The sequence below is a fragment of the Drosophila santomea genome, unplaced genomic scaffold (assembly GCF_016746245.2).
Source record: "Drosophila santomea strain STO CAGO 1482 unplaced genomic scaffold, Prin_Dsan_1.1 Segkk83_quiver_pilon_scaf, whole genome shotgun sequence".
Taxonomy (NCBI): domain Eukaryota; kingdom Metazoa; phylum Arthropoda; class Insecta; order Diptera; family Drosophilidae; genus Drosophila; species Drosophila santomea.
The window spans coordinates 566,971-639,059 of record NW_025319019.1 but is presented as its reverse complement, the minus strand read 5'-3'; the positions used below and the strand labels follow the sequence as shown (position 1 = coordinate 639,059).

Below are 72,089 nucleotides of genomic sequence, written 5' to 3'. Positions count from 1 at the left end.
TTCTGACCCGACTTTGGAGCTTGCTTTTCAGCTCTTTCAGAACAGATTTATTTTTGGTTTCTAGGCTCATTTTAAATTAAATATTTAAATTAATTAAATTTTATTTCCGAATTAGCTAAATGAATGGCCGAAACAAATTATCTCAAGTCAAGTGACGCTCTACCCTGTATTCTGCGGGTATACCATTTTCGGCGTCATTTCGCACCCACTATTAATTGATACTGCGTGACTTGAATTTCAATTTAAATAATTTGTTTTCGTTGTTCTCATCAGAAAAATATTTAATATACATTTCGAACAATAAATTAATAATTTATGAAATTAAAAACAAGAGAGAACGCTATAGTCGAGTTCCCCGACTATCTGATACCCGTTACTCAGCTAGTGTAAGTGCGAAGGACAGTTTTTGGCGGTTTGTGGGCGTTAGAGTGGGCGTGGCCAAAAGTTTTTTGGCAAATAGATAGAAATTTACAAGACTAATACAAAAATGAAAAAATATCAAAACATTTTTCAAAAGTGTGGGCGTGGCAGCTTTGGGCGGTTTGTGGGCGTTAGAGTGGGCGTGGCAAAAAGTTGTTTTGCAAATCGATAGAAATTTACAAGACCAATACAAAAATAAAAAAATATTAAAACATTTTTCAAAAATGTGGGCGTGGCAGTTTTGGGCGGCTTGTGGGCGTTAGAGTGGGCGTGGCAACCTGAATCGACAAACTTGCGATGCGTCTATGTCCCTGGAGTCTGTATACTTAATCTCAACTTTCTAGCTTTTGTAGTTCCTGAGATCTCGACGTTCATTCGGACAGACGGACAGACAGACGGACGGACAGACGGACATGGCCAGATCGACTCGGCTACTGATCCTGATCAAGAATATATATACTTTATATGGTCGGAAACGCTTCCTTCTGCCTGTTACATACTTTTCAACGAATCTAGTATACCCTTTTACTCTACGAGTAACGGGTATAATAATAAAAACGTCCCATGGTGGAATCCAAAATAACAAGCTCTCAATCGCGAGAAAAAACAAGCGGCAAACAAATTAAAACAAGAGAGATCGTTATAGTCGAGTTCCCCGACTATTAGATACCCGTTACTTAGCAGCAAAATTTAAAAAACAATAAATATGCCTTTTTATATGTACGTAACTTTTTGCCGCTCGAATTAGCTTCAGATTAAAATTTAGAAATCGGTACCCAGGGAACACCACGTGAAGGCCGTTGAGTTACAACGGGGTCGTTTAAACCAAAATAAATTTTGGGGACCTACGAGCAAAGACTAGCATTCTCAAATAGTTCGTTTCGAATAAAAATGAGAATGCCTCTTCTTGGTCGGGCTCTGCTAGCTACTGACTGGCAATCTAATCTCACTGCTGTGGTAAAGCCAGGAATTTCATATACCTTATTTGAGTATGTTGTGTGAGGAGTTGAAACTCCGCACAAATGCGGATGGTGATCGCATGAGGAGAGTTTGGAGACTCTGGGCTGGAGAAAGAGAGTTTGGTGACTCTGGAAGGAGAGAGTTTGGAGACTCGGAATATAGAGAGAGAGAGGGTGGAGACTCCGGACTTATTGAAAAGAGAGTTTGGATAGTCAGCAGGTTCAAAGGCAAGTAACGGGACAAGTCGAACTTTGTACCGGGACAACGGTAAAATCGTGGACTTTGGATCCGGAGACTGAAGACCAAAAGGATGAACCGTTAGAGGAGGCCTTTATAAACAGGCCTATAAACGCTGGAAGCGTGACAGACAGTCGAGGAGAACAAGTGTACTGGTCAACAACGTTAGAACGAAGTCAGCAGAGGAGCTACAGCCGTGCTAGTCAACAAGGAGCAAGATCGCTACGTCAAGACGTTCGGGACATGAAATTAAATGGTTAAATTTTTCGATAACTGGAATGCTGGCGTCTTTATGAACCAAAGTTTCGAAAAGGCTGATGAAATTTTTGAACTCCGAATAATCTCCACTGAATTTTGGCAATGCCAAATTCGGAAGTCTCGCACGAGTTGGAGCTACAGCAGCTGATCCCGGAGCTTCGCTGACGCTGGCTACCTTCAAGGTAGACAACAGGGACATTATTTTTGCCTTGGTCACTCTACAAACCTCTTCCAACTCGTCGCCAAATTCGTCGCTACAATCTATGTCTTCTATCTGTTCTTGTAATTGATTTGCCTTACTAATTGAAGCATTTAAGTTTTCTAGTCGACATTTCAATTCTTCCTCTAATAGCGGAATCGATCCCGTTTCTAGTCGCTCTATTAATCGGCGAATTGTTCTGACCCGACTTTGGAGCTTGCTTTTCAGCTCTTTCAGAACAGATTTATTTTTGGTTTCTAGGCTCATTTTAAATTAAATATTTAAATTAATTAAATTTTATTTCCGAATTAGCTAAATGAATGGCCGAAACAAATTATCTCAAGTCAAGTGACGCTCTACCCTGTATTCTGCGGGTATACCATTTTCGGCGTCATTTCGCACCCACTATTAATTGATACTGCGTGACTTGAATTTCAATTTAAATAATTTGTTTTCGTTGTTCTCATCAGAAAAATATTTAATATACATTTCGAACAATAAATTAATAATTTATGAAATTAAAAACAAGAGAGAACGCTATAGTCGAGTTCCCCGACTATCTGATACCCGTTACTCAGCTAGTGTAAGTGCGAAGGACAGTTTTTGGCGGTTTGTGGGCGTTAGAGTGGGCGTGGCCAAAAGTTTTTTGGCAAATAGATAGAAATTTACAAGACTAATACAAAAATGAAAAAATATCAAAACATTTTTCAAAAGTGTGGGCGTGGCAGCTTTGGGCGGTTTGTGGGCGTTAGAGTGGGCGTGGCAAAAAGTTGTTTTGCAAATCGATAGAAATTTACAAGACCAATACAAAAATAAAAAAATATTAAAACATTTTTCAAAAATGTGGGCGTGGCAGTTTTGGGCGGCTTGTGGGCGTTAGAGTGGGCGTGGCAACCTGAATCGACAAACTTGCGATGCGTCTATGTCCCTGGAGTCTGTATACTTAATCTCAACTTTCTAGCTTTTGTAGTTCCTGAGATCTCGACGTTCATTCGGACAGACGGACAGACAGACGGACGGACAGACGGACATGGCCAGATCGACTCGGCTACTGATCCTGATCAAGAATATATATACTTTATATGGTCGGAAACGCTTCCTTCTGCCTGTTACATACTTTTCAACGAATCTAGTATACCCTTTTACTCTACGAGTAACGGGTATAATAATAAAAACGTCCCATGGTGGAATCCAAAATAACAAGCTCTCAATCGCGAGAAAAAACAAGCGGCAAACAAATTAAAACAAGAGAGATCGTTATAGTCGAGTTCCCCGACTATTAGATACCCGTTACTTAGCAGCAAAATTTAAAAAACAATAAATATGCCTTTTTATATGTACGTAACTTTTTGCCGCTCGAATTAGCTTCAGATTAAAATTTAGAAATCGGTACCCAGGGAACACCACGTGAAGGCCGTTGAGTTAAAACGGGGTCGTTTAAACCAAAATAAATTTTGGGGACCTACGAGCAAAGACTAGCATTCTCAAATAGTTCGTTTCGAATAAAAATGAGAATGCCTCTTCTTGGTCGGGCTCTGCTAGCTACTGACTGGCAATCTAATCTCACTGCTGTGGTAAAGCCAGGAATTTCATATACCTTATTTGAGTATGTTGTGTGAGGAGTTGAAACTCCGCACAAATGCGGATGGTGATCGCATGAGGAGAGTTTGGAGACTCTGGGCTGGAGAAAGAGAGTTTGGTGACTCTGGAAGGAGAGAGTTTGGAGACTCGGAATATAGAGAGAGAGAGGGTGGAGACTCCGGACTTATTGAAAAGAGAGTTTGGATAGTCAGCAGGTTCAAAGGCAAGTAACGGGACAAGTCGAACTTTGTACCGGGCCAACGGTAAAATCGTGGACTTTGGATCCGGAGACTGAAGACCAAAAGGATGAACCGTTAGAGGAGGCCTTTATAAACAGGCCTATAAACGCTGGAAGCGTGACAGACAGTCGAGGAGAACAAGTGTACTGGTCAACAACGTTAGAACGAAGTCAGCAGAGGAGCTACAGCCGTGCTAGTCAACAAGGAGCAAGATCGCTACGTCAAGACGTTCGGGACATGAAATTAAATGGTTAAATTTTTCGATAACTGGAATGCTGGCGTCTTTATGAACCAAAGTTTCGAAAAGGCTGATGAAATTTTTGAACTCCGAATAATCTCCACTGAATTTTGGCAATGCCAAATTCGGAAGTCTCGCACGAGTTGGAGCTACAGCAGCTGATCCAGGAGCTTCGCTGACGCTTGCTACCTTCAAGGTAGACAACAGGGACATTATTTTTGCCTTGGTCACTCTACAAACCTCTTCCAACTCGTCGCCAAATTCGTCGCTACAATCTATGTCTTCTATCTGTTCTTGTAATTGATTTGCCTTACTAATTGAAGCATTTAAGTTTTCTAGTCGACATTTCAATTCTTCCTCTAATAGCGGAATCGATCCCGTTTCTAGTCGCTCTATTAATCGGCGAATTGTTCTGACCCGACTTTGGAGCTTGCTTTTCAGCTCTTTCAGAACAGATTTATTTTTGGTTTCTAGGCTCATTTTAAATTAAATATTTAAATTAATTAAATTTTATTTCCGAATTAGCTAAATGAATGGCCGAAACAAATTATCTCAAGTCAAGTGACGCTCTACCCTGTATTCTGCGGGTATACCATTTTCGGCGTCATTTCGCACCCACTATTAATTGATACTGCGTGACTTGAATTTCAATTTAAATAATTTGTTTTCGTTGTTCTCATCAGAAAAATATTTAATATACATTTCGAACAATAAATTAATAATTTATGAAATTAAAAACAAGAGAGAACGCTATAGTCGAGTTCCCCGACTATCTGATACCCGTTACTCAGCTAGTGTAAGTGCGAAGGACAGTTTTTGGCGGTTTGTGGGCGTTAGAGTGGGCGTGGCCAAAAGTTTTTTGGCAAATAGATAGAAATTTACAAGACTAATACAAAAATGAAAAAATATCAAAACATTTTTCAAAAGTGTGGGCGTGGCAGCTTTGGGCGGTTTGTGGGCGTTAGAGTGGGCGTGGCAAAAAGTTGTTTTGCAAATCGATAGAAATTTACAAGACCAATACAAAAATAAAAAAATATTAAAACATTTTTCAAAAATGTGGGCGTGGCAGTTTTGGGCGGCTTGTGGGCGTTAGAGTGGGCGTGGCAACCTGAATCGACAAACTTGCGATGCGTCTATGTCCCTGGAGTCTGTATACTTAATCTCAACTTTCTAGCTTTTGTAGTTCCTGAGATCTCGACGTTCATTCGGACAGACGGACAGACAGACGGACGGACAGACGGACATGGCCAGATCGACTCGGCTACTGATCCTGATCAAGAATATATATACTTTATATGGCCGGAAACGCTTCCTTCTGCCTGTTACATACTTTTCAACGAATCTAGTATACCCTTTTACTACGAGTAACGGGTATAATGAAAAAATATTAAAAAAATTTTCAAAAGAATGGGCGTGGCAGTTTTGGCGGTTTGTGAGCGTTAGAGTGGGCGTGGCAGCATGATTCGACAAACTTGCGCTGCGTCTATGTCCCTGGAGTCTGTATGCTTAATCTCAACTTTCTAGCTTTTGTAGTTCCTGATATCTCGACGTTCATACGGACAGACAGACGGACAGACGGACATGGCCAAATCGACTCGGTTATTGATCCTGATCAAGAATATATATACTTTATATGGTCGGAAACGCTTCCTTCTGCCTGTTACATACTTTTCAACGAATCTAGTATACCCTTTTACTCTACGAGTAACGGGTATAATAATAAAAACGTCCCATGGTGGAATCCAAAATAACAAGCTCTCAATCGCGAGAAAAAACAAGCGGCAAACAAATTAAAACAAGAGAGATCGTTATAGTCGAGTTCCCCGACTATTAGATACCCGTTACTTAGCAGCAAAATTTAAAAAACAATAAATATGCCTTTTTATATGTACGTAACTTTTTGCCGCTCGAATTAGCTTCAGATTAAAATTTAGAAATCGGTACCCAGGGAACACCACGTGAAGGCCGTTGAGTTACAACGGGGTCGTTTAAACCAAAATAAATTTAAATTTAAATTTAAATAAATTTTGGGGACCTACGAGCAAAGACTAACATTCTCAAATAGTTCGTTTCGAATAAAAATGAGAATGCCTCTTCTTGGTCGGGCTCTGCTAGCTACTGACTGGTAATCTAATCTCACTGCTGTGGTAAAGCCAGGAATTTCATATACCTTATTTGAGTATGTTGTGTGAGGAGTTGAAACTCCGCACAAATGCGGATGGTGATCGCATGAGGAGAGTTTGGAGACTCTGGGCTGGAGAAAGAGAGTTTGGTGACTCTGGAAGGAGAGAGTTTGGAGACTCGGAATATAGAGAGAGAGAGGGTGGAGACTCCGGACTTATTGAAAAGAGAGTTTGGATAGTCAGCAGGTTCAAAGGCAAGTAACGGGACAAGTCGAACTTTGTACCGGGCCAACGGTAAAATCGTGGACTTTGGATCCGGAGACTGAAGACCAAAAGGATGAACCGTTAGAGGAGGCCTTTATAAACAGGCCTATAAACGCTGGAAGCGTGACAGACAGTCGAGGAGAACAAGTGTACTGGTCAACAACGTTAGAACGAAGTCAGCAGAGGAGCTACAGCCGTGCTAGTCAACAAGGAGCAAGATCGCTACGTCAAGACGTTCGGGACGAGACAAGTCTCCGAATTAAGACGCAGGTAGCTGAGGTTCAGTACGACGAAGCACGAGTAGCCCAGAGGCATCCAACAGGCAAAGCCCAACTAAGGAGGGCACAGGATAAGCGGCAGGGATTGTGGTGTAGACCCGGAGAACTTTTTAGGAGATCGCGAACTTGAACCAGGCGATCGCCGAGGTGTGTCCGTGCGATCCAAACAGGCGTGATACCGGCGCCACCAGTCCGAACCAGACGTGGGGTTGACGCGTTGCTATTCCACAGGCGTTTGCCTTGGGGATCACAGCCGTTAGCTGCCGTGAGTCTGCGCCACTCAGAACGACAGGAGCGGCGAGACAGCGGCACTACGGCCAGATAATCAGATTACTTTGTAAGTCCAAGCACAAATAAAGATCCAAGAACGAAACTGCCAGTGTTATTACTGGTAACCGGGTGATCACGTTATTCTATAAATTTGGTGGGACGAACGCACAAACTCTACTGAGCCAGCCGCACGTATTCCGTAGCGTGCAGACAAACAAAATCAGTTCGTTACAGTTGATGCTTCAACGAAGCACAGAAGAGAAGACCTAAGCATTAGACTATCGGAACAAACATCGCGAGTGTGGCAATCGAAATGGGTATTCAGTAGCTTAGTGGACAGCAATTCTCGGAGCTCTGCTTCTGAAGCTGGGGGGACAAAAGGTCCAATAATGAAGAGACCTGCCGCAGTGGTTCCTCTACTACAGGCTACATACAGCGCAGCTCTCTGCATGCTGGAGTTAGTGTGAACTAACACTTTACTGTACGTAGCGCCTTGAGTTTTATGAAGTTCATGCTTCTGCAGGAACCACTGGAAACTGCTTTCGGTCAATTGTAGTTGCCTGATTAGAATTAATTTGAAAACTTTTTATAATTTTCAAAATCGGCGTCCATGAAGCCTCCTCATAATGTCTGCGTTTGGAACGCGCATTTACTCCTATGCTTTCATCTAAAAATTGTGTCCAAAGAAGATCTGGAGTGTTGGATGTACTGAAATACATCCCTACCTAAGGACACCAGTGGCTCCGTTTACGAGACCATCTGATGTCATGATGCCATCTTGACCGTCATCATATATTTAGCAGTGGTTTTTAAAGTAAGAGAGGTACACAATCCTTGTCTCAGATGTTTTTAGGGACCTAGTTTGTTCCAGACATCTGTTCCTCTGCTGCAAGCTAATTTGAGCGGACTTAACTGAGTCTATAGCTTCCGAGAGAAATTGAGCAGTGGGAATCGAGTTAAGCTTCTCCCTATTGTACCGATCTGTGTCCTGATTACTTGTAAAAAGGTGAATTGAGTAATTTGGAATTTGACTTTCATTTGAAATTCTAGATCTAAGCAAGCTAACATCATCAGACGACATTTGGCCGGATGCCATGTTATTAAGTGCAATTGCAAACGGTTGGTCATCTCGCTGTCGCATTATCTCTGTGAGTTCAAAAAACCTAAAAGGACTCCACAGATACGATCCAAATATAGCGCTGTATGCATCATGCGACGGGGCCTGAAAAATCCAGCGATCACATACGGGCCGCAATTGTCTTAGATCGCCGAACACGATAACCGAAATACCTCCGAAAGGAGTTTCAGCACTAGAAAAAATTTGCTTTAGGCGAGAGTCCAACTGAGAAAACATTGTTGCACTGATCATTTTAGGATCAATAAATCTTGAACGAAGTGTATTCACCAAATCAGGGCTTAACCTTCTAAATGCGGACCCAGCCTGATTTACAGGGAGAGAGAACATGGAATGAAGAGTGGATCCTCCGATTCCAAAAGCAGCTTTGCCTGTGGGAGCACACAATACAATTTTTATAGAAGTTGGGTCGCATCCTACTCCACAATTATACTCCTTGGATAGGGACTGAAATAAGGTTGATATTTGTCTACTTTTGCCGACACCTGCTCCGCCACCTACGAACTCATAAAAGTTTCGATTTAAGAAAAGCTTTTTGCTCCAAATTTGTAGATCTAACTAAATTTGCTAAATTTAAAGGGGATATAAGTGGCGGAAGCTTTTTTACCCGGATATTGCTATCCGGATCAACATCTAACAAATTGTTGCTCAAGTTTAAAACATTAATTTGAGATGATATTTCAGGAATTGCTAGTGCCCTAAACTCCTCATTAGGTTCGTCCACCTCTTCTTTATTTTGTTCACTATTATCTACCTCCATGGCCCTTCTATGCGCGTCTTCTAAACTATCTATGGCTTTAAAGTTTGCCTTAATAGCCTCCTCATTCTCCTTAAAAAATTCCTCGCAGTTTCTTTGAATTAAATCTATCTGTTCGTTTCGCCACGGAGAAAAAAGCATTACTAATGATATAAAATAGTTTATCCTATCTGTATTAATATTAAAAGGCCTATACCTAATAATACTAGCCTTATTTCATTCCCGTATAAATCCGCTGCCATCTCGGAGCGGAAAATATACATCTCCTAAAACGTCATGGCCTTCTTCAGTGTCATCGTCACTATTTGCCCTCTGACGAGTACTTCTACGGCTTTTCGAAAACTCATAATTTGCTGAAAAATCGGCTAAACACAGGCCTTCATGGAAATCTGGTCTTTGTTCGTATCTATCCAGCAATCCTTTCAGAAATATGTCAGTTGAATTCTGAGGCATATTTTGAAGGTCGCGTGTAGGTCTAAGCATACGAACTCGTTGTTCTGGAGGGAATGTGTTTATATAAACGCACTTATTACTTGCTTCTGACAACGCCATTCCCAGACAACAATATACGGCTTCCTGAGCAGATATCTCAGTGCCTGAAATAAACTTGTGACCAAGATACTGAACATAGCTTGTAACGAATGCTTGAATTGCGACTTCTAATATCATTAGCTGCTTCTCGCATTAACTTCGAATTACCCCGTTGGGATTTGTTAATATAATTAATAATGTAGCTACAGCAAGCAAAAGGGTCCAAAATTAACTGGATATCCATATTTGCCTTTTGCAAAGAAAGAATGTGTTTATTATAAGCATTTATAATAAGCAAATGTTCTCTTCAGAAAAATCTGTGGTTTTTTCAAACTAGACCTAAAAGCATAAATGTAGTCCTCGTAACTGAGGCTCACATGGTTGTGAGAAAGAAAATTGTCAAATATGCTTAAATGGCTAATCAAACAAACTGATCAATGAAGGCTTTTACACTACACATAGACTCTTTATTGTTTCAATCCACTTTTGGGGCATCTTTCAGCCAAAACATGCCGTGAATATGAGGCAAACTTCTCTGTTGAAATTCAACTCGCCAGTAATAAGTAGTAACGAAATTACTTCCAAAGACACCACCAGGCTTTTTCATAAGTTTTAAAACTTCTCTATATATGTAATCAAAATATCTAGCGCACGTCACTGGGTCTGTTCTTATAAGACGCGCCTTTTCCCTAAACTGCAAGTATTAAGCTTTTTCTTCATTTATATTAACCCTATCTACATTGCGCTTGAGCAGTACTAACAGCTCTGGTCACCTAGTTTCAGCGGCCGATAAAGTTATGAAAAAAGTTGGCAGCCAAAATTGGCGAATCATGGCCATGACTTTTTTCTTCTCGTCTTCCCAGTTAGCAGGAGACGTGCGAATATCCCTAAGGATCCTATATCCCTCATCATGACAAATGACGTTGCCAATAAAATCTTCATTCAGGACGTTAGCAGCTGTAATGGCACTGGAGGTACTCCGCTTACGTAAACAAGTTGAAATATTATTTCGAATTTTTATTAATTCCAACTTCTTATAATTGAAGAATAACTTATCAGATCGACAACCTTGTCTATCTACATTCCTAAGTTCAGATCTAACTATGGTTGTGTAGCTTTCTGAAGATGGTCTTTTTATGCCAGCATATATGCTAGGGAATGCCAGTTCTTCAGATTCAGCATCGAGAATTACGTTGAGAGGCTTTTGGCCCTCACCTGGAGCTATTGTAATTCTCGTCATTCCTACATTATGTGTCTGGTTATTCTCAAGCAAAGTATTCTGATCAGAATTACGCGCCTCCGAATTTTCATCCTCCTGCTGGGTGGCTAGTTGTCCCTCTACAGGGGCTACATCACCTTGAGATGCTACGAATGGAACAGTATCGGAGGTGAAGAGATCCACTGCTCTTTAACTGACACATTGTGCTTTCTATAAAGCTCAGTATTAAGTAAATAGCGTCAGCCATTTTGGCAGGCCGTATGGTTTCTGCCATGCAATCATGTCCGCATTTCAATCTTCGTTTGAGGTGGAGCTGAATTAACTCTGCTTTATTGAAAGCTCGTGAAAGAGACGTCACGATATTGCTTACTGGGTTAGGGACATTAACAACTGCTCCTTTGATAGCACTTTGACGCTCATGACCTATTGACCTAATAATCATAAATGGAAGGCGAGGTGAAATCAGTCGTTCTTCCAAGGGAGTTAGGCCCCTCAAAGAGTTATGAATTTCTGGGAAATCTAAGCCATTTGAAATGGCCCCTTTGGTCTTTCGGCCGGCTTTAATGTTGCTGTGACAAGTTTTGCAAAACTTGAAAAGATTACCAGCGAAAGCAAGATGTCTTGCATTTTGGTATATCTCTTCCCTGAACTGGCAATGTTCTTCCAAATAAGACCTAGAAAGCTTTCTTATTTGATTGGGGAACCACAATCCTTTGCAACAAAAGCAAATCTGATCTGGACCAAGCTTAACATGAATGTAGCTATGTGAGCTTCTATTTCAATAGGTCTGATTCTAATAGTCTTATTTTCCTGAGCTATATCAAGTCTAATCTCCTGACTTCGAAGTGCATTTCGAAGATTTTCTGATTGCCTATTAGCACTAAGCATTCTATACTGACTAACTCTTTGACTTATATTTCTAATTGCATCGATCGTTGCTTGTCGAGCAGCTAATAGTGCGCTTCGTCGAGCAAGTGTATTTCTCGCCTGCTCGACTATCCTGCGATCCTAGCCCTAGCCCTAGCTCTGTTAGCCCTATCACGATCTCTTTCTAATAAGCTTTCCTGTGTATCTCTTGTCAGTGCTCGACGCAGGGTATTTGCTTCTGGCTCACCCGCGTGGTACACGGTATCCAAGCGCCTTATTCTATGGTTGGCGTTGTTTTGTTCCTGCGCCATAGCCCTAGTCTCCATATTTTGTCGCCTTTCAGAACGACGTCGAGTATCGGCTGCTTGCTCAGCAACTCGATTCTCGCTGAGTTGCCGTCTTACAGAACGGCGCCGAGTATCGGCTACTTGCTCAACTGCGCGAAGAGCAGGATCCAAGCGCCTTTCCCTATGGCCAGCAGTATTTTGAACCTGTTCCCCAGCTCGATTCTCGCTATTTTGTCGTCATTCAGAACGACGTCGAGTATCGGCTGCTTGCTCAGCAGCTCGATTCTCGCTGATTTGCCGTATTTCAGAACGACGTCGAGTATCAGCTGGTTGTGCAACGTCACGAATTGCGCGGTCTATACGCATTTGAAAGCGTCGCAGAGTATCGACCGCTTGTTCAGCTGCGCGAATAGCAGGATCTTACCGCCTTTGAGATCGAAACTGATAGTTAGATTCTTGCTCAATCGCACGTCCGGTTCGTGATTCAAGCGTGATTCAAGCGTCTCGACCTTCGCGACACTGTATTGACGCCCTGTTCTGCATTCCTGACTAACGAGTCTTCCCTACGCCTACGCTGAGATACTGTACTTGCCACTCTCTCCACCTCTGCATAGCCTTCATTTTCCCTATTTATCCTATTTCTCAACATTTGCCTTCTTGCACGTTGAGAAGCAGTGGGTCTATTTAAACGAGGCATTTCTAAGAATTATATACACGACCTAATAAAATATTTATAAATATATATATCAAATATTTAGAAATTTTTATTTATTGAACACAGAAAAAATAGTTAACAGAAAAATAATAATATAAGATTAAGTATTTAAAAAGGCTCAAGCTTTTATTATTATTTTAAATATCAATATAATTTAATTAATAGTATTAGAAGTATAAGTCTTTATAAAGACTAACGCTTGCAGCATATGTATGTATAAAAATATAAAAATTATTATTTTAATAAGTATAATTCTTATATTTATATTAATTTATAGAATTTGTAGAGTAGATTAAAATTAACTTTGAAAAAAAGTGAAATAATATTAAGTTAAGAAAAAGTCTATAAAAAGACTTAAGCTTAAATTATTATCATTAGAACCAACTTAACTAAACTAATAGTATTATACGTACAAGTCTTTAAAAAGACAAACTTTTAGTACTATTAAGATTATATACGCTGAGTACGTATATGAATAAATATATAAGAGTAAGCTTTTAAAAATGGAAAAATTTATAGAATATATTAAGATTGTGAAAAAATGTGATCAAGGGGGCCCCTAATTATTTGAAAAAATGAAATAAAAATTAAATGAGGGAGCCCCCGACTTAAACCCGCCCCGGGCCTCAAGTGTTTTTAGTCCGCCACTGGTACTCAGCACTGAGCGCAACGACGAGACAGCAGCGGGCAGCGACGTCAAACGAAGCAGCATCAGCACTCACGACCGCGTTCTAATTTAAAAATCTAATTTTACGTTGATGTATGCCACTTATTATTAACAAATCGAATCTTTACGTTAAAAATGGAGCTTAACACTTATTGGTTGGCAAAAAAACGTTTAGATCTGGAAAAATCAATTAAAAATCGCACTCGGCTCTAAAAAGATGTTAAGGCATGCTCCGGTAATCGTAAGATTTTTTCGATTTAGATTTGGGCCAAATCGTACAATTTCGTTTTCGGGTTCTCTGGTTTTTCGCAAAATGTTTGCTTAAGAAAATCTTGAGCGTCCATCTTTTTCACAGTTTTAATTCCGATGTTCGCAATTACTTTTTTACTGCACTTTGACCATTTAAGTAATTAAATTATATAGCATTATTTACAAAGAACACGTGTGGCCCTTCTTTTAATCAATTAATGAATTCTTTTATATTTTATAAGTACTTTTATATGCCTGTCCACAAACAGTATGGCAACCTTCGAATAGCTTTTGGCGACGTACTTCGACCCCTTACCAAATCATAAATTGTTGTTGCCGACGTCAACATTTTGTATGTCAAATCTGAGGTGGGGTCAGAAATATATTTTTATACCCGTTACTCGTAGAGTAAAAGGGTATACTAGATTCGTTAAAAAGTATGTAACAGGCAGAAGGAAGCGTTTCCGACCATATAAAGTATATATATTCTTGATCAGGATCAATAGCCGAGTCGATCTGGCCATGTCCGTCTGTCCGTCCGTCTGCCCGTCTGTCCGTCTGTCCGTCTGTCCGTCCGTATAGATCTCAGGAACTATAAAAGCTAGAAAGTTGAGATTAAGACTCCAGGGACATAGACGCAGCGCAAGTTTGTCGATTCAGGTTGCCACGCCCACTCTAACGCCCACAAACCGCCCAAAACTGCCACGCCCACATTTTTGAAAAATGTTTTAATATTTTTTCATTTTTGTATTGGTCTTGTAAATTTCTATCGATTTGCAAAAAAACTTTTTGCCACGCCCACTCTAACGCCCACAAACCGGCCAAAGCTGCCGCGCCCACACTTTTGTTTTGATATTTTTTCATTTTTGTATTAGTCTTGTAAATTTCTATCTATTTGCCAAAAAACTTTTGGCCACGCCCACTCTAACGCCCACAAACCGCCAAAAACTGTCCTTCGCACTTACACTAGCTGAGTAACGGGTATCAGATAGCCGGGGAACTCGACTATAGCGTTCCCTCTTGTTTTTTATATACCCGTTACTCGTAGAGTAAAAGGGTATACTAGATTCGTTGAAAAGTATGTAACAGGCAGAAGGAAGCGGTTCCGACCATATAAAGTATATATATTTTTGATCAGGATCGATAGCCGAGTCGATCTGGCCATTTCCGTCTGTTCGTCTGTCTGTGTATGAACGTCGAGATCTCATGAACTACAAAAGCTACAAAGTTGAGATTAAGCATACAGACTCCAGAGAAATAGACGCAGCGCAAACCGCCCAAAACTGCCACGCCCACACTTTTGAAAAATGTTTTGATATTTTTTCATTTTTGTATTGGTCTTGTAAATTTCTATCGATTTGCCAAAAAACTTTTTGCCACGCCCATATAACGCCCACAAACCGCCCAAAGCTGCCACGTAGTAGAATAAAAGGGTATACTAGTTTCGTTGAAAAGTATGTAACAGGCAGAAGGAAGCGTTTCCGACCATATAAAGTATATATATTCTTCATCAGGATCAATAGCCGAGTCGATCTGGCCATGTCCGTCTGTCTGTCTGTCCGTCCGTATGAACGCTTAGATCTCAGGAACTATAAAGCTAGAAAGATTAGAGATTAAGCTTACAGACTCCAGAGACATAGACGCAGCGCAATTTTGTTGATTCATGTTGCCACGCCCCATCTAACGCCCACAAACCGCCCAAATCTGCCACGCCCACACATTTGAAAAATGTTTTGATATTTTTTCATTTTTGTATTAGTGTTGTAAATTTCTATCGATTTGTCAAAAAAAGTTTTTGCTACGCCCACTTAACGCCCACAAACTGCCCAAAGCTGCCACACCCACACTTTTGAAAAATGTTTTGATATTTTTTCATAAATTTCTATCGAATTGCCAAACAACTTTTGCAACGCCCACTCTAGCACTCACTGCCCAAAACTCCATTACATTACAAGTTTTAAAGAATGTAAGATTTCAAGGAGTAGCATGTTCTATGACGTCATAGCCAGCATGCCGATGAAGTTACAATCCTGTGGCCGGGGGAGGAATAGCTTTCAAAAAAACAACTGTGCAGTTCGGGGTATGAAACGAGAAGGAATCTCTTTATTACAAAAAATTATATGCTTAGGCAAAATGTCTCTTCGGCCGAGTTCGTGTTGGCGATCTTCGTTAAAACTCCTCGGCTCTGGATTTGTTGCCGGGTCGGTGTTGTTTCCCTGTGGCCGGGGAGAGGGGCATGTTAACTCCTCCCCCCCCAGTCCGAAGAGAAGGCCATAAGGGGAATGGCCGGATCGGAGAAAGGTGATTAGGTGACGTGTTGTTGGTGTATGCCACGAACTCCGAGGACATTTTGAATTTGACAGTTTTTTTAAGCGTTATATCTTATGCTAAAGTTACACTTTGTTTACTTATTATCTATCTTATATTATTATTTGTTCCTTATGAAATAACAGTTTACTTTGTTTACATTATCAGACAGTGTGTATATTGTAGTTTAACCTATTTTATAATGAATATGTGTTATTTCTGACTTCCCTAAGTTCGTTAAAGAAAAATGTTAGTGCCTTTTCAGATTTTTTTTTTTTGATTGTTTTTTGTTAATAATATATTTATTGAATAGTGCTTGTCTATCTTATGTTTCTTCCACTGCTTTCTTAACTGTTTTCCTAATTTTTTGTTTGTGTAACTTTTGACCTTTAGTTGTTAGGAGAGTGATGCCTTTGTCTCTATCTACTTTGTGTAGTGAAAATCTCGGTGCTATCTTGTTTCTACGGTTTTCTTTTCTAAATATTTTATCATTAGGCTCGACTTGGATTGGTGTCTCTCTGTCCTCGTTTAATTTAGCCAGTCTTCTTTCTGTGGTCGCGTTTAAATGTTCCTGTACTTTTGGGTATATGTCTTTTCTAAATTCGTTTAATTTCTTAAGGTAATCGTGGTGATTGTCGAATGTTATTGTTTTGTTGAATATGTGAGTTGCTATTGCTTCTGAGAGTATTTGGGCATGATCGCGTTCTAGGCGTGCTTCTTTTCTTTTGTTCGTGATTATCCTGTATAGTTCGGTTAAGGTGGAGTGCAGTCTCTCGACAGAAGCATTTCCCGTAGATTGTTGGAATGAAGTTGTATGAGCTGTTATTTGGAATTGAGTTAAGAGGTCGTTGAATAGACTGCCCGAAAATTCCGCGCCCTGGTCGAAGATTATTTTCTGTGGTGCGCCATAGTGACTTATGAATTGTAGTAGGGCATCGGCGACTTTTATTGAATTCCTATTGCTAAGGGGGTAAGCTTGCGCTAGCTTGCTGAATTTATCGATAATTGTGAGGTTACAAGTATTGTTAATGAAATATATGTCTATATTTACGACTGTTAATGGTCCCTCTGAGGCGGTTGGGCTTTGCATCAATGGTCTATGGGGGTGTCTATCGTATTTTAGGGTTAGGCAGGTATCACAATTTTTTATAATTTTTGTGAAAATGTCTTTTAAATTCGGAAAATAAATGTCCCTTTTTAAATGGTTATATGTTTCATCTATCCCCCTATGATTAGTGTTAAAGTGGTACGCACGAATTTCGTTTTCCTGGTCAAGAGGATTCGTAATTTCGGTTAGGCATATATTGCAGCGGAAAATTTTGTATAAGTCATTTTCAAAGAAATAGTTATTATAGGACTCTTCTATTATTTTGAAAATATCGTCCGGTGCAAATATTGCGACTGTTTTATTCGGTTTCAGGATTGTTTGAAGGATATTTGTAACGGAGTCGAAAGTATGTACGGGTTCTGTGATTATGTGTCTTACTTTATGGATAAATGGTGTTTCTACTTGTCTCCCAGTTGCTGATCCGGTACGGAATATTATTTGGCAATTGAAGTGATTTAATGGTTGCGAAGCGATTGGTATAATTTGTGGGTCTTCGTTTATGTTTAAGTTTGGCTCAATTCTGCTGAGTGCGTCAGCAACTACGTTTTGCGACCCTTTTTTGTATACGACTTCGTAGTCGTAAGCGGCCAGGATAGTTTTCCATCGAAGTAGTTTTGGATTCTGGCCTTTCAGATTTTCTAGCCAGATTAAGGGCTTATGGTCTGTGACTATTTTGAATCTACGCCCGAAGAGGTATGGTCTGAAATGACCTACAGACCAAATGATGGCTAGCATTTCTTTCTCTATCGTAGAATAGCGTATTTCCGTGTCCGATAGTGTTCTGCTAGCAAAAGATATGGGTCTGTCATTAGTGTCTGGGCCTTGTGACAACACAGAGCCTATCGCATAATTACTTGCGTCTGTGGTCAGCGTGAACGGTTTATTGAAATCAGGGTATATGAGTATGGGATCATTACAAAGAAGATCTTTCGACATTTCAAATGCTTGTTTAAATTCATCGTCTATTATTATAGATTTCTTCCCTTTTAACTGTCTCGTTATGGGCTTAGTTATTTTCGCGAAGTCCTTTATGAATTTCCTGTAATAACCCAATAATCCTAAAAATGATTTAATTTCCCTGGTTGTCTTTGGGCAGGGGAAGTCTTTGATGGTTTGAATCTTAATTGGGTTTGGTTTGACTCCTTCCTGGGTTACGATATGTCCCAGGAAATCGATTTCCTTCCTTAAAAAGCTACACTTGCTTGGTTGGATTTTTAGATTTGCGTTTTGGAATTTTGTGAAAACCGATTTAATATCTGCTATATGTTTTTGGAGTGAGGGTGAGAATACTATTATATCGTCGAGGTAGACGAGACAGACGTTACCGACCAAGTCACCTAAAACGTTGTCCATAACGCGTTGGAACGTGGCAGGGGCGTTCTTGAGGCCGAAGGGCATTCTCGTGAACTCGTAATGCCCATTTTCGACGGTGAATGCCGTCTTGCTCGCGTCGTGTGGGTTCATTTGAATTTGGTGAAAGCCACTTGCTAAATCTATCGTTGTGAAATACATGGTCTTTCCTATGCTGTCTAGTATATCTGCAATGTTCGGGATAGGGTATCTATCAGAGACAGTCTTCTCATTTAATTTCCGAAAATCGATTACCAAGCGCCACTTTTTTTCACCTGTGATGTCACTTTTCTTAGGTACGACCCAGACGGGTGCACTCCAGGGGGAATGGCTGTTTTTTATGATGTTTTGTTCGAGCATTTTTGAAATTTGCTTTCGAACTTCGTCTTTATGTACAAATGGGTAACGATAAGATTTTGTGTGAATCGGTATATTATCTGTTGTATAGAGTGTTTGACGGCGTTAGAGAACGTTAGTTGGTTTTTTTCGTTGTGGAAAAGTCTTTTGAATGACTTGCATAGTTTGAGTATGTGTTGTTTCTCCTCGCTGTTGAGGTGTTCCGTCTGAATGTTCAATTGTTGGTCGTCCGGTCGTTCTGTATCTGTTGCCGTGGACATGCAGTTTAAATATTGGTGGGTTCGTGGAGTTCGTGGAGAACTCTTCTGCCTGTAACGGTTCCTCGAGGTAAAGTGTTTGGATCTGGTCTGAGTTATTGCAGACTTCGAAATAGGCGGATCCTGCGTTTGCGGTGTATAAACCGCCTGTTATGGATATTTGATTATCCAAATTTGTGGTTTCGCATATAAAGTCTCCCTGCATGAAGTTTACTGGGAGCGGAAGTAGCATTTTGGTATTTTGTGGCAGGTTATGTAATGTGTCTACAGGGTTTGCCCTTGTGAGGATTGGGATGGCGGTTTCTGGTGTTTCTAGTATGGATTCGGCAAAGTTTATTTTTGCATTTAGGCTAGATAGGATATCCATGCCTAGGAGACCATTGAAGTGGGGGTGGAAATCAAATAATAAGAACTTAAAATTGACAATTTTTCCGAATTGTTTGAAATTTAATTTATCTGTATATTCCCAAATTTTGAATGTACTGAGGACAGTGTGGATATTGATATCTGAGGTTAGTTTTTTGATATGATCTTCATTAATAAGTGCTGGATTTATGAAAGAGTAAGTAGATCCTGTGTCTATAAGGAATTTGAGAGGGTTTGACACCATGGAGTTTGGTGATAAGAAAACAAAGGGCAAGGAAGATCCGTGAGTCTTCTTGCTTATGTATCCGACTGGCTTCCCGAGGCTTCTACTAGAAAATTTACATCATCGTTGATGTTGCATAGCGGAGCGCTTGGATTATGGTTGTTCCTGTTTTGGTGACTTAGGGTCTGATCCGGTTGGTCGTTATTGTGGAAGGGGTTCCTGCCCAGAGTTTTTCTATCTTGTCGACCATTACTATCGTTATCGGAATTATTTTGACGTGTGAAGCGTCTATTATTATTGTTGTTAAAATTTTGTTGTCTCTGCATAAAGCGGCTATTATTGTCATTGTTGGTGTTATAATGTCGGGTGTTATCATGACGAGCGTTGTTGCCGTTATTATAGTTCTGTTGTCGTGGAATGTAGCGACTGTTGTAGTCACTATTAGTTGGTTGTCCTTTCGCGTATGGGTGATTCCTGTATGTTGGGCTGTCGCGTCGTCGGTTTTCTTGGTGTTTGTTCAGGCTTCTAGAGAAGTTTAATTCAATCGGTCCGTACTCGTATGCCTTCTCGATTGTCTCTGGCCTTTGGTACCTAATGGCTGACCTAAGTGGGTCCTTTAATCCAACTAAAAATGCATTTAGGCAGAATCTGTCGTATTGGTCACGTTTGGCCGCGAGAGTCTGTCCACTAGGGTATGTTTCTCGGGCGAGTGACATTAGTTCGCTTCTTATTTTTGCGGTTGAGTAATATAATTTCCCCATAGTGAGTCCGTCCGGAAAATTGTGTAGCCCTCTAACAAGCATTTCTTCTGTTTTTTTGCTAGAGTATAGTCGCTTGAGGTTTGCTTTGATGTCATCCCAACTAAGGAGTACATCGCAGACATTCAGCGCTTCGTCTGCCCTGCCTTTAATTTTGTCACGGATAGTTCCAAGTAAGTACTGTCCGCATGTTGCTTGATCCACTGATGAGGCTAACAAAAGGAGCTGATCTACTCTGTCTATAAATCTATCAAGATTGTCAGGTGGGCCTTCGTAAGTTGGTAGTTGATGTACGAGGGTTAGTAGTTGTTGTAAATTAAGGTTTGTGTTTATTGAAGAATTGCTAACGGTGGGGCTTAGTGGCCCTGATGCGTTACCGGAATCCATAGCGTTGGTGGGATTATTGTTTTGGGATGGAACCGACTGGTCTTTCTCTTTTGTTCCTGTCGCTTCCCTTATCTCAGATAGACCTGATCCGCTCCTTAACCCTAATCTGCCCCTAACTGTGTTACCGGTGTTGGCTTTTTTCCTTAACATTTACGTGTAATGTATTTTTGTTTACAAGTAATGTGCATGTGTATATAAAATAGTAATAATGTAAGTAATGTAGTAATAATGTGGTAATAGTGTAAATAGGTATATTAATAATATGTATGTGTTTTTTTTTTTTCCTTTTTTTTTTTTTTTGTATAGGTAAAATTTTGGGTGTTTGTTTGGTTTGTATTGTTTTCGTTTGTATGTTAATGTAGTAATATATTGTATTATATTTTGTGATACTATGTATATGTATCTATGTTTAAATGTGTATTATAATATGTGGGTATTCTTTCGAAAATAAAAGAGAACCTGGATGTGTTTGTCTGTTACGCAGTTTCCTCTTTTCCTTGTTTCCCGTGTTTAGTGTTGATTGTATGTCATTCGTGTAGTGCTGCTGTGCTTACTTCCACCTTTGTAGTTTTCATTTTTTTTCTTTATGTTTTTGACTTTAACTGTAATGCATAAATTAAATAAGTATTCAATAGAGTGTAATTTAGAGGTTAGTGAAAATGTGACAACAAAAGACGGATTGTTTTGTTGTTTTCTATTTTTTTTTTTTTTTTTTTTTATTTTTTTTTTTAATAAATGTATAATGTTTTTCTTAAATTAATTGTATTGCTTTTATATATATATATATATATATATATATATATTTTTTCGAAGTGGTTCTTTTCTCGCAGTGCGTGGTGTGCAAACAGAATTCAACAGAATTTAACAGTGTACAAGCGAACGCGGCGTAAAGCATCGCGCCGCCACTCTGGCGCGACGTCACATCTTGGCGGTAGCCAATGTACAGGATGCGCCGACATCGCAAGGATTTTACAAGCGGCGCAACACAAACACATACATGCTTACTTGATTTGCAAAAGGAAACTTTATCACTGTGTATATATTTATTTTTATTTATTATTTTTTTTATTTTTTCTATTGTTATGAATAATAATTGTCCAGGTTTTATTATTATTTTTTTTCTTTTTTTTTTTTTATTTGTAAAATAAATTTGCGTTCATGTAAATTGATAAATAAAAACGATCCCGGTGCCTTAACAACGATTGTTGTACACATATTCGGTCGTTAATCACACAACTCACATTTATCTATTTTAAATCACTGTGCGGAGGATCCCGTTGCCTTGGCGGCGACTGATGTATATATTCACTTCTTGATCACAATGAAGTCTAGTATTTGGCTTTTTTAGTTCTTCACCACTTCTTGCGCAGCGAGTTCTGGTCGCAATGAAGTCTAATATTCAACTGATCTAGCTCTTTACCACTAATTTTTTATAACAACTCGCAGTCAGCGACAGCGTCGCCAGCCTATCGTCGCGCAAAACAGTTGTTCTTAGAACTATGTTAAAACTCGCAGTCAGCGACAGCGGCGCCAGCCTATCGTCGCGCAAAACAGTTGTTCTTAGAACTATGTTAAAACTCGCATTCGGCGACAGCGGCGCCAGCCTATCGCCGCGCAAAATAGTTGTTCTCAGAACTACGGAATTACAACAACCATTCGCAATGCAAAGATGGGCTGATGCAATATTACCATAGTGATGAAATTACCATTCTGGTGAAATAACCAAAAAAGCATACCAACCACATACAAACGGTCACCACGCACAGCAGTTTGATATTTGAAATTTTTCTTTTTTTTTTTTTATTGGTATCATTTTATGAGTTGGGGTGTATGGATGATCCCGGTGCCTTATCAGCGATTGATGTACACTTATACGGTCATCACACGCAGCAACTTGTTGGTATAATTTTTGTAAATTGTCCTGCACAAGCGATCCCGGTGCCTTATCAGAGATTGATGTACACATATACGGTCGCCTGTGAAGCAATTTGAACTTGGTTTTGTTTGTTTCTTTTGCTTTATTTGCACTTGGACGTCATTATGTTTCAATAACTTTTTACTTAATTTATTATTTCACCACTCACTACTAAAATCCCCACAACCACTGCCGTCAAATGTTCATCACCTCTCTAGAATTAGAACGATAAGCGTAGTGGGCATTGTTAATCCCTTGTCCGTAGTCCGGCTGCGCCAGTTACAATCCTGTGGCCGGGGGAGGAAAAGCTTTCAAAAAAACAACTGTGCAGTTCGGGGTATGAAACGAGAAGGAATCTCTTTATTACAAAAAATTATATGCTTAGGCAAAATGTCTCTTCGGCCGAGTTCGTGTTGGCGATCTTCGTTAAAACTCCTCGGCTCTGGATTTGTTGCCGGGTCGGTGTTGTTTCCCTGTGGCCGGGGAGAGGGGCATGTTAACTATGACGTAATAGATCGGAGCAGCGACTTTTTGGCAGACGCTAACAATATTCAAAACTGCAAAAAATTATTGTTCTGCCTCCACGAAATAAGCCCAATATCAATATCTGTTTAAATATTATCTAAGTAGCTGATATATCTAAGTAGCTGATATATGATGATAAATAAATGAAATCATCAGGCATGCTCCGGTAATCGAATTCGTAAGATTTTTACGATCTCGATTTGAAATCGTAAAATTGGTGCTCCGGTTTTCGAAATCGTAAGAATTTTTCGATTTATAAAACGGGCACATTTGTCTGGCCGAAATGAAAAGCAAATGCCTTTTTTTATATCAAATCAGATCTTATTTACTAAGGGAAACAAATATTTAACTCAGTGGTCTATTGATGTTAATTCTACATCCCCACAAAATCATTCTGCCACTTATTTATTTTATAACAAGAGAGAACGCTATAGTCGAGTTCCCCGACTATCTGATACCCGTTACTCAGCTAGTGGAAGGGAAAAGGAGAGTCTTAAACACAGTTTTTGGCGGTTTGTAGGCGTTATAGTGGGCGTGGCAGAACGTTTCTTGGCAAATCGATAGAAATTCACAAGACCAATATAAAAATGAAAAAATATCAAAACATTTTTCAAAAGTGTGGGCGTATCAGCTTTGGGCGGTTTGAGGGCGTTAGAGTGGGCGTGGCAAAAAGTTTTTTGGTAAATCGATAGAAAATTACAAGACTAATACAAAAGTGAAAAAATTTCAAAACATTTTTAAAAAGTGTGGGCGTGGCAGTTTTGGGCGGTTTGTGGGCGTTAGAGTGGGCGTGGCAAAGAGTTTTTTGGCAATTCGATAGAAATTTAAAAGACTAATACAAAAATGAAAAAATATCAAAACATTTTTCAAAAGTGTGGAAGTGGCAGTTTTGGGCGGTTTGTGGGCGTTTGAGTGGGCGTGGCAACATGAATCGACAAACTTGCGCTATGTCTCTGTAGTCTGTAGCCTAATATCTGTAGACAAACGGACGACGGACTCGGCTATTGATCCTGATCAAGAATATATATACTTTATATGGTTGGAAACGGTTCCTTCTGCTTGTTACATACTTTTCAACGAATCTAGTATACCCTTTTACTCTACGAGTAACGGGTATAATGATAATGAACAGGGGGCAACAGCAGCTGTTGAGGATATTGAACACGAACTTACAAGTTATGACAATGTGCATTTTTTAGCCAAAGGTCCTTGCTACCGTTTATAGAAAGAAAAATAGCAGGAAAACCATAAAAATCGTAATCTTCAAAAAATTATATACAGCCACTCGCAGAAGTACATAACGCCGGTACAAAAAGAATTTACAGTTAAGTCTCTTCACGGTTGCAACACGGTGAAATATAAATGCATTGTTGAACTTTTAAACAAGACTGTTCCCTTCTTCACTCTACCGGACCTCTCAAGCTTTGTCGCTATATTAGGATTTGACACGCTAACGCAGATGAATGCAACATTTGACTTTAAAAACAAGAGAGAACGCTATTTTTTTTTTTTTTTTTTTTACGCGCGAGTCCCACGGCCACACCTCCCGCCCAACCGACCGAGGGGCGTTGCCGTGTATCGTACGGCTCGAATCGCGGGAAGATAGACGCGATATAGAAGACAGTAAAGGACGAGGAAATATATGTATGCTAGTAGTAATATCTAAGAATTCGTTAAGTACGTTAGTATTAATCGCTTTAAAAACGGCAGAGAGTCAGAATTAGAGATAATAGGATAGAATCTATTATAGTCAGAACATAATACTCTGTAGGGATCATGCAACTCATAGTTAGATCTACAATGATTTAAAATTAGAGGTACGTAATTTCTAGTAAATCTGCTTGGAACAGTGAAGTTTAGCCGACTAACCAAGTCGGGACTATCCACTTCACCACGAATAAGGTTAAAAATAAAGACTGTTCCAAGCATCGTTCTACGGTTAGCTAAGGAGGGTAAGTTAATTAACATTAATCTATTCGAATAAGGAGGTAATCTACGGTTTGCATCCCAATTAAGGCGCCGTAAGGCAAAAAGTAAGAAGTTCTTTTGAACCGATTCAATGCGGTCCGAGTAAACTTCATATTGTGGACTCCAAACAGGTGATCCATACTCGAGGATCGGACGGACTAGAGAAATAAATAATGTTTTGGTCAAGTAAGGATCATCAAATTCCTTTGACCACCGTTTTATAAAACAAAGCACACCCCTGGCCTTATTGACAATAGACGAAATATGGTCTGAAAATTTAAGTTTAGGGTCCAGAAGAACACCAAGATCATCAACATGTGTTATTCTGTCCAAAGAGCACCCACTTAAAGTGTAAGTTGCGTGCATTGAGTTGGCACGACAAAAGGTCATAACTTTACACTTAGAGCCATTTAAGTTTAATACGTTATCACGGCACCAGGTTTGAAAGCAATCTAGATCGGATTGTAAGTCCAAATGGCGAGAAATGTCCTTATATTGCAAGCATAATTTTACATCATCAGCGTACATTAGTACACGCGAATGATTTATTATTAAGGGAAGGTCGTTAATAAATAAGGTAAAAAGGAGCGGACCTAGGTGGCTCCCTTGTGGGACGCCGGATGTGACTCGGAGAATACAAGAAAGAGAATTTTTAAAGAGGACCCGTTGCGTCCTGCCATTCAGATAACTTAGAATCCAATTTAGGAGATCAACAGGGAAATCTAATAAATCAAGTTTTTTTATTAAAAGACAATGATTAACAGAGTACTGAAATCCGTATAAATGACATCTGTTTGAAGATTATTTTTGAAACCCTGTACTACGAAGGAGGTTAGCTCCAGAAGGTTAGTAGTTGTTGATCTGCGTTTCATGAACCCATGCTGACATGGTGAAATAATAGACCTACAAAGGAGCTGCAAATGAGGAGTGATAACGTTTTCAAAAAGCTTAGGGATAGCAGACAATTTGGAGATTCCTCTGTAATTGCTTGCATCCGATTTGCTACCTTTTTTATGGAGAGGGATCACAAAGGACTCCTTCCATATTTGGGGGAACTGAGTAGATTCCAAAGATAATTTAAACAGTTTTAGTAGAGGTTTGCACAAGGCTTCCGCACAGAATCTAAGCACACAGCCAGGAATTCCGTCGGGACCTGGCGAATAGACAGGCTTAACTCGCTGAAGATCATAAAGCAGTGAGCTTTCGTTTAAAGTGGGACAGAATATTAAATTTGACTTTGATACCGCGTAAGAGTAAGGTCGTTCGGAATGAGGTAACGTAGAATATGTGGTTTGAAAAAACTTGGCAAATAGATCGGCTATTGCCTGATCCGATGTTACCAAAGTGTTTTCAAAAAATAGCGAGGAAGGGTAACTAGTTGTTTTGCGCTTAGTGTTAACGAAATTAGTACATCGGAACACAAGAGTTGAAGAATGATTTAATTGCATTATAAAAAATATCTATGGCATCGGCCATTATGTTGCAAGAATATAGATCGGACCCTCCACTGACGTGAGGGTAGACCTAACAGCAATTAGGACTCCACCTCCCCGCTTGGAGGGACGATCATGCCTGTATACTGTATCTCCGGTGTATTAAGTATCTCCGATTTTAACCAAGTCTCTGTAAACACAATAATATGGGATGCAAAGGAAAGACTATTAGAATACAAATTAGTAAGCTTACTACACAAGCCTCTTACATTTTGATAACAGATAGTGAGACTAGATTTTAGTTTTTTGAAGATAAAGAAGTAGAAGTAGTAGAGGAGGATGGGGCAGTGATCTGGCCACTTGTGGGAAGTTTAATTCCCACCGGCCCTTTTTTTCTATTTTTAATCTTAGCTTCGAACTCTTTCACAATCATACTTTCCGGCCAAAAATCACCAGAACATATGGTTGAGAATAGCTCATTTGGGACAGTTATCTTGAAAGATGAGATGTCCCTAGCATAAGAAAAGTTAAATTTTTCCACTTTTATGTTGTCGGCTTTTGTTTTGTCTTGTATATAAGAAAGTACATCAGATGATGTTTGATCAGGGGAAAGCCGAGAAACAAAAATTTGTTTCTTTAGTGGAACCACCGAGAGGGGTTTTGGCACTGCAGGTTGTATTTCTGAAGTGTCAACTTGTGCCGGTAGTCCGGACTCAATATTCCTTTGTGGTGGTAAACAATTCGGGACGGGTGGAATCACCGGTTGAGAAACCAGTGTGGACAAAACGGAATCTGTAGCAGTCCCAGGCTGGACTCCCTCCACAACCGATTGATCGGATTGCGCCGAATCTTTTCTAGCTGCCGATCTAAGCAACATTTGAGGGTTTGCTGCGATCGTCAACTGATCAGCTGTGGAGTCCTGTTGATCACTTGCCGAAGGTTGCGGGGCATTCCTCTTAGGCAGCCTACCACCAGCGGCTTTCTTGCGCTTTGGAGATTCTTCTAATAGTTTAAGGCTATTAAATTGCGAATTAAGCGCAGAAAGAAGATCATCAGCTCGACGAAAACTATCTCTAGCCACGCCAAAACTGCTGATCAGTCCTTTCAAGCCACCTTTAGTTTGGCGCATAAAGAGTTGCATTTCATTCGCAACTCCTAGGCAAGTATCACAACAGTATTTTAGATTAGGGCCTTTAGCTAGGTCATCACTTGTTCGTCCGTTAAAACCAGCGCACTTAGTGTGCACCATTCTATCACATAGCCAACAGGTCATTTTTGACTGATCAGGCTTTATTACCTGACGGCATTTGTTATGGAAGCAGACAACATTGGATTCCATGTTTAACTGGGTTTTGACACTGTACCAAAAGACAAAATCAGAAAATGTACCGCAAAAGCGCAGTGTGCACTTTAAGATTTTGTGTGGGAGAGCGAGAGAGCGGGTGCACCGTGCAGTTAATTACAAAAACAACACCAAACAGCACTACGGACAACGCACGAAAAAGAGAGTAAACAAAACGCAAAGACAGAAAGAGAACAGATTGAATTAATTTATTAAAATAATGCACATATCACAAAAGATTCACTCGCGAAGCGAACGGCACTTTAATTAGTACGGATTACGAAATTGAATTATTAAAGAATTTGTTAAATTCCACCGCTGGATTTAGCAAAACAAAAATAAATTCGGAGCGCAGAAAAAAAACACGACCGTTCGCTTTGAAGCTTGACTTGTGATACCAAATATATTTGGTCTAAACATATAGAAGAACTGTCTTTTTCTCTATCGAAATCATTAAATATAATTAGATGTCTTTCAAGTCATAAATTTAATTGCCACACAAACACCTAATATCCTTCATCAAATCAATAGTTATATATAAAATCGATTATGGTCTTTGCATCTATGGCAATGCAGCACATGCACAACTAGAGGAATACAAACTATGTTAAATAATGCAATCAGAATAGGCCTAGGAGCATTTCCATCAACCCCTATTAACAATCTTTTAATGGAATCTGGAATAAACACAGTAGTCGAACATAGAAATTTCCTACAAGCTAAACTAATTAAAAACATATATTTTTCTAAAGAATCGCCATTACTATTAAGTTTAAGAAATTGAAGCGATTTAATAATACTAAAACTAAATTCCTATCAGCTATAAATATAGGAGTAAACTTTTGCCGCGATCTAGACATTAAATTCTATCAACCTCCTGAAATTTCACCTAAACAACCTCCTTGGAAACTTTACAGGCATACAATTAACATGGAGCTTTCCAATCTTAATACACAAAACACCAATGCAATAATCTTTTCAAAAAAGTTTATTTTCATTAAAAATCAATTTTCCAATTACACTTTTATATACATAAATGGTTCAAAAACACAACACTCCACTTCCTATTTTATTACTACGAAAGAACAAACTTTAAAAGTTCTCTTTAATTTATAGTGCTGAAATTATAGCAATTTACGAAACTATCCAACTTATTAAAACTAAACCAGGTAAATTTGTAATTTGTTCTGACTCCCTATTGTCACTCCAGGCCATTGAAAACAGTGTAAACGTCACATACTACCCTGCCACAATAAGAACTTTATTAATGTCCTTTTACCCTAAGATATTATTAATTTGGGTACCGGGCCACAAAGGTATAAAGGGAAATGAACTAGTCGACTACCAAGCTAAATTAGCTCCTAAATTTCCTCTAATCTTTACCAACAAGACTGCTAAATAGCAAATTAAATCGACTTAACCAAAAATCTAGATGGTATCAAAATATAAATAATTGTAATCTAAACCACAACCATTATATAAAATATATATGTCGCATCATTATTAGTCTTATTTTTATTTTCTATGTTCCATCTCTAATAAACATGTCACCTCTAATAAATAAAATTCGTATCGAGCTGTTCTTGTCTTCGTTTCTTTTTGATCGCGGTTCGCTGAGTTCCGTTATGCGAGTTTAACGGATTTTGCTCTGTTCTACATAGCCTCGGTTCGACGATGCGTTAGAGTGAGACAAATGCTTGTCCTGTGGTGAGTTCGGACCAGCATGTATCAAGCGAGATGGAGCGATGTTGAAATGTACACGAGGCACTTATGTTTGAAAACTCTGAGAAAGCAGACGCGTGAATATGTCGCAACCGAGGAAGTGTACGACTCGCGGGCGGAACGCGGCAACAGAGGACCCCGAAACAGTTAACTTCCCGACATCAGAAGTGGGATCGCCTCAGCCCCAAGCCATCACTGATGATCGCCTGTCCACAATTTTGGAAATGCAGCATCGTAATCTATTGGAAATTGTGAATGCCGTGAGGGGCTCGCAGACTACACAAGTAGTTGTACTACCCAAGTTCAACCCTGAGTCCGCCGGTTCAAGTGCAGCCACTTGGTGCTCTACAGTGGACCTTATTGTAGGAGAAAATCCTCTGGATGGCAGTGCTTTGCTCATGGCCTTAACCAAATCATTGGAGGGCAGTGCTTCTAATTGGCTGTCACAAATTTGTTTCGCCGGAATGACTTGGAGCCAATTCCAAGAAATGTTCCTTCAGCAGTATGAAGGCAATGAGACGCCAGCAGCAACAGTCTTTAATGTATTAAACGGGCGGCCAAACGACGGCGAATGTCTTGCGCTGTATGGTAGCCGATTAATAACAACACTTATGGCAAAATGGAAGTCTATGACCGCAGAAGAAATTGCAGTGTCTGTTGCCCTGGCACATGCTGCAAATATAGATGGTAGGCTGCAACGCACTGTGTTCACAACTACTGTCAAAACACGCAACGAGTTGCAGAACGAGCTAAGAGCGTTTTCGTATGGCAAGAGGAAGGACCATCCCGTTCCAGAAAATTCTACCAGCAAAAGAGCTCGCCTACACCCAAATGTTAAGTGCCACTTTTGTGGAAAAATTGGCCACAAGATAGCTGACTGCCGCTCCGTGAAAAACAACTTAAAGAATCAACAAGGATCTAGTTCGAGTATTGGGCGCTTATCTGACTCTAAACCTGGGTCAATTACTTGCTATAGATGTGGAAACCAGGGGCATATAGCGTCAGCTTGCCCTGCAAGACAATCGTTGTCAAACCAAACTAAAGCCGACGAGAAGCGTGTCAACGTGTGTCACGTAGTCGAGCCAATTGGGACATTGATATCATCGGGTGAGTCGTATCCATTTTATTTCGACTCTGGAGCCGAATGCTCACTTGTAAGAGAATCTGTGTCCACCCAACTCTCGGGCACACGAATTAACAACATTGTAGTTTTAAAGGGTATCGGAAATAATACTGTTACTAGTACATTACAAATTTTGTCAAACGTAACAATAAGTGGTTACTGTCTCGAAGTGCTTTTTCACGTAATTCTTAATGATTGCATTAATTATAATATTATAATTGGACGCGAAATTTTAAGTCAGGGATTTAGTGCTACTATAACAATAGATAAAATAGAGTTATGTAAAACAAGGTCTGTGCAAACCCTATCTGCTTTGAGTAGTAGTTTTAATCTTGAAAATGTTAATACCGAATTGTGTGGCGAGGATAGGAAAATCTTGGTAAATCTTTTGAATGAATTCTGTGACTCATTTATAGACGGTTTTCCCAAAAATCGTGTTACAACTGGCGAATTAGAAGTACGCTTAATTGATCCAATAAAAACTGTACACAGACGACCGTACCGACTTAGTATAGAGGAAAAACAAATTGTCCGAAACAAGGTTAATGAGCTGCTGTTAGCTAACATCATCCGTCCTAGCAGCTCACCGTTCGCCAGTCCAGTTTTACTCGTTAAAAAGAAAAATGGTTCTGATCGTCTTTGCGTGGATTACCGCGAACTAAATACAAACACAGTTGCAGAAAAATATCCCTTACCACTAATTAGTGACCAAATATCTAGGTTGCGTGGAGCAAGTTTCTTTAGTTGCTTGGATATGGCCAGCGGGTTTCATCAGATACCTATTCACGCAAATTCAATTGAACGCACGGTTTTTGTGACACCTGACGGCCAATTCGAATTTCTAACTATGCCCTTCGGGTTAAAGAATGCCCCATCCGTGTTCCAGCGTGCAGTTATGAAAGCTTTGGGTGAGCTTGCCCATTCTTACGTTATCGTTTATATGGACGATATAATGATTATCGCAGAAACAAAAGAAGAAGCTTTTGTAAGGTTAAGGACAGTTTTGAAAATATTATCGCAGGCTGGGTTTTCTTTTAATATCGGAAAATGTTCATTCCTGAAATCTTGCGTTGAATATCTGGGGTTTGTGGTAAAAGAGGGCGAAATAAGACCAAATCCATCTAAGATAAAAGCATTAGTCGCTTTACCGCCTCCGCAGTCTGTTACCCAAGTAAGACAATTTATTGGCCTAGCCTCTTATTTTAGGCAGTTTGTGCCAAAGTTTTCAGAAATCATGAAACCCTTATATAGACTGACCTGCAAAAACAAAATATTTGAATGGAAACTTGAACACGAACAAATTCGTCAAAAAGTCACTAAATTGCTTACAAATGAGCCCGTCCTTGTTATCTTCGATCCTCGGCACCCCATTGAACTGCATACAGATGCCAGTATGGATGGCTACGGAGCAATTCTACTCCACAAAATAGATAATAAACGTCGTGTAGTTGAGTATTACAGCAAACAAACATCCTTGACGGAATCTCGATATCATTCGTACGAGCTTGAAACTTTAGCTGTGTATAACTCCATGAGACACTTTCGTCACTATTTACATGGGCGACGATTTGTTGTTTTTACAGACTGTAATTCCCTAAAAGCTACTCGCAACAAGACTGAACTAACGCCGAGAGTACACCGTTGGTGGGCATATATGCAGTCCTTCGACTTTGACATAGAATATAGACCTGGTGCCAAAATGGCACATGTTGATTTCTTGTCACGCAATCCACTGCCAACTGCTCGGGTTATTACTGGTGAGGAAGAAAAACATGTTCTATTGGCCAAAATAACGGACAACTGGTTACTTGCAGAACAACAAAAGGATTCAGAGATTTCCACGATTGTTGTTAAAATACAGAACAATGAATTGGGTGAGAGCTTGGCAAAAAGTTATGAAATACGCTCGAAAATGCTTTTTCGCAAAATTCAAAGGAACGGTAAAACTCGTTGCCTGCCAGTTGTCCCCAGATCATTCAGATGGTCAGTAGTGAACCATGTCCATGAAGCAGTTGTACATCTTGGGTGGGAAAAGACTTTAGACAAAATGTACGAATTTTACTGGTTTGAGAACAGGGCCAAATATGTTCGTAAGTTCGTTGATAATTGCATTACGTGTAAGTTAACTAAGCCTCCGTCAGGAAAATTGCCAATCGAACTCCACCCCATACCAAAAGTAGAAATTCCATGGCACACGATCCATATAGATATTACGGGAAAATTAAGCGGCAAGAGGGATCAAAAGGAATATATTATCGTTCTGATTGACGCGTTTACAAAGTTTGTTTCTTTGCATCACACGGTAACCATTAATAGTGAAAGTTGTATAGACGCCTTGAAGGCTTCAATTTCCGTATTCGGTGTACCAACACGAATCATTGCAGATCAGGGTAAATGCTTTACAGGCTCTTGTTTCAGTGAATTTTGTTCCATGCAAAAAATTCAACTACACTTAATTGCAACAGGGGCTAGTCGTGCCAATGGACAGGTAGAACGCGTTATGAGTGTGCTTAAACGCATGCTTACGGCGGTAGAGAGCAGCCATCGTTCTTGGCAAGATGACTTAGGAGAGATACAACTAGCTATAAATTGTACTACAAATCGCATAACGAAAGCCAGTCCTCTTGAATTACTAATCGGAAAAGAATGTAGACCATTTAATATGTTACCAATATGTGAACAAGTTAATAAAGTCGATGTAAATATTATAAGAAATATCGCGAGAGAAAATATTAAAAAGAACGCCTTGTATGAAAAAACTAGATTCGATAAGCACAAAGCCAAATTTGATAACTTTAGTGTTGGCGATTATGTTTTACTTAAGAACGAAGAAAGGCACCAAACAAAATTAGACCAAAAGTATAAAGGACCTTTCCTTGTGACAGAGGTACTTGAGGGAGATCGTTATATTTTAAAATCTTTAACTAATAAGCGGACTTATAAGTACCCACATGAAGCTTTGCGCAGTATGCCAACAGAGGAGATCCCCAAAGAGTTAGATCTATGTGACGATCATGAAAACGTTGAAAGAGACGTTAGAAATCCCTTGGTGGATTCCAATGTGGATGAAAACGTTGAAAGAGACGTTAGAAATCCGTTGGTGGATGCCAATGTGGATGAAAACGTTGAAAGAGACGTTAGAAATCCGTTGGTGGATGCCAATGTGAGCGGAAAGTTACTGAGTTGTTTGAAGACTCAAGTGAATGAGAGGCATTGATGGATTTCAATGCGAGATTGGGGACACATGCAACGTCGCCAAGTTGCCAGTGCTAGTAGGTACACGTGTTACTGTGTTGACTTATTTGATGTCTGGTGACTGGCGGCGTGGCAGGTTGAATTGTCCTAGTGTGTTGCTAATAATGACAAACGATCTTCTTGGTACTTCTGTCACTCGAGTTGGTCGATAACATGAAAAATAAAATTAAAAAAAAAAAAAAAAGAGAACCTTTACTAATACTCTGAATTACGTTTAATGTTATCTTTCTAGATTAAGCTTGTTTAATTTTGAAACTTATATTACACACGAGGACGTGTGCTGGTCAGGAAGGCCGTGTCGCATCATTATTAGTCTTATTTTTATTTTCTATGTTCCATCTCTAATAAACATGTCACCTCTAATAAATAAAATTCGTATCGAGCTGTTCTTGTCTTCGTTTCTTTTTGATCGCGGTTCGCTGAGTTCCGTTATGCGAGTTTAACGGATTTTGCTCTGTTCTACATAGCCTCGGTTCGACGATGCGTTAGAGTGAGACAAATGCTTGTCCTGTGGTGAGTTCGGACCAGCATGTATCAAGCGAGATGGAGCGATGTTGAAATGTACACGAGGCACTTATGTTTGAAAACTCTGAGAAAGCAGACGCGTGAATATGTCGCAACCGAGGAAGTGTACGACTCGCGGGCGGAACGCGGCAACAGAGGACCCCGAAACAGTTAACTTCCCGACATATACAACATGGTATAATCCCAAGAAACATTCAAACCAAATTTATTAGACTAGGACTTGGACATACTAAAATTACCCACGAACATTACTTTAATCATAATATAAACAACATTTGTACATACTGTCAAAACAATACAATAATATTAGAACATTAGTACATACAATACAATAATATTAGAACATATCTTAATAGACTGCCCATCCATATTTTTTACTAACCAACGCTCTACATTTTTCAGAACGACACCGCCCCAAACACTCCTTAGTAGGGATGTCGTAATATTAAAAAAATATCGTATCGATGATATTTTTTTTATCAAAACAAAATGATGATAATATTTAAAATATCACAAAAAAATATCGATATATTGATATTTTTGATATATTTTTTTCAAATAAAATTTTTTTCCTCGCACAATAAAAATATTAGTTTCTTATTAACTTGATTTCCATATTTCATTTCATATTTTCATTTAAACTTATTATATCATAACTTCAATTCATGGATTTCTTATACAGATCATAATAATAATAATACGGATAATTTTACAGATAATAATACATTTCATATGTTAATGCCAAAACTTAGAATTTAGAGATTTTAAAAACACTCGTTTTTAAGCCGTCATCCGGCTTCGTGAGTCGCACACTACCCATTTTATGGCGGACGCCAACCGCTCTGAAGGCACTGAGCTTCCCGGAGTTATTAAGTATCTCATGGCCAAGCGGTAAAGGCCCGGCATTGTTGCCTTGTGGCCTTTCCATACTTCAATTGGATTGCTTTCCCAAGCAGCTTGAGGAAAGCTAAAATATAGTTTAAGCTCCTTGCTCTCCATGTTCTGATCGTCCAACTCTTTTGCAATGGAGCTGTTATGGCAGCTCATGAAGTCCCCCAAATCCTTAGAGCTGTCGACTTCAGAAATCTGTAAAAGTTTAAATAATTAGTATCTGTATTTCTAATTGTATGCAAAATTTGAAATGTTATATATATATAAATATATATTATGTTAAACTGATTACATTTACAAGTTAATTAGTTATTTCTTATTAGTATTACTTATTATTATTATTACTAAGCAAAATTTTAGCTTGATGACATACCCGTCTTTCTTGGGCAGACATTGTGTTCTCATTATTAATTTCAAACACCGCCTCCTTCGCCATCATTTTTGCTAGGTACATTTTCTTAAATCTAGGATCTAGAAACGACGATTTGACCAAGATTTTGTTTTGGTGATACGACTGAAATCTTTTATTGGAAATCCGTACAAACGCCTCCTTGGCGCGCTTTCCGTCTTCTGTCTCCATGTTTAATTTTTGTATTTGATTCGATATCAAAGCTATCAGAATTACCAAGCTAACAGTCACATACTGCTCACCACTTATTTGTTCCGTGGCTGCTTTAAATGGCTGAAGGAGACTACATAGGTCCCTACATATAGTAATTTCTGATGAATTCAACATTTCGGGAAGTCCCTTAGCGTGTTCAGATTTATTAATTAAAATTACTGCGACTTTGTTCGCTAGGTTGAGGAACGCTTGCATCATATCCAGACACGAGTTCCACCGGGTCTCTATGTTTTGGACTAGAGTTTTTATTTTCCCTTCCGGAGTGCCCTCATCCGCTTGCGCCTTTCTCAGTAGGTCCATCATGGCCGTGCTATGTTTAAAGTGCATCACGATTCGCTTAATTTTATCAAAAATATTGGAAAAGGACTGAATTTCCTTAATGGAATCATCCACAACTAAGTTAATTGTATGCGCGAAGCACGGCACATGCTTTTCATTCCCCAAGAAAAGTTTGGCAGCGCACTTCATATTATTGGCGCTGTCAGTAGTAAGAGTGGTACACTTAAAACGGTTAATACCGAACTCTGCGCAGGCCTCTTCCAATAAAGTGGTTATATAATCACTGGTATGCGACTATATTTAACACAAAAAGTATGTTATAAAATGTTTCTTGATAAATAAATAAGAAACAAGTAACATATCAACAGAGCACAAGACAAACACGACAAACAATGGACGACCAAACACAAAACACACGAAAAACACAAAATATTTAAATTTAAACAAACCTGATCCATTCTGGAAACTTTAAGGCATATGGAATTCAGCGATTCTTCATGTAGAAAATGAGCTGTAATTGTGAAAAACGAGCGAGTCGAGTTTGGGATCGTTACAGCGTCGCAGGTGAACGCTACGTCCTCCACAGAACTCAAAATCTCTGTTAGTGTTCCTACACATCCAGTGTATTTATCCTCAATCATTGTTGTGATCTGAAAATAGATTTAAATTTATGATGATCTATCATAATACATAAAATTTCTTTAATACTTGCCTTAGATCTGCATGGCATTTTATAATGCGGCACACATTTTTACAAGTTAATTAGTTATTTCTTAGGAGCCCTTGTAATCCTTCCTTCTCTACACACCGCACTGGCATGTTGTCTTTACAAATCATAAAAACGATTGCGTCTGTGATTTCTTTGGTTTTGAAACCATCATCTATAATAAAAGTGAAGATACGTTTTTATTTTTAAATTATAAACAGGTTTAAAACACACTTACCTTTAAACGCCTCAGCAGTCTTAAACGACTCGGTTATCGTGAGGACATTTTCGAAGTTTGTTGACAGCTAAGAATAAAAATAAATTTATCTATGTTGTGAGCAACGTGTATGTACGCGTTTGTTCTTCGATTTTCAGTAGAAACTTTCTGAAATCTGAACATACACACACATACATACATATGCCATATGTACATACCTTCTTTTTCGCACATTTTACGAAAACATCGTAAAGTTTATTTTTAAGGTGCGAGGACATGTTTAAAGTGTTTCCACTGGTTTTTATTATCCTTTCGCACAGTTTGCATTTTGCAGTCCCGTTTTTTTATTTCAGTGTAATTTGATTTTATATTCATTTTGTCACGTGCGCGTGTACTCGGTAAAAGCGTCGCAATCATAGTGACCGAAGGAAAAATATCAAAAAAAAATCAAAAAAAATATCGCAATACCGATATTAGGGCAAAAAAATGTCACGATATAAATATATCATTTACAGAAAAAATATCGATTTATTGATATTTTGATATATTATCAACAACCCTACTCCTTACCAACCCAACAAACTCAAATATATTAAAAATGATTGACTTTTTTAAATCAACTAAACTCCTTCACCATACATAAAAAAAAAGGCAAATATAAAAATATATATTTAGTTATTAATGTAAATAAACCTCCTAGCCAAAGGCTTTTGCAGCCAGTGCTATAGTTTTAAGTTAAGTTACAAATTCACTTTGTAACTTAGCTCTATATAAATAAATACTTAAGTCCAATATTCTATAAATAGTCTATTTAATTATGGCATTAAAAGATGAAAGCAAATGGATGAAAGAAATCTAGTTCGTTGAACTAATAACACTATTCCCTAATAAATACGACAAATCCTTTCGTTGGGCGCCAATTCTGTTACGTCGGCAAATTAGTGCCAGTGCCCTGGGTAAGGACTAAATCCGAGGGGGTCCTACTCTACTTCTCGCGTCAGCACCACTTTTGGAAATGTTTACCTACTCATTTTGTTGTAGTTAAATTAATAGCATAACTTTATTGATTAATAAATAATTGGCTAGTGCCATGTGTAATACAAAAATTAAAGGCTAGCATACAAAGATTATGATAAGTTGACTATAATTGTTTTTAGCGAGGAATCTCGAGAATTGAATCTCGAGTATTGAGTCCCGACTACTGACTCTGGTGTATTGACTCTCTAGTATTGACTCTCGAGAGCTGACTACTTTATCAGTGGGCTATGTTTTTTTTATACCGGCTTAGAGCTATTTCTGAGCTACTCCGGAAATCGGTCTTCTATGCCAAGTGTTCCCACCTAGGAGTCATATTTCTAGATATTCCCTCTTTTGTGCCCGGTCTTTCATCACGAACTCGTCTCCTCTATGTGCACATCTAACAACGTGATCATAAGCACCGACGAATATCATACATCCATAATCTTTCGTCTCTACTCTGCGACCGTCGACTAACGGGATAAAAAGCTCTAGCATAGAAGCATTTAGTTGAACAGACGATCATATTAATAGTCGCAAAGAAAATCGTCCTTACATTTAAATATAATATACGAATTAAAATCAGATTTATACAAATAGTTGTATATGTATGTGTATGGATGCACATCGTAGCCTCCAACCGTCTCGACCTAGGGCAACTGGCGCAGTCGGCTCGTACTCCACATCCATTGGAAGGAGGGAACCACGAGGATAATAATCGAAAAGTAAGCGAACAAAGTAATTAAAATATAAACTGTGCATTTTACTTATTTGCATATATGTACACGTATGTGTGCATATACAAGTAAAAAAGGGAAAAGAAATATATATGTGTCGAATTACGTTCAGGATCCATCGGGGCACAGTGCGTTTCGTTCTTTACGGTAGCGACGATCGATCAAGACTACTTTATCGCCCTCAAACTACTACCTCTTTTTATATGATTCCTTGAACCGCACTCGACGACGATGTCGCGCCACATTTGTGGTAACTCTTGCACCGCTACACAGGCGACGCGCCACCGTCGCCTTGCTCCAACGGTTCCTCGAAACGAAGGAACAGAGAGACGAGCAAATTCAAATACTACAAAATTAGAAGTTGTCCGACGCTCAAACGAAGGAACAGAGAGACGAGCAAATTCAAATACTACAAAATTAGAAGTTGTCCGACGCTCAAACGAAGGAACAGAGAGACGAGCAAATTCAAATACTACGAAATTCCGATCTAGAATATTCCATTCTCCGACACGGCCATCCTGACTCTAACACGACCTCGTGTATAAAGTTCCATAATTCAAGTTACTCTTATTCATTTATTTTTTATTTATTTTTTTTTTTCATAGCACAATAAACTTTATTTCCTTAATTAGTTATCCTTTAACATTATAGTGACAAACCTTCATATTTAAACATAATCTTTACCATTCTCTTTGATCTTATTTCGTTTCTTTCTTATTTTTCTTTTATTTCATCATTTTACCTTCTTCAACATTCTTTATTCAACATTCTTTATTCAACGTTAGAATAACTCAATAAAATGCCCCACACGCCATGATCAAAACAGACTCTAGTAAGTTTTGCACTTGTGCTTGCATTATATTGCTTCTAATACTCTTCATTTCATCACCCTTATTGGTATGCTTCACATTCTTTATTTACTTCAACATTCTCAATATTTTCTTTTTCGCTTTCGTCTTCAACATTTACTTCAACATCTTCAATATTTTCTTTTTCACTTTCATCTTCAACATTATTTTCATTTTTACTTTCGAAATTATTATTATAATTATCAAACACATTCAACTCCTCAGGTACTTCCCCTTCTGGCAATTTCCGTAAATCTTCATGCGCATATTTGTATTTTCTTTTATTGGTTAAGGATTTTAAGATGTATCTGTCGCCCTCTAAAACTTGTGTAATTTCAAACGGCCCTTTAAACTTTGGGCTTAGTTTGGTTTGATGCCTTTCTTCGCTTTTAAGTAATACAAAATCTCCTACTTGGTGTCTAAGTATTTTTGCCTTGTTTTTATCGAATCGTTCTTTGTCGTAAACTGCAGTGGCTAAAACATTTTTTTCAGCCTGTTCCCTTACGTTTTTCAGATCAACATCATTTTCTAGATCACTAGGTGGAAGTAGGCCTAAAGGCCGAGCTACCCTTCCCAATAACATTTCTAAAGGACTAGCCCTTGTTACACGGTTAGTTGTACAATTAATTGCTAACTGTACATCTCCTAGCACATCCTGCCAAGACTGCGTTCCTGTCTCTGCCGCCGTTAACATATTTTTCAACGTGCTCATTGTCCGTTCCACTTGACCGTTAGCCCGACTAGCACCGGTGGCAATCAAGTGCAAGTTTATTTTGTGATCAGAACAGAATTGACTAAACTTCGCTCCGGTAAAACACCTTCCCTGGTCAGCTATTATTCGGTTTGGTACTCCAAACAATGAAACAGAGGATTTAACAGCGTTTATACAATTCTCACTGTCCAACTTAAGGGTATGATATAGATAGACATACTTAGTAAACGCGTCTACCTGAACAATAATGTACTCCTTCTGGTCACTCTTGCCACTTAATTTCCCTGTTATGTCGATGTGGATGGTGTGCCAAGGAATATTAATTTTCGGGATTGGATGCAGTTCAGCCTGAATTTTTCCTGAGGTGGATTTGGACATTTTACAAGTGATGCAATTGTCAACGAATTTTCGGATGTATTTTGACATATTATCGAACCAATAAAAATCGTAAACTTTATCAAGTGTCTTTTCAAAACCCAAATGCATTATTGACTCGTGAACTTGGTTTATGACAGACCATCTGAACGCACGTGGCACTACTGGTAAACAACGTGTTCTGCCATTTCTCTGTATTTTCCGATAAAGAACTTCTGCCCTTAGTTCATAGGTTTTTGCGATATCTTCAGCAAGAGAAAACTCTTTTAATCTATTCACAATTTCCGCTATGTCAGAGTCTCGCCGCTGTTCAGCAATGAGCCAATTGCTAGAAATTTCGGCCAAATTAACTCTCTTCTCTTCAGTAACCTTAGCGGCAGAAGTTGGCTTTGTAGATATGGGATTTCTCGACAAAAAATCAACATGGGCCATTCTTTTTCCTTCTCTGTATTGAATATCGAATGTAAATGACTGTAAATAAGCCCACCAGCGCTGCGCTCTAGGGGTCAAATCTTGTTTATTTCTTGAGGCCTTTAGTGAGTTACAGTCGGTAAAAACAGTAAAGTTCCTACCCAACAAATAATGTCGAAAATGTTTAATAGCGTTTACTACTGCTAAGGTTTCCAGCTCATATGAGTGGTATCTCGACTCTGCAGGTGAAGTAGTTTTACTATAGTATTCTATTACTTGGGGTTTGTTATCAATTTTGTGCAATAAGATTGCACCATATCCACTGCAACTTGCATCTGTATGCAGCTCAATTGGATAGTTGGGGTCAAAAATAACAAGGACTGGTTTATCAGTAAGAGTAAAAATAACAGTCCTCCGTATTTCTTCATGTTCTGTTTTCCAAATAAATTTATTTTTCTCTGAAGTTAAGAAATATAACGGTTTCATCAACTGCGAAAATCCCTTTATAAATTGTCGGAAATAGGATGCCAATCCAATAAATTGCCTAAGTGACGTAACTGACTGTGGAGGCGGAAGAGCAGTCAATGCTACAATTTTCTGAGGGTTTGGACGAATTTCCCCAGCACTAACACAGAAACCTAAATATTGAACCGATGTTTTTAAGAAAAAGCACTTTGTTATGTTGAATGAAAACCCAGCATCTGTCAAAATATTTAAAACAATCTCTAACCTTTCTAAAGCCTCACATTGATTTGCAGCAGTTATCATAATGTCATCCATATAGACAATGACATAAGAATTGGCTAGATCACCGAGAGCCTGCATTACTAAGCGTTGAAAAACAGAGGGCGCATTTTTAAGCCCGAATGGCATAGACAAAAACTCATATTGGCCATCTGGCGTCACAAACGCTGTATACTCAATGGATTCAGAATTTAATGGAATTTGATAGTATCCGCTGGCCATATCTAAGCATGTGAAATATTTAACTCCCCGAAGTCTATTTATTTGGTCCTGTATAAGTGGTAACGGGTACTTATCAGCGATTGTGTTTGAATTTAACTCTCTATAGTCAACACAAAGTCTATCAGAACCGTTCTTTTTTTTTTACTAACAATATAGGGCTTGCATAAGGTGAGCAGCTTGGTCTTATTATATTGCATTTCAACAGCTCATTAATTTTTTCTCGGACTAAATCTCGCTCGCATGGACTTAATCTATAGGGCCTTCTTTGAACAGTTGGATCGATTAACCTAATTTTCTTTTCGCCAACTTTAACTTTAGTGCATGGAATACCTTTTATAAAACAATTAGAGTACTTTGACAATAATGAATTAAGTTTTATTTTATCTTGTCCTTCAAGCTCGGTATCAATATCGGCAGGCTCGCTACCAGTACATAAATTAATTATTTTTGATCTGATAATTTTAAATTCTTTTGAAGAAAGTGCAATATCAAAACCCTGATTTAATATTTCGCGACCAATGACAATATCGTTTTGCATGTGATCATCCCCAATTACATAAAACAAAATCTCGATACAGTTTTCGTCAATTTTAACGTTACTTAGAATTTGTACCGTACTACATATCCCATTACTGCCTATGCCTTTTAACATAACAATATTATTCAATCTTTTACCAGAAAATGTGGTACTTATCTTTTCTTTCATCAGTGAACATTCTGCTCCGGAATCAAAGGTGACTTCAAAAATTTTGCCTTTATGGTTCATATATCCCTTAGGTACTGCAACGCTGCACTGCTCCACTCGCTTTTCCCGGATGAATGTCTTCTTATCAGATTCCTTCTGCGTACATTGGGTAGATATGTGTCCGCGCTCTCCGCACTTGTAGCACGTTACATTTGGTTTTCCACGTTGATGTTCATCGTATCGGTCATGTCGTTCATTATTACTTGCATGCTGTTGTTGTTTCCGGAGTCTGCATTCAAACATCTTATGTCCAAATTTTCCGCAAAAATGACACTCCATCGATAATGGCTTTTGTCGTTTCGGATGAGCCTCAGTTTGTTGCTCCACAAAACCGCTTTTCCTTTTATTAAAAGTGAACGCTTTTAATTCGGACTGTAAATCTCCTCTGGATTGAACATTCGATGTGAAAGTTAAACGCTGCAGTCGGTTATCAAAGCTTGCCAGCAATGCAAGAGTCACAGATACAGCGATTTCTTCTGTTTCCATTTCACGCCACTTCGTTGTAAGTTCTGTGACCATACGGCTTGCATGAGTTGCGAGACATTCGCCATCAGTCGGTCGCTTTGTCAGCATATTTAAAAACATTGCGGCTGGTGTTTCCTTTGTGTCAAAGCGTTGTATAAATATTTCCTTGAATTCGAGCCAGGTTATATCGGCGTAACACACTTGGGATAGCCATTGCGAAGCACTACCCTCCAATGCAGAACTTAAGGCCACTACCAACGCACTGCCTTTTAATGGATTTTCTTTCAAATAATTTCAACTGTAGTACACCATGATGAAGCGATGGCGCCAGTCTTATCTGGGTTATATTTGGGAAGTTGAACCGATTTACTTTGCACTGAGTCAGGGGTCGTTGTTTGTATGGCCCGCACTAGTTCAATTAAGTTTTTATTTTGTAGTTCCAATATGGCACGCCATGGTCCATCTACTGATGAAGGTAGAGGGCCAGATCCCACTTCTGATGTCGAATTACGTTCAGGATCCATCGGGGCACAGTGCGTTTCGTTCTTTACGGTAGCGACGATCGATCAAGACTACTTTATCGCCCTCAAACTACTACCTCTTTTTATATGATTCCTTGAACCGCACTCGACGACGATGTCGCGCCACATTTGTGGTAACTCTTGCACCGCTACACAGGCGACGCGCCACCGTCGCCTTGCTCCAACGGTTCCTCGAAACGAAGGAACAGAGAGACGAGCAAATTCAAATACTACAAAATTAGAAGTTGTCCGACGCTCAAACGAAGGAACAGAGAGACGAGCAAATTCAAATACTACAAAATTAGAAGTTGTCCGACGCTCAAACGAAGGAACAGAGAGACGAGCAAATTCAAATACTACGAAATTCCGATCTAGAATATTCCATTCTCCGACATATGCATATATGTATATGCATATGTGGATATATAAAATAAGAGAAATTCATTACAAAAAAAAGGGGGATATAATACCAAAATTAATGTGTATATAAGTGGCGTCATGTGGCTTGCAGTTAGTTTCGGTGAAATTGTGTGAGTGTGCGTTCGAGCTCGTGTGGTCGGTTGGATGCAACCAGTTCGCCTGTGTTAAACACGAGTTGTAGACCGACGTACTACTGGTTCGAACATGTGTGATCGTGTTTGAAGGTTAGAACTGAAACCGTCTGAAACTCCCATCAGACAATGCCAGTACACTTACAACTTAGTACATACATACATATGTACGCATACAGAAAGAAGAGTAAGATGGGGTATGTTGGACTGCGCTGCTGATCGCTTGGACTGTAGGTGTTGTGTATGCAAAACCTGCACGCCGCTTTGAGCACGTATTCAATGTATAACCTATCTGGAAACGCAATAAGGCGGTTGCAATTGGGCAAAAAAAAACACAACAATTTAACTATACTCTCAATTTTTTTTTTATTTCTTTAACAGAAATTTCTATAAAATAATTAATCATTAGAATTAAGATTTATCTGGCAAATATATTAAGTTAGTCTTTAATAAACATGTATTAAAAACAAAAGTATATATTTAAGCAATTAAAAACGTATCATCCGACTCGGGATCCCTCACAACCGATTCCATTTCGGTAACCACACCTCAAGAGGTATTCAATTGCCTTCGTATACCGGATGCAATTAGGTTTCTACCAGGTATAAAAGGACCTCTGGGTTCTTTCATTAGGTCAGCTAAACCTACTTCCCTTATAGATGCCTTTGAGTCTGCTATCAAGGAAAGAAACATTTATTATCAGGAACAATCCCGAAAAAGGAAATATGAAAATACAGGTAGTGCCGCGGCACCACATATAAGCTTAATGACCAGAGGAGACCTATAGAAATTAAATCAGACAACCAACAACAGTCTTACTCTTATAATTATAGAAATAATCACAATCAGTCTCATCGTAATAATAATTACGGAAATAACAACCGAGACGGCAATTCACGTTTCAGACGAAATAATTCTAACTCTGATCAGAGATTGGCCATTATGCCAAAACCTGAACAAGCTAACCAACAATATAGACTTCAGGGAAACCTTTTTAATATTGAAACACCTTCAGCACCTGAAAATTTTCGTCAAGAAGCCTCGGACAGAGAAAAACCATACCTAAAATGACAGATCTTCCATACTTATTTAAAAAATCACTCCCAAAACTTTTTAGCTTTTCTTATCGACACAGGCGCTTCCAGATCACTTATGAATCCAGAATTTGCTACCCCATATAGAACTAGAAAACTTGCCCAACCACTTACCTTGACAACAGCTTTAAATTCGCATCAAATACTTGAGAAAGTCAGATACCCTGCATTTAAAGAATTTAACACATCTGGATATTTTTCATTTTTATTTTTCAAATTTCACAATACCTTTGACGCAGTGATTGGCATGGATATACTTCAGCAAATAGGAGCAGAAATTGATTTGGTAAAATCACAATTGAGAACAACATTAACTCACTTACCCATTTGCTTTCAAAACAAATCGAGTCCTCAATTATATGTTTTAGACCCGGGAGTGTTAAGATCATTCCAATGACAGTGAATTTGGAAAACGGCACATTTCTTACAGAACAAAAAAAAATTGCTCCGGGTCTGTTTTCGTCTGAAGGATTGTACCAGGCCACAGATTACATCAGCTACATCGTGACATCCCCATATACACCAAGCCATTCAGATATGGACACTTCGAAAGAATAGAAGTTCAAAACCTAATAAGAAAGTTATTTGGAAGGTGGCCATTACGAATTTACCAGAATGCCCTTCGGGTTAACGAACGCTCCAGCAACTTCTCAGCGAGTGATGGATAATGTGTTTAAGGAATTAATTGGCAAATGTTGTTTGATATATTTAGACGATATTATAATCTTCTCATCTTCACTGCATGAGCACATGCAGGATCTACATAAGGTTTTTTCCAAGCTAAAGTCTACAAACCTCAAGCTGCAAGTTAAAAAATCAGAATTTTAAGAAAAGAAATCGAATACCTTGGACATGTAATATCAGCTGATGGCATAAGGCCTAACCCAAACAAATTAACAGCAATAAAAAATTTTACACTCCCCAAAACAAGGAAGGAAATTAAATCATTTTTTGGATTGCTAGGGTACTACAGAAAGTTCATTCGTGATTTCGCAAAGATAACCAAACCCTTAACAGAACAATTGAAAGGAAAGAAGACAGTTAAAATCGACCAAAATTTTGTCGATACATTCGAAACATGCAAAACTCTTCTATGTAATGACCCTATCCTACAATATCCAGACTTTTCTAAAGAATTTGTTCTGACGACAGACGCTAGCAATGTAGCATTGGGAGCGGTACTGTCTCAAGGCAGTTTAGGAAGCGACAAACCTGTATCCTTCGCCAGCAGAACTTTGAACGATACAGAGCAGAATTATAGTATAGTAGAGAAGGAAATGCTTGTGATTATTTGGACAAATAAATATTTTAGACCATACCTATTTGGTAAAAAATTAAAAAATTGTTACGGACCATCGACCCCTGATTTGGTTAATGAAGAATAAGAGTCTGAAATTGTTTATAAAAAAGGTTCACAAAATGTCGTTGCAGATGCGTTAAGCAGAATAAATGTAGAAATTAACTGCAATGACATCGAAACATTGGAAGGCACAGCGGGTTTTAACTTTCATTCAGAACAACCAAACTACAATATTCATATCTCAGAGAAACCACCTAATGTTTTTAGACTTCAATTGATCCTTGGAGAAGGGCCGAACTCCGAGTCCTTTACAATAGTCCCTTTTAAAAATAAAGTACGGCGGACAATCATAAACCCAGAGTTAACTTAGAAGGCATAGCCATAACATTAAAAATTTTTCTAAAGCACAACAAAATCTGCGCAGTATATACAACAGACAGAATATTTAATTTAATTCAGAAGGCGTACTCGCAATATTTTGCTCACAGTAACACTTATAAACTTTTAAATGCAAGATATTGTTAACAGACCTGATAGGCATCGACAACCAAAGAGAAAATATTCGTACGCACCATGAAAATTCAAATCATAGAGGGGCGGACGAAGTGACATTAAAACTCAAAAGAGAGTTCTATTTCCCAAATGTATGTAGATAAATGTTTATAGTTTATTGATAATTAATGGGTATTTATGTAATACATCGAATAATAGCTCGGCGAATGTTTATAATAAGTAAGAGACATGACAACAGCACTTGATAACGGCTTCTGCTACGGCTTTAGATTACGGCTTTCGATTACGGCTTCAGGTTACTGCTTTAGTTCGGCTCGGCTTCTTTGTAGCAACTTTTTACACGTCCTTCTTCCCCGCGGGCTCTCGATCGACTTCCAACTTCTGGTGCTGCCAACTCTAGTCTCTCCAACCAACGCTGCCAACTGCTCGATATCGCCTGCTTACATTCGGTCATCCTGCTCCTCGTCGTCTGTCCCAGACGACAACAAGTCTTCATTTACTGATACATATCTGCACAACTTGATATTATCTACGCTTGTAGAGGTTTAATTTGGACCTTCAAACTCGGCAGCCTTCTAGACGTCATAGCGACCACAGCGTTTCACTTTCACCACCTCGTAAGGACCAAGAAAAGTATTAGCCAGTTTCCTACCAGCGACGAACTGCGTCCGCTTAATGGCAACCAGATTCCCTTCCTTATAAGTGACCTCCTTCTTCCTCTTTTTGTCAAAATTCTCAAAATCTTCCATTAATTCTTGTTCTAGGACCATAGTTATCTTGTCTGTAATTTTGGTCAGCATCTTGGTACCAAACATAAGCTCGAATGGTGATTTTTGTGTAGTCGAATGAACATGCGAGTTAATTGCTTTTTGGACTTCGGCAACGAACTTATACCATTTAGTTGTATCGTCTGCAGAAAGTTTACTAATGATGGACAGGATAACTCGGTTAACTCGCTCTATCTGACCGTTTCCTCTGGCCACTCCAGTTGTCGTCCATATGTTCTGAATCGCATTCTGCTTTACGAACTCCTCAAAAGCATCTGAGGTATAAGCTGCTCCTCTATCCGTCACGATCCAGGAAATCCAAAAACTTTTGACCATTCCTCCAGCTTTTTGATAACTTAATCGGCCCCTGTAGATTTTGTAGCGAACTTATAAAGTTTTGCCGTAGAATCCATTGGGCCAAGGTGATCCAGATGCAGCGTCAGTAACGGTTGACCGCCTTTGTCTATACAGTTCAGGTAAACCTCCTGCTTACCAATTTTCTTATTGGTCATTATGCACTTTATGCATGACGATAACCTGTGACACCTTTCGTTCCATGTGCGGGATAAAAAAATGCTGTTGCAGGCTGTGCATCGTCTTTGTTATTGCAAAGTGTCCATCTGCATGGGCTTCAGTTATAATCTCATGCTCCATAGCCTTAGGTACAACGAGAAGATCACGACCGTCAACATGTTTAAACAGAACATTTCCTTTTAGCTTATATCCTTGGTATGGTCCCTTCTCCAGGATACATAAGATTGCATTAATAAACTCGTCCATCCGTTGTGCTTTCTTTATACGGGCTGTTACTTCTGTTCCCACCAAAAGAATATTTGGAAATCGGCTTAAGCAGTCAACATGTTTCATTCGATCAGCGCTACGATGCTCCACTGCAAAGAATAGTCCTGCAGGGACAAAATCCATTGCGCAACCTCACGAGGAACATCCTTCTTCCTTACAGTTTGGGTAAACGCTGCGCAGTCAGTCACCAACACGAAGCTTACACCCAGCAAGTAGTGTCTTAACTTCTCGATCGACAAGTATGCTGCTTTAACCTAAAAGATGTAACTATGTCGTTTTGAATCGCTTTCCGAGGTCTTTTTGCTCCTGAAAAATATTGGATGAAGATTTTCTCCAAACCGCTGAAACAACGTTGCGCCAAAACCTTCCTTTGAAGCGTCTGTGTGCGTTCTGTGAATATATTCGAGGAACTGGTTCTTGGCAAAGGCTATTCTTCAACTGATTAAATGCGTTCAGCTCCTAGGCGCCCATCTTAAATTCAGAATCCTTTTTAGCCGGTTTGTTAATGGTCGAGCTATGTGTGCGTATCCTTTTATAAACTTGCGAAAAAACCAGTCAGCCCTAAAAACGACTGCACTGCTTTAACATTTGTCGGGATAGCGAAATGTTTTACGGCTCGAGTCTTTTCGGAGCCAGGCCAAATCCTTCCGTTTTGAACCGTATGTCCGAGGAAATCAATCCTGCTTTCCAGAAAACGGCATTTTTTCCATTTTATGATCAATGAAAAACGAGCAGCTACCTCCAGGACTAATTTAAGCTTTTCCAAGCATTCATCTACCGACATGCCGTATATGATAATGTCATCCATATAAATTTGCATTACATCACGGCTAACAAGATCTTGGAAAACGGCGTTTATAAATCGTATAAACGTAGCTGGGCGTTTTGTTAAACTCGAACAGGACTTCCTTGGTTATAAATGCTGTGTATTTTCGGCTTTCCTTTTCTACAGGGACGTGAAACAAACTGTTCTCCAAATCCATGACGACAAAAAGCTTTGCTGACTGCAGTTTTTCGAGTTTATAACCGACAAAGACTGTATTTAAAAATAAGGCTGCTGCCTTGGTCATTTTACTGCGTGCTTGTACATATCGCTGCTTTTCATCCAGAACGTAGGCATCTGCATTTTTTTCAAAGTTAAAAAACCACGGCTCTACTGGAATATTCTGTCCATCATATTCCGGCACCACCTTTGAAAAACTTTTTGCTGATATTATGCTGCTGTTCTGTGGTCTCTGAGCATTTTGGCATTGTATGCTCAGCAACTTCACAATTTCCTCGAGATTTCTATTGTTTTGCCAAACTTGTTGTTCCATCGTCACTTTTCTAGGATTATTCAAAGCCAATTTTTCGTCTTCCTTTTGTTTTTCTGCTTCCGACATATACTTCTCTTTTTCTCCAGTCGCAGATCGTGTGTTATATTTTTGTCCCTCTGGCACTGATGGCTTCGACGGTTCCAACGACATTTGCACAGCTAAAGGTTTCACTTCAACGTTCTGTCTCTGTGGCACTGCTGGTTTGTGAGCGGCTTTTCTCGGTGTACTTGCGGCTTTTTTTGGCGAACTTCCTATTCTCATATTCTTTTAGACTTTTGGCACATTTAACTATTTATCAGCAAACTTTCAGCATTTTGATCACGCACAATTCGTCACGGTTAGGCAAGGTTGAGCCCCCAAATGTAGATATATGTTTATAGTTTATTGATAATTAATGGGTATTTAAGTAATACAGCGAATAATAGCTCTGCAAATGTTTATAATAAGTAAGAGACTTGACAACAGCACTTGATAACGGCTTCTGCTACGGCTTTAGATTACGGCTTTCGATTACGGCTTCAGGTTACTGCTGTAGTTCGGCTCGGCTTTTTTGTACCAACTTTTTACACGTCCTTCTTCTCCGCGGGCTCTCGATCGACTTCCAACTTCTAGTGCTGCCAACTCTAGTCTCTCCAACCAACGGTGCCAACTGCTTACATGTATGAAAAAGTAAAACAGATTATTTAAAACTGTAAAGTTTGAAATATGACTGAAATAATTCATTTGATAACTATCATGACTATTTGACTAAATTAAAGACATTTCGTAAAGACCTATACCCTAAAATTAAGAAACAAGTAGACCAGGCAAAAATAACTAAAATACCACAATTTAACGGGGATAGACACGAACCCCTCCCGGTTACCGCAATTCAAACTTTATGCAGAAAAGAAAATAGAAGGAATAAATTAACGGCAAGACCAACCAATAGTTCACGCTGACGCAGGCCCAACGCTGCTAACTAAGAAAAATCAAAAACCTCATAAATCAAAGATAAGAAGGAATATTAATAAAATAGTCAGCAAGGGTAGCAACATTACAGATCCGGACTCCACATTAACATCGAACACGACCTAAAAAAATAAGACTTTAAACTGTCAACTACAGAAATAAAAACAAACGAAATTAAATTATTAAAAAAAAAAAGAAGTCATTAACACAAAAATACATTTATTATATAATACATTTTGTTTAAATATACTTGTTAATATAAATAATATAATATTAGTATAAATGAAACCTTAATTAATTTGTAATCATTTACGTTAAAAACAAAAAAGGGTATAATGAATAAAAGAAAAATGAAGAAATTAATAAGTTTAAGATTCAGATTTATATAAAAGCAAATAAAAAAAAAAAGTGTTAAAGATTCCAAATTTTTCTATAATAAATAGCGAAAAACTGTACCGATTGTTATAAGTAAGATAAAATTCTGGAATAATGAAATTCCCCTCTAAATACCAATATTCAAGCAAAAAGAAATTGCATTTATTAAAATTATTATTAATATAAAGATTATTTCATTATCTGTAAATCAAAACCTATGTAATTACTTATAAGTCTATCAACAAAAATCTTCAACTGAACAAGTAAAAAATAAACAAATCAGAAAAGCTATAATTCACATCTATTCGAAGACATAAACAAAATTAAGTTAAACAAAATGCATACCAAAATAAACTACAATAAATGTCAACTGAAAATTAAGTCTAAGAGCGACTAGATATTAACAGTCCAAGTATTTTAGAAAAATTTAAAGTTCATCATGCCGCTAATACCTTATACCTGGAATCTCTCTTTCAATAAATGATTACACAACTTCAAAATGAAATACTATTATTACATGGCGACCGTGACATGGTAACATAAACCTGCAAAACGACAATAAAATAAAAATAAAAATGCAAAAAAAAGGTGACCATCGGAAAAATTGAGAAAAATTAAAAATACAGATTCTGTATAAGAAAAATGCTATCAAAAAGCAAAAGCAGCAAACTGGAGGACTCTGCTCCTATCGATCAAAGGGATGCACCTACTCTAAAAGAGGCACTAGAGGTGTATCCAAACGATGGACCACGCCCACTCACAATAGCTGAGTATAGGGCCAACCAAACCAAAAATCTGGAAGCAATTAAATCCAAATTGCGCAGTGGTGCGGTTGAGGCTGTATTTACTACCAATGCCACAATCTGCCTTAATATTAAGAATAAAAACCTGAAGCCGATGCGTGAAAACGCTTATATAGAGCAAAACATTGTAAACCATACACATGCCCTCTAACTAACTTTTTCTTGTACAGACATACATGTAGGAAGAAATAGCAAAAAAAAAATTTTTAATAACAATTTAATTACAGATGTCGTCGTGCGTCACATGGAGTTGCCTTAAACGGCTACCCCACGCATTGGTTCCCGAAAGAAAGGGCAGACTAATCCGTGGTAGTAGAACACGTTTTACAATTCACGTTTCACAATTGCAACTAACTTAACTTATTAGCTCACCGCAGTGTGTCCTCCAACTCTTACACGACAATGAAAAGCTAAATTTTCCCGGCAATTTACAATGGCGAAAAACAATGTGCCCAGATACATATGGGCTTACAAATCCTTCCACATTCGGACTTCTCAAAAATACTAACTAGCCTATCGATAACAATATTCGATGCGCGACATCCCCGACCCCGTGAAGAACCGCTTCACTCAAATCCAAAACAGCAAGTTTAGAGACGGGTCGCATCATTGTCCTAGATAGGCCGTTGTCGTTCACGCGCACCTTAGCGCGTCTGACGACTCCATCAGCTCCGCTGTAGATCTCCTCCACGATGCCCTTGCGCCACTCTCGTCGGGCCAAGGCTGGATCGCAGACGAAGACCATATCACCCTGTTGGATGGGCTCCGTTCGGCGGCACCATTTCTCGCGGCGCACAAGCTTAGGCAGGTACTCCATGACCCACCTCCTCCAGAAACGGTCTCGTAGCAGGCGAGCAATCCTCCACTGCTTCCTCGTAGAACCCTCCTTGGGCAGCTCCGCATCCAATCCAGGCGTATCCGGCAGATTGGCTACTCCCTTGAGTAGATCGTTTGGCGTCAACGGCGCCTCCTGGTCCGCATCCACAGGCAAGTGGGTGAGCGGACGCGAGTTTACAATATTCTCCGCCTCAATCAGGAAACTCTCCAATACATGGTCCCTCGGCGCAACTTCCTTCAGGGTATGACGCAGTACTCTCTTGACGCACTGCACCATGCGCTCCCAAACTCCGCCCTCAGACGGGTTCGCTGGACAATTAAAAACCCATTCAATGCTTCTGCTTGACAACTCACTCTGAAGCTTCTCCATCTCGAATACGTCACCAAAGCGCCTGGCTTCCCTGTCAGCTCCCACGAAGTTCTTGCCGTTATCGCTGCGCAGTCTATATACTGGCCCTCTACGGCAGACGAAGTTCCTGATCGCAATTATGCAGGAATCCGTCGACAGGTCATGCGCCAGCTCCAGGTGAATCGCCCTTGTCGTCAAACACGTAAACAAGGCGACCCAACACTTCTCCTTGTGACGGGACACAGTCACCAGCAGTGGCCCAAAGTAGTCCAGTCCTGTGTATTTGAATGGCCATCCACCCGCATCCAGTCTGTCTTCCGGATGGGGTCCCATTATCGGCGGCATCGGCCGCGCTCGCTGCAACTTGCACTCGTTGCACGATGAGATGACTCTCCGCATCACACGCCTTATCTTTGTGACCCAGAACTTTGTCCGGATCTACGCAATCGTAGCATCCACATTTTGATGCTTCATCCTGGCGTGGAAGTCTCTCACAATCAGCTCTGTCAGACTGTGCTTGTGTGACAGTAATACGGGCCTCCTCGCCCTGTACGGCATGCACAGTGCGGCATCAATTCTGCCGTAAGCTCGCAGAATCCCGTCCTCGTCTAGGTAGGGCACCAACCCTCGAATGTCGCTCGATCTAGCGACGTCCTGTCTAGTTTCCGCCGACCTCATCTCGTCGGGGAACGACTCCAATTGTGCCTGTCTGACCAACAGGTTCTCCGCGACCTTACATTCTGCTGCAGTAAGGCCGTATTCCTCGAGCTCGTTTCGCTGTTTGCGGCACCAGCGCGCAAACCGTAGGACCCAGGCTGTGGTCCTCACCAGGCGACTGAAGCTCGAGAATCTCTGAAACGGAATAACAAAATCGTCTGCCGCAACTAATGCAAACTCACTGGGCATCTCTTCTTCATCAGGGGCATCTGGAACACGCTCAGTTCCTTCCTCAGGCCCTGGCCAGCTGGCTGCTGGCTGCCTCAAAAATGCACCTTGATTCCTGGCTAAGGTCGACTCCTTTCTGCGACCGCGTCGCATCATCAGCCGCATTGTCGGCTGTAGGCACCCATCTCCATTGGGAAACCTTCGACGACTCCAAAATCTCCGCCACTCGGTTGCCAACAAACTGCTTATACCGGCGGTGGGTGCTGCCGATCCATCTCAGCACCGTCTTAGAGTCCGTCCATAACACCAGGTCCGTGATGACCACACTGTGCTCCTCCTTGACAGTGTTCATCAGCCTGGTTCCAAGAACTGCTGCCTGCAGCTCCAGCCGTGGGATCGTCATCGTTCTCATTGGGGCACATTTCGTCTTCGCACTCACGAAGCTCACCTGCACGTCGTCGTCCTCATATGTGACCCTCCAATAGGCCACCGCCGCGAATGCTGCCTGACTAGCATCCACGAAGACGTGCAACTCTACGGCCCGGACTGCTCCACGCCCAAAATAATGGCGCGGACATCGGAACTGTCCCACGGCGTCCATCTCTTTGCGCCAAATCGCAAAGGCTTTGCTTAACTCCTCCGGTAGTGGTTCGTCCCACTGGATCTTCTGCCTCCAAATCTCTCGCAGCAGCAGCTTCGCTGTAACCATGAGGCAGCACAGGAATCCCAGGGGATCAAACGTTGACATCACCAGGCTCAAATATTCCCTCTCCAAATATTGCACTCCACGTTGAATCTGAAGTCATCTGTTGCTGCTTGCCAACGCATTCCGAGGATCTTCTCTTCAGCCTCACCCCATCCGACGCTCTTGACTCGACCAGGTCCTAAAGCCGTCTCCACGGTGGGTGAGCTGGATGAAAACTGGCATAATTCGAATCCAGCATCCTTGTGTATCTCCTTCACTCGTGTAGATACGCTGATAGCCTCGCTCTCTGTAGCGAAACTGTCCACATAATCATCGACATAATGGTAGTCGGTGATGGCCTTGACCGCTCTCGGATCCGAATCCCGATACTTCAGGGCATTCATAGTCTTCACGTAATGCGCAGCGCTCGGCGAGCAGGCTGCTCCAAACGTCATTACGTTCATCTCATAGACATCCGGATCTCTCTCGTCGTCGCCATCTCTCCAGAGGAATCGTTGGGAACATCTATCCTCGGGTCAGATCAGCACTTGGTGGAACATCTCCTTGATGTCACCGCAGACTCCGACGGCTCCCTCTCTGAAATGAAAGAGCACAGCTGGCAAAGGCTTATAGTGCTGAGGCCCTTTGTCCAGCTCCGAGTTTAGCGAGGTTCCTCCAACTTTGGCTGCAGCATCAAACACAAGCCGTACCTTGCCGGGCTTGTTTGGGTTTTCGACACCAAAATGTGGCAAATACCATAGGCGATCGCTCCTTACCGCGACCTCCTCCGGCTGCAGCCTCCTCGCTTATCCTTTAGACACGTAATCCTTTATAATCCGATCGTATTCCTGCGCCAACGGCTTGTTGCGCTTCATCTTCTTCTCGACGTTGACCAGCCTCCTGTACGCCATCTCATAGCTCGGTGGCAGCACAACGTGGTCGTCCTTCCAGAGTAATCCCGTCTGGTAGCGACGCCCCACTTTCACCGTGGTGTCTTCGAGTATCCTTTGGGCCGAACATCGTCGCTGGCTGCGACCGGCGGCGCGGGCTTCACTCCAAAGTTCTCCATGTCGAAGTAGTCCTCCACCATCTTTTCCATCGCGTCATCCACTGACACGGCAAGTAGGCAGCTCGGTTGCGGCCGCATACGGTCCCTCTCGAGCGAACCGCCTCGTCCTAAGTGGCAACCCCAGATGTCCGTGATCCAGGCCGATGAGCAGCTTCGGCAACACGTTGCTGTAAGGCTTCATCGGCAGACACGCATCCCTGTGCACGCCCTGGACATCTCGTCGGCTCAATGTCTGCATCGGCAAACTCAAACTCGAAACGGCATAAACGTTTTTCAATACATGGCGAGTGGGCTTTCCAACTCCACTTATCTTCAGACTCACCACGTTGGTAGGCTCTCTGGTTGCATTACCTCCAAACCATTGGATATTTAGCTGCCGACGCTCTCCTTGCACTCCAAGATCCCTTCGTAGCTCGTCATCGATCATCGTGACGGAGGATCCCTCATCTAGGAGCGCATACGTATCCACCTTTCGCCCCGCTCCGTACAGCGTAACCGGCAGTATACGGAACAGTAGACGGCCACCTTCGGCGTCAACGCAGCTCAAATTCCTCTGCATGGGCACTCCCGCTTCACGCGGAGCTCCTCTCTCCAGGCTGTTGCTGGGAACGGCTGGTTGCCGGTTCCTCTCCTGGTCCCTGTGACCATCTCGTAGCGAAGGCCTCCTGGCCGGGCTGCGTCTGGAAACTGATGGCTGCTGGTTCCCTTCGTGGCGTCTGAAGCCACCTCGCTGCAGCGGCCTTCGCTCTTCGTCCGCACCATGTAGCAGACGGTGATGCTCCCTTCGGCATCCATTAATCTGGCACTCACCTTGCGTATAGCAGGATCTAGCCGTGTGCCCGCTTCGCAGGCAATTGAAGCAGAGCCGATGCCTCTTCACATTGCTCCACCTTTCCTGTGGCGAAGCTCCAATAAATTCTCTGCAGTTCAATATTCCATGCTGTCCTCCACAGATGGGACAACCTCCATGCCGATCATCCTGTTGATCGCATTCATTATGGTCGACGCTTGCATGTAGAAGTCGACGCCTCGGCTCCTTTCCCTCGACGTCCAAAACCGTGCACACCACGTTTGCGTACTCCTGTAGCCACGCGCTGAAGTGGACTACAGTGGGAAAGGGCGCAATCGTTGCAGCATGCCTGGCCCAGTCCACTCGCTTGCTCGTTGGCAGCTTGGCCACAAGCTCCTCCATGAGGGTTGGGTTCCCCAGGTGCTGCTCCGCCTTCGCTGACTGCAAGAAGGCCGCGAGGTTACTCACTCGGGTTGCGAAGGGAATGATCTTTGCCAAATTGTGCTCCGAAATTGGCTGCACCTCTCGAACGTTGTTGAGCTGGCTGCGTATAAGCTGCTCCGGTCGGCCGAACCTAAAGCGCAGCTGCTCCATCACGGCGCTGACATTCCCTGGATGAATCAATAGCGCGATTGGCGCGCAATTGGCGGTGCTCACACTTTCCAGGGATCTAGCCTTCTCCAGCTCCCTCTCCAACGCTGCGATCCTCTCCATGAGTTCCAACGCGAGGGGCTGGTTCACCTCCGGTACTGAACTCGCAGCTGTGACAGCAGTACTTCTAGGTTGGGAAGCTTCTGTAGTCACCGTAGTGGCCGGGCAAGGAATCGACGCCGCCGTGATGTTCACCCGCGTCCGAGTTCCTGCTCCACTACTGGCTGGCTGCTGACTCACTGTTGTTATAGGGGTGGCTTCCCCTCCGTTCAGCCGGGCACTCTTCCTGGGGGAATGCTGCATCTTCCCCAGCTCCAAAATGGCGGCGCCTCTGCGCGTCCAAAATGGCGTCTCTGACGCCTCGTGCCGCTGGCTGCGGCCACGGATGCTTGGCGCTCCTTGCGCCTTCTGACCGCTGGCTGCGGTCTCCACAAATGACGCTTCTTGCGTCTCCTTGTCGCTTGCTGCGACCCGTTCGTACCGGCGTTCGACGCTGGCTGCGTCCCTCTATGTCGCTGACTGCGACGCCACTGTCGCTGGCTGCGACTCCTCTGCCGGTACGTAGCGCTGGCTGCGCTCACACAAATCCTCCTCGCTGGCCGTCTAAACCGTCACTCCAGCTCCGGCAACTCTCTAGCTGGCCGTCTAAACCGTCATTCCAGCGCAAGTTGCCCCTGCAGTCGCCCTAGGACTGCGAATAAAAGGCTGTCGTCGTGCGTCACATGGAGTTGCCTTAAACGGCTAGCCCACGCATTGGTTCCCGAAAGAAAGGGCAGACTAATCCGTGGTAGTAGAACACGTTTTACAATTCACAATTCACGTTTCACAATTGCAACTAACTTAACTTATTAGCTCACCGCAGTGTGTCCTCCAACTCTTACACGACAATGAAAAGCTAAATTTTCCCGGCAATTTACAATGGCGAAAAACAATGTGCCCAGACACATATGGGCTTACAAATCCTTCCACATTCGGACTTCTCAAAAATACTAACTAGCCTATCGATGACAATATTCGATCCGCGACAACAGATAATCGTTTAATTAACAAATATGGGTTGTGAACAACGTAAAAATTTTAGATCACACAGGTGATATTCAAGCACTGTGGGTTTTACTCATAATTTTGACAATTTATATATATATATATATATATATATATATATATATCATAAAAAAAAAAAATGAAACTGAAAAAACAAAAAATAAAGAATGCGTATATAAGTATATACTAACAAAGTATGAATATTTAAACTCGTATGGAATGCTACAAACTATGTAAAAACATAACGAAAACAAGAGAGAACGCTATAGTCGAGTTCCCCGACTATCTGATACCCGTTACTCAGCTGGTGGAAGTGCGAAGGAGAGAAACACTGAGAGTTTTTGGCAATTTGTGGGCGTTAGGGTGGGCGTGGCAAAAAGTTTTTTTGCAAATCGATAGAAATTTACAAGACTAATACAAAAATGAAAAAAATATCAAAACATTTTTCAAAAGTGTGGACGTGGCAGCTTTGGGTGGTTTGTGGGCGTTAGAGTAGGCGTGGCAAAAAGTTTTTTGGCAAATCGATAGAAATTTAGAAGACCAATACAGAAATGAAAAAATATTAAAACATGTTTCAAAAGTGTGGGTGTGGCAGTTTTGGGCGGCTTGTGGGCGTTAGAGTGGGCGTGGCAAAATTAATCGACAAACTTGCGCTGCTTCTATGTCTTGGGAGTCTGCTTAATCTTAATGCTTAATGCTTAATCTCAACTTTCTAGCTTTTGTAGTTCCTGAGATCTCGACGTTCATACGGACAGACAGACGGACGGACAGACGGACGGACAGACGGACAGACGGACATGGCCAGATCGACTCGGCTATTGATCCTGATCAAGAATATATATATGTCGCAGCGTTGTCATTTTCTTGCGCCTGATCTTCCATGTTGACACATAAACCTCTCAAGTGAAGCGAATTCCAACCGGCGCGCGCAATCGTCTATATGCAACTACTCGCATTTTCTACCGATCTATGCTTTATACACGCTAGCTGGACTACACTTGGCGACAGCGCGACAACGCCGTCGCCTCACTCATTTCGGTACTTTGGCGCCAGTCATATTATGCGTCGTAGTCAAATTATAGAAGAAGTTCTCAATAAACCAAACTTATTGCGCAGCTGCGTCTTGCAAGCGCAGTGGTCAAACTATGGTAATAATGGGACAGAAACATACTGTTGTCAAAATAATTTCGTAATGCGACACGGCCTTTCTGACATAATACACGTCCTCGTGTGTTGTATTAAATCTACCACATAGGTGACAATACTTCAGGATTCAAAGACTCTCTCGATATTTCAAAGAATTATTTCCATTCAATTTATTTCTGATTCAAATTAGTTTCAACTTCATTCTTATCATAACATATCTAAATTATCATAACATAATTTAAATTTAAGAAATCATTCCATTCGTGTAATTCCTTTAACACATTTTTCTCTTAATCTTTTAAACCAAACAAATTTTGTAGTTCCTTTTACAAATAATTAACTTATCATCTGTGTAGTTCCTTTAACACATAATTTACCTATCATCTGTGTAGTTCCTTTAACACATAATTTACCTATCATCTGTGTAGTTCCTTTAACACATACGACCCCCGCCATAACAAGTCTCTTCTGCTATGGTGCGGTCTTCAGTTTCTCTATTGGGCAACAGACACAACCTCTATTGCGCTGTCCCTATCTTTACATAACTCATCGTGTATCTGATTATTTGGTATTGCTCTTAAACATTCATGAGAATACTTATATGTTCGTTTACATGTTAAAGATTTTAGCGTATATCTATCTCCATCCAATACTTCAATTATCTCAAATGGCCCTTTAAAACATGATCACCCACTTTGAAATGTACTATCTTAGCCTTATTTTTATCAAACCTATCTTTATCGTATTCTGCTTGAGTTTTCATGTTCTTTTTAGCCTCCTTTCTCAAATTTTCTTTGTCTACCTCATCATTGTTTTCTTCGTTTAGCGGCAACAAGTCAAAAGGTCGAGCTTCTTTACCTATCAATAATTCCAAAGGGCTAAACTTAGTCACACTATTAATCGTGCAATTCATTGCTAGCTGCACTTCAGCCAGCGCATCCTGCCATGATCTCTGACTAGACTCGACAGCCGTTAGCATACCTTTCAGGGTACTCATGACACGTTCTACCTGACCGTTTGCTCTACTTGCACCCGTAGCAATTAAATGTAGATTAATTTTTTGTGAGGAGCAAAAATCGCGAAAGCTTTTACTTGCGAAACTACGTCCTTGATCTGCTATAATTCGAGTGGGTAAACCAAACAAGGAAACGGCGGATTTTACAGCCTTGATGCAGCTATCAGAATCTATATTTAGTGTGTGGTAAAAATAAACAAATTTGGTGAAGGCATCTATAAGGACGATGACATATTCCTTCAAATCATTTTTGCCACTCAATTTGCCTGTGATGTCGATATGTATCGTATGCCACGGTATTTCTATTTTAGGAATAGGATGCAGCTCAGCCTGCACTTTTCCCACTGGTGGCTTAGAAACTTTACATGTAATGCAATTTTCTACAAATCTACGAACGCATTTAGACATATTTTCGAACCAGTAATAACCATAGACTTTGTCCAGCGTCTTTTCCCATCCAAGATGCATAATGGATTCATGAACGTGATTTATGACGGCCCATCGAAAACCCCTTGGTATTACCGGCAAACATTTGGTCTTACTATTTCGCTGTATTTTTCTATGTAGTATTCCCTTTCGCAATTCATATGTTTTATCCAGATTTCCTGGTAACTCATTATTCTTTAACTTTTCAATTATTTCTTGTATCTCAGTATCTCGCTGTTGTTCTGAAACCAACCAGTTATCAGATACCTCGGTCAAATTGATTCGTAACTCTGAAATCTTATTTATACTTTTGGGTTGTTCAAGCACTGGATTTCGAGAGAGAAAATTCACATGCGCCATTCGCTCGCCTTTTCTATACTCTATTTCGAAATCAAATGCCTGTAAAAACGCCCACCATCTATGCACCCTCGGTGTTAAATCTAGTTTTGTGCGGCTGGCCTTTAAAGAATTACAGTCAGTATAAACTACAAATTTACGTCCCTGCAAATAATGTCGGAAGTGTTTTATAGCATTTACCACTGCTAACGTCTCCAGTTCGTATGAGTGGTATTTAGCGGGAGACGTACACTTACTGTAATACTCTACAACATGAGGTTTATTGTCAATTTTATGTAACAGGATCGCTCCATACCCAATACAACTTGCGTCAGTATGGAGCTCTATTGGGTATTGCGGATCGAATATGATTAAAACTGGCGTCTGGGTCAATATAGTTATTATTTTTATTCGCACCTGTTCATGCACTGGTAACCAAACAAAGTCAGTGTTTTTCTTAGACGTGAGAAGATACAGAGGTTTAAGCTTTTGGGAGAAATTTAACACAAATTGCCGAAAATATGTGGCTAAACCAATGAATTGTCTTAGCTGTGAGACATTTTGGGGTGATGGTAATGCTTTTAAAGCTTGAATTTTTCGTAAATTTGGCCTGACTTCTCCGTTGCTTATTTAAAATCCGAGATACTGTATTTTTGTGGTGAGAAAGGAACACTTAGTGACATTAAATGAGAATCCAGCCTTACTTAATGTCTCCAATACTCTCTGCAATCTAACTAGCGCATCTTCTTTGCTTTCTGCTATTATGAGAACATCATCAATATAAACAATTGCATAAGTGTAAGCTAAAGCTCCTAGGGCCTTCATTATAGCCCGCTGGAACACAGATGGTGCGTTTTTCAAACCAAACGGCATTGTCAAGAACTCGTATTGACCCTCTGGCGTTACAAATGTTGTTTGTTCAATTGAGTCCTCATGGACTGGAATTTGGTAAAAACCGCTTGCCATATCTATGCACGAAAAATATTTAGCACCCCGAAGCCTAGCAATTTGGTCTGAGATGAGGGGCAATGGATACTTGTCAGCAACTGTGTTTTCATTTAGCATACGATAGTCCACACACAGTCGATCGGTGCCATTTTTTTTTAACTAGCATCATGGGACTAGCGAAAGGTGAACAGCTTGGCCGAATAATCTTAGCTTTTAGTAGTTCATCAACTTTACCCCGCACTTTGATTTTCTCTTCTCCACTAAGCCTATATGGCCGCCGTTGTACTGTCTTTTGCTGATCTATTAATCTAATTTCCAACTGCCCTGTGGTGACCCTAGTCTTTGGTATTCCATAAATAAACCAATCTGAGAAACATTTTAGAATTTTTTTTAAGGCTGCCTTATCAAGATCATCAAGTTCACGATTTGATTCTATTAGTTCTTCATAATTGGTAATTACTAACGATTCTACTCTTTTGGTTGTGTAAATATGAAATTTGTCAGCGTCCATGGTTACGCCAAAGCCCTGGCCTAAAATTTCACGGCCAATTAGTACGTCATATTTCAAATACTTATCCATAATAACATGTAACAAAATCTCAAAATAACATTGATCAATATTTATGTTACATAATAGTTGTTGAGTGCTACATATTGAATCATTACATATGCCGTTCAATTTAACAATGTTATTAATTCTTTTGCCCCTAAATTTACTTTCTAGCTTTTGTAGTTCCTGAGATCTCGACGTTCATACGGACAGACAGACGGACAGACAGACGGACGGACAGACGGACAGACGGACATGGCCAGATCGACTCGGCTATTGATCCTGATCAAGAATATATATATGTCGCAGCGTTGTCATTTTCTTGCGCCTGATCTTCCATGTTGACACATAAACCTCTCAAGTGAAGCGAATTCCAACCGGCGCGCGCAATCGTCTATATGCAACTACTCGCATTTTCTACCGATCTATGCTTTATACACGCTAGCTGGACTACACTTGGCGACAGCGCGACAACGCCGTCGCCTCACTCATTTCGGTACTTTGGCGCCAGTCATATTATGCGTCGTAGTCAAATTATAGAAGAAGTTCTCAATAAACCAAACTTATTGCGCAGCTGCGTCTTGCAAGCGCAGTGGTCAAACTATGGTAATAATGGGACAGAAACATACTGTTGTCAAAATAATTTCGTAATGCGACACGGCCTTTCTGACATAATACACGTCCTCGTGTGTTGTATTAAATCTACCACATAGGTGACAATACTTCAGGATTCAAAGACTCTCTCGATATTTCAAAGAATTATTTCCATTCAATTTATTTCTGATTCAAATTAGTTTCAACTTCATTCTTATCATAACATATCTAAATTATCATAACATAATTTAAATTTAAGAAATCATTCCATTCGTGTAATTCCTTTAACACATTTTTCTCTTAATCTTTTAAACCAAACAAATTTTGTAGTTCCTTTTACAAATAATTAACTTATCTTTTGTGTAGTTCCTTTAACACATAATTTACTTATCATCTGTGTAGTTCCTTTAACACATAATTTACCTATCATCTGTGTAGTTCCTTTAACACATAATTTACCTATCATCTGTGTAGTTCCTTTAACACATACGACCCCCGCCATAACAAGTCTCTTCTGCTATGGTGCGGTCTTCAGTTTCTCTATTGGGCAACAGACACAACCTCTATTGCGCTGTCCCTATCTTTACATAACTCATCGTGTATCTGATTATTTGGTATTGCTCTTAAACATTCATGAGAATACTTATATGTTCGTTTACATGTTAAAGATTTTAGCGTATATCTATCTCCATCCAATACTTCAATTATCTCAAATGGCCCTTTAAATTTAGGATCGAGTTTAATTTGATGACGCTCTTCGTTTTTAAGCAAAACATGATCACCCACTTTGAAATGTACTATCTTAGCCTTATTTTTATCAAACCTATCTTTATCGTATTCTGCTTGAGTTTTCATGTTCTTTTTAGCCTCCTTTCTCAAATTTTCTTTGTCTACCTCATCATTGTTTTCTTCGTTTAGCGGCAACAAGCCAAAAGGTCGAGCTTCTTTACCTATCAAAAATTCCAAAGGGCTAAACTTAGTCACACTATTAATCGTGCAATTCATTGCTAGCTGCACTTCAGCCAGCGCATCCTGCCATGATCTCTGACTAGACTCGACAGCCGTTAGCATACCTTTCAGGGTACTCATGACACGTTCTACCTGACCGTTTGCTCTACTTGCACCCGTAGCAATTAAATGTAGATTAATTTTTTGTGAGGAGCAAAAATCGCGAAAGCTTTTACTTGCGAAACTACGTCCTTGATCTGCTATAATTCGAGTGGGTAAACCAAACAAGGAAACGGCGGATTTTACAGCCTTGATGCAGCTATCAGAATCTATATTTAGTGTGTGGTAAAAATAAACAAATTTGGTGAAGGCATCTATAAGGACGATGACATATTCCTTCAAATCATTTTTGCCACTCAATTTGCCTGTGATGTCGATATGTATCGTATGCCACGGTATTTCTATTTTAGGAATAGGATGCAGCTCAGCCTGCACTTTTCCCACTGGTGGCTTAGAAACTTTACATGTAATGCAATTTTCTACAAATCTACGAACGAATTTAGACATATTTTCGAACCAGTAATAACCATAGACTTTGTCCAGCGTCTTTTCCCATCCAAGATGCATAATGGATTCATGAACGTGATTTATGACGGCCCATCGAAAACCCCTTGGTATTACCGGCAAACATTTGGTCTTACTATTTCGCTGTATTTTTCTATGTAGTATTCCCTTTTGCAATTCATATGTTTTATCCAGATTTCCTGGTAACTCATTATTCTTTAACTTTTCAATTATTTCTTGTATCTCAGTATCTCGCTGTTGTTCTGAAACCAACCAGTTATCAGATACCTCGGTCAAATTGATTCGTAACTCTGAAATCTTATTTATACTTTTGGGTTGTTCAAGCACTGGATTTCGAGAGAGAAAATCCACATGCGCCATTCGCTCGCCTTTTCTATACTCTATTTCGAAATCAAATGCCTGTAAAAACGCCCACCATCTATGCACCCTCGGTGTTAAATCTAGTTTTGTGCGGCTGGCCTTTAAAGAATTACAGTCAGTATAAACTACAAATTTACGTCCCTGCAAATAATGTCGGAAGTGTTTTATAGCATTTACCACTGCTAACGTCTCCAGTTCGTATGAGTGGTATTTAGATTCAGCGGGAGACGTACACTTACTGTAATACTCTACAACATGAGGTTTATTGTCAATTTTATGTAACAGGATCGCTCCATACCCAATACAACTTGCGTCAGTATGGAGCTCTATTGGGTATTGCGGATCGAATATGATTAAAACTGGCGTCTGGGTCAATATAGTTATTATTTATATTCGCACCTGTTCATGCACTGGTAACCAAACAAAGTCAGTGGTTTTCTTAGACGTGAGAAGATACAGAGGTTTAAGCGTTTGGGAGAAATTTAACACAAATTGCCGAAAATATGTGGCTAAACCAATGAATTGTCTTAGCTGTGAGACATTTTGGGGTGATGGTAATGCTTTTAAAGCTTGAATTTTTCGTAAATTTGGCCGGACTTCTCCGTTGCTTATTTCAAATCCGAGATACTCTATTTTTGTGGTGAGAAAGGAACACTTAGTGACATTAAATGAGAATCCAGCCTTACTTAATGTCTCCAATACTCTCTGCAATCTAACTAGCGCATCTTCTTTGCTTTCTGCTATTATGAGAACATCATCAATATAAACAATTGCATAAGTGTAAGCTAAAGCTCCTAGGGCCTTCATTATAGCCCGCTGGAACACAGATGGTGCGTTTTTCAAACCAAACGGCATTGTCAAGAACTCGTATTGACCCTCTGGCGTTACAAATGTTGTTCGTTCAATTGAGTCCTCATGGACTGGAATTTGGTAAAAACCGCTTGCCATATCTATGCACGAAAAATATTTAGCACCCCGAAGCCTAGCAATTTGGTCTGAGATGAGGGGCAATGGATACTTGTCAGCAACTGTGTTTTCATTTAGCATGCGATAGTCCACACACAGTCGATCGGTGCCATTTTTTTTTTAACTAGCATCATGGGACTAGCGAAAGGTGAACAGCTTGGCCGAATAATCTTAGCTTTTAGTAGTTCATCAACTTTACCCCGCACATTGATTTTCTCTTCTCCACTAAGCCTATATGGCCGCCGTTGTACTGTCTTTTGCTGATCTATTAATCTAATTTCCAACTGCCCTGTGGTGACCCTAGTCTTTGGTATTCCATAAATAAACCAATCTGAGAAACATTTTAGAATTTTTTTTAAGATCATCAAGTTCACGATTTGATTCTATTAGTTCTTCATAATTGGTAATTACTAACGATTCTACTCTTTTGGTTGTGTAAATATGAAATTTGTCAGCGTCCATGGTTACGCCAAAGCCCTGGCCTAAAATTTGTTGTTGAGTGCTACATATTGAATCATTACATATGCCGTTCAATTTAACAATGTTATTAATTCTTTTGCCACTAAATTTATCGGCGACACTTTCCTTAACCAAGGAACATTCAGCGCCAGAGTCGAAGCAAAATGGAACAGACTCACCGGTTGAACTTCTTACTATTCCTGATCGTTTCCTCGTGATCGTCCTTTTGGACAGGCGGATGCGAAGTGCCCAAGCTCCTCGCATTTGAAACATTTGACTGTTGACCGGTCTTTTGATCCTTGCGTTGAACTTCCGTTGTGACTTTTTCCTTGATTTTGTGGCCTCTGCCGAGCACGACATTCAGCATATTTATGTCCGATCTTTCCACAATAATTGCATTTCACTTGAGAGAGATACTTAGACTTTTTACGCTCTGGGCCTGTTGTAGACAGCGCGACAACGCCGTCGCCTCACTCATTTCGGTACTTTGGCGCCAGTCATATTATGCGTCGTAGTCAAATTATAGAAAGAGTTCTCAATAAACCAAACTTATTGAGCAGCTGCGTCTTGCAAGCGCAGTGGTCAAACTATGGTAATAATGTGACAGAAACATACTGTGGTCAAAATAATTTCGTAATGCGACATATACTTTATATGGTCGGAAACGCTTCCTTCTGCCTGTTACATACTTTTCAACGAATCTAGTATACCCTTTTACTCTACGAGTAACGGGTATAATAAGAAACAAATTTGAAAAATCGATTAAATTTTTGTCACAAAACAGACCTATTCAGGGAGCGACAATAAAGAAACATGCGAATATTCTGGTAAATTCCTTAAATGAAGCACGAATACTAGTGCATGATAACAAGGAAAGACTAAATCCAGATCATTGGTCTCAGGTATTGAAAGTTTTCATAAAACTTAGATCGAACTTGTTATCTATAAAATTGAAACTTGGTTTGGATATATCAATACCAACCATTTTAAATTCACCAAGAACAACCTGAAACAGATTTAACAAAAGATTCTTACAAGTCAGAAACAGAAATAGAAGAAGAAGACTTGAACAATTTAACAATTCAAGCTATATTAACGCTAGCTGAATTGACGGAGCAAGCATTGGCTGAGTCAGACATAGACAAAAAAGAAACAAAAGATCAATTTGCGTAGATTTATCACGGCAATAAGTTGGGCAACTGACTAAGGGACCACATGAAGCTATTGCCATTGAAGTGATAAAATCTAAAATAATCGGAACGGCACTCTATAGAGTCCAAAATGAAGTTACAATTTATGCCATTATTAGGAAAGTAGAAGAAGTGGTCGTAGGAGAAACAACGGACGTAGTAAGAGCAAAAATGGCAAATGTTTACCAAAAAGGTAAAACAGCCACACAATTTACAAATGAAATTGAAAATTTACGCAAGTCTCTTGAATCTTCATATATAGATAAAGGATTGCAACCAGAACATGCTATCAAATTTAGGACAAAGGAAGCAATCCATACAATGACAAAGAATCGCGATCACGGAAAACTAAAAACAATTCTAGGGCAGGAACATTTAAGACAAAGCTATAAGTAAATACATCCATTGCAGCACTGAGATGACAGGAAGTGCAAGTTCCGTTTTGTTTTCCAAGAGTCCCCAAGGAATTTACAACAGAGTTAACTACCGAGGACGTTAAATGGTCGAGGTGGTAATTATAGAAATAATTATAACCACAATGGCCAATACAAATACTATAATAATAATAACAATGACAATGGCAGAGGACGAGGAGGATATAGAGGAAATAACTACCAGAAGAGAGGTGGTAGTAACTATAACAACCAAAACCGCAATTTCTCAAATTATAGCCAAAATGGTAATATCAGACATGCACAAGGCACGTCAGAAAACCAGCAACCTTAGGAAATCAAGAACAGTAACACAAAAGGTTCATACCATCAATCTCAATTACATTTCTTGTCATACTTACATTTCTAGTAGACACAGGCGCCGATATATCAGTCATTAAAGAAAATTCAGATAAACTTTTGAATGTTGATCATAATAATATAACACAAATTACAGGAATTGAAAAGGGTTCAATAAATTCAATAGGTTTAACATTTCTCGAGATGAGAACCGGTAACTATATAGTACCGCACAATTTTCATGTTGTGGACGACAATTTTCCGTCTGTCCGTCTGTCTGTCCGTCCGTATGAACGCTGTTATCTCAGGAACTACAAAAGCTAGAAAGTTAACATTAAGCATACAGACTCCAGAGATATATACGCAGCGCAAGTTTGTCGATTCATGTTGCCACGCCTACTCTAACGCCCACAAACCGCCAAAAGCTGCCACGCCCACACTTTTGAAAAATGTTTTGATATTTTTTCATTTTTGTATTAGTCTTGTAATTTTCTATCGATTTGCCAAAAAACTTGTTGCCACGCCCACTCTAACGCCCACAAACCGCCCAAGGCTGCTACGCCCACACTTTCGAAAAATGTTTTGATATTTTTTAATTTTTGTATTAGTCTTGTAAATTTCTATCGATTTGCCGAAAAACTTTCTGCCACGCCCACTATAACGCCTACAAACCGCCAAAAACTGTGTTTAAGACTCTCCTTCTCCCTTCCACTAGCTGAGTAACGGGTATCAGATAGTTGGGGAACTCGACTATAGCGTTCTCTCTTGTTTTGGATTGGAGTCAGAGCCAATCACTACAAATAATTTTTACAACCAAGAGATAAAATTGAGAGATGATAAACCAAGCTATATTAAAAACTATAGAACACCCCATTCACAACAAGCCGAAATATCGAGACAGGTAACTAAATTAATAAAAGACAAGATAGTAGAACCAGCTGTATATGAATATAATAGCCCATTATTACTTCCAAAGAGTTCCAAAGAAATCCTTACCGGATTCAAAAGAAAAAAAATGGCGTTTAGTAATAGACTATCGTCAAATAAATAAAAAGTTGTTGGCTGACAAGTTCGATTCTCGAGTGGATCTTATCGCTTCACGCGACTACCATACGGATTAAAAATAGCTCCAAATTCCTTTCAATGAATGATGACAATGGCATTTACAGGTCTGGAAGCATTTCAACCATTTCTGTACATGGATGACCTAATTGTCATAGGCTGTTCTGAAAAACACACGGCCAAGAAACTTACAAATGTTTTTGAACTATGCAGAAAAAACAACGTCAAACTGCATCCAGATAAGTGCTAATTTTTCATAAGTGAAGGCACTTTTCTTGTATACAAATGTACTGTTAAAGGCATATTGCCTGACGATACTAAATATGATGCTATACAGATGCCAGCATGCCTTCGAACACCTTAAAAAAAGAACTAATGAATCCAACTTTGCTGAAATACCGACTTTAGCAAAGAGTTCCGTATCATAACTGATGCTAGCAAAGAGGCATGTAGAGCGGTATTGACCCAGAACTATAATGGTCTCCACATGCCAGTAGCTTATGCATCCCGCAGCTTCACTAAGGGTGAGAGCAACAAGTCAACAACAGAGCAAGAGTTGTCAACAATTCATTGGGCGATACATCATTTCAAACCATATATATATGGTAGACACTTCACCGTCAAAACAGATCACAGACCGTTAACATACTTGTTCTCGATGGTTAATCCAAGTTCAAAGCTGACCAGAATGAGGCTTAATTTAGAAGAATATGAATTTATTGTGGAATATCTTAAGGGAAAAGACAATTATGTAGCAGATGCGTTATCCAGAATAACCATCGACCAACTAAAAAATATATCCAAACAAGTACTTAAAGTCACTACAAGAAATCAAAGTAGACAGGAATCCTGCGCAGGAAAAGGAAATAAAAATGATAAAGTAGAATTGCCTAAGCAAACTACTCAAGAAGCTTCTAAGCCCAAAGTATACGGAGTCATTAATAACGACGAAGTACGCAAAGTAGTGACATTGCATGTAAATAATATGATAAGTTTTCTTAAACATGGAAGAAAAATTACTGCAAGATACAATGTTTAAGATTTGTATATTAATGGAACTCTCGACTTAGGTCAATTTTTCCAAAGTCTTGAAAAGCAGGACGGTATGCATAATATCAATTAAAATGGCACCGTGGGAAAATATCTTTAATAACATTTCAATAGATACATTTAAGAAAATGGGCAATGAAACATTAAAATTATTAAGAGTGGAGCTACTCAACCCGGTGACCTTAGTGAATACAAAGAAAGAAAAAGAAGCAATCCTGTCTACACACCATGACGAATCAACACAAGGAGGACACGCAGGCATTACAAAAACCCTGGCCAGGATTAAAAGACATTACTTTTGGAAAGGTATGACTCGGGTAATAACAGAGTACATACGGAAATTTCAAAAATGCCAAAAAGCAAAAATGATCAATTACAGAGACACCAATAAGCGCATTTGACAGAGTCATAGTGGACACGATAGGTCCACTACCAAAGTCAGAAAACGGTAATGAATATGCTGTAACACTTATATGCGACTTGACAAAATATTTGGTAACCATTCCAATCGCAAACAAAAAAGCAAATACAGTAGCGAAAGCAATATTTGAATCTTTTGTACTAAAGTTCGGTCCAATGAAGACGTTCATTTCGGTCATGGGAACTAAATACATAAATTTAATAATCAAAGATTTATGCAAATACCTGAAAGTAGAAAATATAACTTCTCCAGCACACCATCATCAGACGGTAGAAACGGTGGAAAGAAGTCATAGAACTTTTAATGAATACATCTGGTTGATAAAACTGACTGGGACGTATGGATAAAATATTTCGAATTTTGTTTTAATACTTCACCCTATATGGCACATAATTATTGTCCACATTAGTTGATTTTTGGTAAAACATGAAATTTACCCAAGCATTTTAATAGCACAGATAGAATAGAAACCATTTATAATATGGAAGACTATGCTAAAGAAAGTAAATATAGGTTAGAAGTAGCATATATCAGAGCAAAAATTATTTTCGAGGAACAGAAGAAAAAGAATAAGGAATTATATGACTTAAAATT

The 72,089-nt window shown here is 39.8% G+C and overlaps 3 protein-coding genes and 1 pseudogene across 4 annotated transcripts; all 4 read right to left on the bottom strand.

Annotated features, from left to right (window-relative positions):
• Positions 1 to 35,084: 35,084 nt before the first annotated feature.
• LOC120457836 lies at positions 35,085 to 37,690 on the bottom strand. 2 transcript variants are annotated; one of them, XM_039645337.1, is made up of 4 exons: positions 37,152 to 37,690; positions 36,920 to 37,088; positions 36,657 to 36,857; positions 35,085 to 35,501 (listed from the first exon to the last, which is right to left on the bottom strand). In XM_039645337.1, the coding sequence occupies exons 2-4, from the start codon at positions 36,935 to 36,937 to the stop codon at positions 35,196 to 35,198; spliced, it is 525 nt and encodes a 174-aa protein (XP_039501271.1). In that variant the 5' UTR covers positions 36,938 to 37,088; positions 37,152 to 37,690; the 3' UTR covers positions 35,085 to 35,195. The 2 variants fall into 2 exon arrangements, 1 of the variants encoding a protein (XP_039501271.1); XR_005617097.1 differs by lacking the exons at positions 35,085 to 35,501; positions 36,657 to 36,857 and having other exon boundaries at positions 36,926 to 37,088; positions 37,152 to 37,218; positions 37,349 to 37,684.
• Positions 37,691 to 42,317: 4,627 nt separating this feature from the next.
• LOC120457842 lies at positions 42,318 to 43,646 on the bottom strand. Its single transcript, XM_039645352.1, has one exon. It carries the CDS (start codon positions 43,524 to 43,526, stop codon positions 42,318 to 42,320), a length of 1,209 nt encoding a protein of 402 aa, XP_039501286.1. The 5' UTR covers positions 43,527 to 43,646.
• A 9,260-nt stretch (positions 43,647 to 52,906) lies between these two features.
• LOC122756636 lies at positions 52,907 to 53,983 on the bottom strand. Its single transcript, XM_044006851.1, has one exon. The coding sequence runs from the start codon at positions 53,981 to 53,983 to the stop codon at positions 52,907 to 52,909; it is 1,077 nt and encodes a 358-aa protein (XP_043862786.1).
• Positions 53,984 to 54,022: 39 nt separating this feature from the next.
• LOC122756635 lies at positions 54,023 to 56,253 on the bottom strand (annotated as a pseudogene).
• Positions 56,254 to 72,089: the final 15,836 nt, after the last annotated feature.

Coding starts and splice junctions, on each gene's coding strand:
- LOC120457836 (XM_039645337.1), bottom strand. Junction 35,502..36,656: donor AAGTTTCCAGAATGGATCAG/GTTTGTTTAAAT, acceptor AAACTTTTACAG/ATTTCTGAAGTCGACAGCTC.
- LOC120457842 (XM_039645352.1), bottom strand. CDS start 43,526: ATGTTTTTAAATATGCTGACAAAGCGACCGACTGATGGCGAATGTCTC.
- LOC122756636 (XM_044006851.1), bottom strand. CDS start 53,983: ATGCGGAGAGTCATCTCATCGTGCAACGAGTGCAAGTTGCAGCGAGCG.